Source organism: Pinus tabuliformis, chromosome J, assembly GCF_031772625.1.
Source record: "Pinus tabuliformis cultivar Carrire ecotype Pingquan chromosome J, CPIR1, whole genome shotgun sequence".
In the NCBI taxonomy this organism is placed as follows: Eukaryota; Viridiplantae; Streptophyta; class Pinopsida; order Pinales; family Pinaceae; genus Pinus; species Pinus tabuliformis.
Window position 1 is genome coordinate 901,094,634 of NC_142295.1, and position 72,089 is coordinate 901,166,722.

Sequence of the window (72,089 nt, forward strand, 5' to 3'; positions counted from 1 at the left end):
AGTTTACATATTCATGACAAAATACTACATAATGCAATGTTTAACTCAGGTGCCTCTCACAATCTTATGCCAAAAGCAGTGATGGAGAGATTGAATTTAGACATAACAAGACCATACAAGGATCTGTTTTCCTTTGACTCCAGCCAAGTCAAGTGTCTAGGTCTCATAAAAGACTTATGTGTCTCTCTAGTTCAATACCCAAACAAGACAATCCTAATGGATGTGGTAGTTGCTGATATCCCACCTAAGTATGGAATGCTGTTATCAAGATCATGGGGAGCCAAACTCCAAGGTTCCCTACAATTAGACATGTCATATGCTACCATCTCTGTGTTTGGGCAACCAAAAAGACTGTACAGAGAAACACTAATGAAGTACATGGTCAGCAGTGAAGAAAAACCTCAAAATTTTCCTATATATGCTGTCCATTCAGACATAGACTCATACATTCTCTTCAATAATACAACTACTCCCTCAAAAGGTGAAGTTGAAACCAAGATGTTCCTACAAGAGGAAGATGCAAATGAGAGTAGTATCACTCATAAAACAACAGTCAATCAAACATTAGATAGTGCTGCTGCCTTAGTTGTCAAAAACATTCAATTAAATGATGAGACTGCCCTAGGAGACAAGCTAGAGAAAAAACCACAACTGCTACTTACATTACCAGCCCATGAACAGATCATAAAATCTCCCTCCCAACAAGATATTCTATGGTTCCTTGAATTTGATGGCTCAGTCAACAAATTAGGGGCAGGGGCCGGAGTTTGGGTACACAATAAAGAAAAGAGTCACGCAGAAGGCAGAGCCTATAGATTGAATTTCAGATGTACTAATAACATGGCAGAATACGAAGCCCTTTTACTAGGACTCAAGTTGGCAAAGTTCTTACAAGCTGTCAGGGTTTCAATCATGGGAGATTCAGATTTAGTCATCCAACAAGTGAAAGGGAACTTTGTCACCAATGACAAAAGACTAAGGACTTATAGGTCTGCTGTTGCTGAGATACTAAATTTTTTCTCTGAATTCCAAATTACTAAAATTCCCAGAACCCAAAATCTACATGCTCATAGTTTAGCCACCTTTGCAAGTACCTGCAAGTTGCCCTTTGAGCCCCACCATTGTTTCACAGCTGAGGTAAAACACAGACCCTCCATTCCAAACAACATCAATGATTGGCAAGTATTTGAGGATGACAGGCAAATAAACCATTTTTTAACTCTGCAGCAAGAATTTGCAGGATTAAATATTGACAATGAGACAGCAAGTCAATCACAAATACTTAAGACAGCAAGTCAATCACAAATATTCAATGGAGCAAGTCAATCAAAAATACTTAAGACAGCAAGTCAATCACAAATATTCAATGGAGCAAGTCCATCACAAATACAGTTTCAACAGACTGCTCAGCCAATATCACCTAGAACTGCAAAACAAATGCTGAATCCAACTATTTTCAATATAGAAAACATCCAGCAAATTCAACAAATTGACTGGGAAGAGGGAGTATCCAATGCTGAAACTGAAATCATTAAGCTAAAAGACAATTTTCTACCAACAGGCCTAACCCCACTAGAGGACATCTTTGACTCAAATGATATTCCCAGAAAACCAAAAATGCAGCCCCTGAATGCAGCCATTGAAGAGTGCAACATAGGTACAACTGACAAACCCAAGATAATTAAATTATCTGCTTCCTTACCTCCTGACCAAAAGCCAAAATACATTGACCTCTTCAAAGAATTCCAAGATGTTTTTGCATGGAGCTATGAGGACCTAAAGTCCTATGACACCTCTGTAATCCAACACACCATCCCTCTCAAACCTGATCAAAAGCCCTTTAAACAAAAACTGAGGAGAATCAATCCTATGCTTCTCCCAGCAATGGAACAAGAGGTACATAAAATGTTCAAAGCAGGCATCATAGCACCAATCAGATTCTCTGAATGGATTTCCAACTTAGTCCCTACAAGAAAGAAGACTGGTGAGATCAGGCTGTGTGTGGACTTAAGGAATCTAAACCAAGTATCCTTAAAGGACAACTACCCCTTACCCAAGATGGATCACATTCTTCAAAGGGTGGTGGGGGCCTCAAGGATCTCATTACTGGATGGATTTTCAGGTTTTAACCAGATCTTAGTTCACCCTGATGATCAGGACAAAACAGCATTTACAACCCCATGGGGAACTTTCAAATATGTAAAGATGCCTTTTGGATTGAAGAATGCAGGGGCAACCTTTCAAAGAGCAATGGACATTGCTTTTGCAAAGGAGATTCATGAATTCTTAGTCATTTATCTAGATGACCTAACACCTTTCTCAAAATCAGACCAAGAACATATAAAACATCTGAGACAGATCTTCTTAAAATGCAGAAAATATGGAATTTCCTTAAATCCTAAGAAATCATTATTTGGTTTGGAAGAAGGTAAGCTCTTAGGGCACATCATCTCAAAAGATGGCATTAGAATTGACCCAGACAGGATACAAGCTATCCTACAAATGCCTCACCCAAGAAATGTCAAAGAATTACAAGGATTCTTGGGAAAAATCAATTTCTTAAGAAGGTTTATCCCAAACTTGGCAGAACTAATCAGATTATTAAATAACATGCTGAAAAAGGACTCAAAAGTGAAGTGGACTGTTGAAGCCAATCAAGCATTTGAAAGTATAAAATTGGCCCTTACCCAAACCCCAGTCTTGACCAATCCTCAGTTTGACAGAGAGTTTATTATTTTCTCTTTCGCCTCCCAGCATACTATTGCTGCTGTTTTATTACAAAAAGATGACCAAGGTAAGGAGAAGCCAATTGCTTTCTTTAGCAGAGCTCTTAGAGATGCACCCTTAAAATATCAGATCATGGAAAAGCAAGCTTATGCTTTGGTCAAAGCAATCAAGGACTTTAGGATTTATATCCTTTATTCCCATGTCATAGCATATGTGACAAGTCCTATTGTTAAAGACATTCTCACCCAAGAAAATTTAGAGGGCAGAAGAGGAAAATGGATTGCTAACATACTAGAATTTGACATTGAAATAAAACCTACAAAGCTAATAAAAGGGCTAGGTCTGGCCAAATTAATGACAGAAGCAAATTTCCAAGCCCTAGACATCAATCAGCTGGACAGTGAAACAGAGCTGGCGACTCCAAAGATCAATGTAGCCTTTGAAAAATCCCCTTGGTATTCAGACATCTGTTATGTGTTACAAAACCTGTGTGCTCCCCCAGAACTGTCCAAAACTAAGTGTAGGTTCTTAAAAATGAAAACATCAAGATTTTGTGTAATGGATGGCAATTTGCTTTGGAAAAACAATGAATGTATATTGCTGCACTGTTTAATGGAAAATGAAACTAACAATATCATGCGAGAGTTTCATGCAGGAGACTGTGGTGGACATTTGTACTGGAAGTCCACTGTGGACAAAATACTGAGGGCTGGTTATTACTGGCCCACCATGTTCTCTGATGTCAAGAAATTCACAACTTCATGTCACAAATGCCAAGTGTTTGAGGGCAAAAGACAGTTGCTGCCACTCCCCTTAAGACCCATTGCAACAGAGAGACCTTTTCAACAATGGGGCTTGGATTTCATTGGGGAAATTCATCCCTCATCTTCAGGACAACACAGATGGATTTTGACAGCCACAGACTACTTCACCAAGTGGATTGAAGCTGCCCCATGCAGACAAGCAAATGATTCAATAATCATTCAGTTTTTGGAGAACAACATACTGGCTAGATTTGGCTGTCCTGACAAAATAATAACAGACAATGCTACTCCTTTCAGATCCAAGAAAATGGTGAACTTTTGCCATAAATTTCATATTACTTTGGGCCATTCTACTGCATACTATCCCCAAGGAAATGGCCTTGCTGAATCATCAAACAAAAGCCTGGTGAACATCATAAAGAAGGTGTTGGAAGAAAATAAAAAGAATTGGCATAAGAAACTAGTCAATGCCTTATGGGCAGATAGACTAACAACCAAAAGATCAATTGGGACCAGCCCATATGAGTTGGTTTATGGACTAGAAGCCAAATTCCCCTCATCCTTAGGAGTGCCTGTTATGAAGCTTCTTCAAGAAAGCCAAGCTGAACCAAATGATATGCAAAGAAGGATAAATAAAATCATATGTCTGCAGCAAACCAGAGATCAAGTTTTCGGCAGAGCTCAGGTATTACAAGAAAAACTAAAGAAGGCCTTTGACAGAAGAACCAAAGCGGAAAATTTTAATGTTGGTGACAAAGTCCTCAAGTGGGATGCAAGGAGAGAAGACAAAGGAAAACATGGAAAATTTGACTCCCTTTGGAGAGGACCATTTGCTGTCCAAGCAGTACAAGGTAATAATACCTATTTCCTTAAAAGTCTAACTGAAGCTGACTTGGATGAAGGTCCTGTCAATGGCAGGATGCTGAAGCACTATTTCGACTATTTCCCATGAGTGCAACCTGAGGTTCCCTTGTATATATGCAGATGTACATATTATTTTCTGTTTAGATTGTAAAAATGCAGTTTTCCAAGTTTATTGACTGACCAGCAAAAGGTAAATAGAATCAGAAGTCTACCAAGAAGAGAAGCACACAATTTGGGCACTTCAAAGCAGCAAACTACAAGATGGACAAGAGTAAACAAGGAGCAAGGCAATCTAACCTACTGTTCTTGGTCTTTCAAATGAAACACCATCCCCATGTGGAGCCACTGTTAGATACCTATACCAATAGGTTTCATATTTCATGATTGGCAAGGGAAGGTCCAAATATGCTCTGCTTTGATCATGCAAAGATCACATATTTCCAAGGAAGTACAAGGTGTGTAAATAGACTAATGCATCCCAATTTTGATGGATGGTCCAACAGCCTAATCTGGATCATGCCATGTTTTGAATTTCCAGTTGTAGATTAGAGAAAGAAGTCTGTCCAAACTGTTTAATCTTGGCAGACAAGTAGCTTAGGTAGAGAAAATAGGCTCCCAACAGCTTAATCTGGGACCTTGGAAGAAATAAGGGTAGAAATGGATACAAAAACAAAAGAAAAGGCAAGTAAGGGTCTGCAAGTCCAAGTGCACCCTCCAAGAAGAAATAAAAAATGCTAAGCAAGTAGCTGGGTAAGTAGTTGGGGTTGCAGAAAGGTTATCTTTACCATTGCAAATGTGTTAACTATGTTTACCAGAGCAAAGTCAATCAGTTGACAAGGTGTTCTTCTTCATCAAGTTGCAGCAGAAAGCATGACTAACTTCCCTTTTCCCCTTTTTCATGTCATTTACTAACATTCCCTCATCACTTGTGATTCATGAAAGAATTATGGTTTCATGGTGGTTCTTAATCTTTTTAGAAGCCACATTTCTTGTCTAAAACTCTTTTCATTTTGATCTACTCCCTAAACTAAGTAAGTTTCAAACAAACTTAGTGGTATTCCCCTCACTTACCCTCCTCATCCATATTAACCTCTAATTCTATTATGTAACTCCCCTATTTTCACCTTTCCCCTACTAATGATAACACCATGGTGTATAAACCCCAAATCTTATATAAATACCCACCCCCTTGGCATTATAGCCAATAAGTCCCATGTTAGGGATCAAATGACATCTGGTCATTTTGATAAGCCTGAGCCAAACCCTCTTTCCCCTTTTTTAAATCCATTTTCTCACTTTTGGCCCCCATTTACACATAAAACCTATAAAACCTTGTTTCTACCTTCACCCGCTCAAAATTGCTAAAAATACATCAAAACCCACTTGTTCCCCCTTACCCAAAGTTCAAAGATCGGGCGCATAGTCACAAAAATTTCACGAAAACCCATAAGTCCAATGTTCTCCGCTCATGCACATATGCCGAAAATAATCATTAAATAATCCCCGCCCCCCCACCATATCCGTTGACTATTTCGTTCTCCCGACAGCCGTCCGATTAAAAGATTGAAGATCCAACGGCTCTATTCGCAGCGGAGTTGTTCCGACGTCCGCTGTTTACCCGCCTTATTCCCCGGTCACATCAGTTCCCCGATAGCCGCCCGATCAGACCCCCCAGATCTGACGACCATCGTTGCATCGGAGCGGATCTCCCATCCGAAAGTTATCTTCCGATGGCCGTATTTTGGGTACGTCATACGGTAGCCACGCGTCTCCACCACCGTTCATCGGAGGTACGCCTGACACATACCTCCCCCGTACCGTAAGCGGTGCGATATGAAACCGCTGACGGTTTCCGGTTTCCCTCATCCCACCTATATTACGTCAGCTCCCCGTCACCTCACATCACTGCCACCGATGCCGTCACATCAACCATTGCGCTCAACCATTGGCCGATCTGTCATGCCACTTCATCATCCCCCTGGACCAATCAGAGCTCGCCACTTGGCCTGATGACGTCATGCTGACGTCATCCGACCCTGACCCCACCTATGACGTCATGCTGACGTCAGCAAAAAAGCGCGCCAGTATTACCAAAATTCCATATTTAGGCCAAAATTTCACGTTTTTTCTACTTTTGGTAAAAAGCTCTACTGTTATTTCTGCATGTGGCTCATGTCCAGACCAGCACCAGCTTGCTAAAGGGATTCCGAGACCGCCAGAGCCTCCAGCACTCGCGCATTTGCCATTCTTGCCGACGAATTCACCAGGTATTCTCGATAATTATCCCAGAAGTATGTTTTATCCGTAATTTCGAGAGTAATCTGTGAACACACCTGAAAACTCGGCTTTCACCATTAAAGTACACTGTAACCAGCACTTATACCCAGCCAGTGCATCCATTGCACTCCTATAAGGCCACATTGGACAAAGTGAACTGAAATCTGTAGATAGTTCGCGCAGTCGTGAACCAGCTACCTTCAGTAACCAAATTCACCACAGAAGACACTCTGCTCGGTCCTGCTACTGGTTTATTGGCTCAGAGCAGTATTTCAATTGCTGCAACCTTCCCATTCACTCTCTGTCCTCTACAATTCACATCTTTCATTGAAGAAAACCTGATTGTGTTGCTCTGCATAGCAACTCTACCCACAATCCTAGAAAAACCATGGACCCATCAGTCCCTCCTGTAGTACTAAATGTTCAGCCTCTGAATGCCCCTCAAAGGAACTTGAAATGGCAAGCCTTGGTAGATATGGATTACCAAATTACAGAAGAAATGATTATGGGCAGCAAATTCCACATTCATCTGTTAAATGAGTTGAAAACCAAGCATGAAAATGGGACAGATATATTGGGTATATGGGACTCTTTCCTCCCTATTTTCAAGCTCCCTCAGGTCAACCAGTTCCCTGAACTAATCCACCTGTGTGCTGAACATTATGATGCTTCTCAGAGGGCTGTTGTTGACCCATCTGGTTCAGTACTTTTCTATGTTACCCCTCAAGCTATCAGAGACATGCTTTGCTTCAACCCTCAGAAAAAGCTGGTCCCTTTGTCACTAGTGAACCTGATAAATCAAGGGGCCAAACTGACAGATGTTCAAATTATCAAACTCAATCAATTATACATTAACTCTGACATGGTGATGTACCCTCCAATTGGTCATGTATATCTCAATGGGCTGGGCAGAGACCTTGCAGACATGATTAGTCCCATCTTGGGATATAATTCAATTGAGCATATTGACATAACTGTGCTGGCAATGATGTTTATGTTTGCTCCTGGCAAGTCACCAATCTGCTATGACTATGCCACCTACATATCAGACAAGATTCATGAGCAATTGATGAATTTGGCGAGAGATAGAGTATTCAGATATACCTCCTACATCTATCATTTGATTTTGTACCATCAACATGACAGATTTCATTTTTCAATTAAAAGAATGGATGCCCAGGGCAATCCTAGATCAGTGGTCTATTGGTCCTCTGTCTTCCACTCTACACCTAATTCTCCATACACTTACTGTGAATTTATTGATCAGTTCATCCATCCAGCTATGACAATGCTAATGAGCTCACCTCCTCCAAGACTCACTGATGACATGCAGAGAATTCTTCAGCTGTCTAAATCTTACAGCATTGGGGATTGGTACTTCTACCAACACCACACTGTCATCAGGATATATGGGTGTGATTTGCCTCCATTCAGATTACCTAAGTATGTGCCTATGAGGCTATTTGCCCTATAGTATTTTAGGCAATTTGGCAGAGTTGATGTGCTTCACTTTTCAGGAAAAGGCAAAAAGGCACAGTTAAAAGTGAAAAGCCAACTTGGCCATCTCATCTATAACGAGAGGGAGCAAGGATGGAGGGAAGCAGATAGAATGCTTGAGTTCCTTGGCCTCCAAACAAGTTTCCCATGGACACCCTATGACCCTAATCATTTTATAACAATGAGGAGGCTCAAATATAAGTTGTCTGCCTATGATCATCATAGTATCCCTCACATTGAAAAATATGCTAATCAAGACAAATGGAGGAGAGGGACCCTAGAAGAGCCTGTATCACAAGAAGAGCTAAATCTGAGGGCAGTAAGGAATCTAAGGAAGATGGATGACCTTGAACTTTGTTCACAGGTGAGCTCACTTCCAAGCACACAAATTGGAGCAGCTGCATCCTCCTCAACTGCCCAACAGAAAACTACGAAAGCTGTTGAAAACATATCAGAAAAGGGAAAAGAGAAGGAAATGGAGATAGAGCCACAGCAGCTAGATAAAGAACAGCGGCAAGCAGAGCAGCAACAACATCAACAACAGCAGGAAAGGCAGCATGAAGAAGGGCAACCTGACAGACAGCAACCCTTGCAGCAGGAAAGAGTGGTGGATACCCCAACTTCCACTGAGCAACAGGCTCAAAACATAGTGCCTCCTAGGCCAGAAGTCACCACTGATGCCTCGGTCCTCCAAACTCCACAGAAGGAGGACTTAAGCAGAAAAAGGGATAGAGAAACTCCTCTCACTTCATCTATCAACCAGGGAGAGAAGAGACAAAGATTAAATGACTTTTCTGAGGATGATGCAGCAATAAGACAAGCATTGGGCATGGGCCCACCCAGCAGAGAAGCTTCAGCAAGTTCCTTCCAACAGGAACAGGACAGGACCATGGGAGGGGAGGTCAGCTCCTCCAGCCAACAAAAAGAAGGACAAATAAGCATCAAACAGCAATTTATAGACATCAAAAGGAGGAATGATCCTATCAAAATACAGCTGTACAATCACCTGCTAAACATGGCTCCTACCAATCAGCAAAGACTTATGTCTGCCTTTGATGTAGGTGAGGGCAAAATGATCATGAGTCATTTTATGCCCACAGCACTGCATCCCCAATCTGCCTCAGATTACCTCAGGACCAACCTGGAAGTCATGGCCAAAGACATACACCCAATGGACAAAATTGAACTGCATAAACAGACTGGTGAGATGGTGTATGCCTCCTTGGCAGATGAAACATTAGAAAATTACAAACTAAAGAGCAGCCTTAATGCCACAGCCTCTCAACTGGAATTGGAGAAAGCATCATCCCAGGCAAAGGACAACAGAATAAGGTCCCTGGAAGACATAATCATTGAAATTGGGCATGATCCCAAAGATATTTCTGGGATACAGGAAATCTTGAAGTTGAGGGATGCTGACATGGCTGCCATGAGGAAGAAAATCAAACTCCCAGCCACCATGCACCCTCAGACAGATGAGGTAGCCCAACAAAGGCAGGAGAAAGATACCACAGATTTGTTGATCTCCATTTATAAAGAGCTTGTTCAAGCACAAGAGAAATTAGGAGAATCAGAGGCTGCAAAGGCAGCATTGCAAGCAGCATTAAAACAAAGAGAAGAGGGTCAGACCTCTCAGCCTCCTCCTCAAATCATAAATCTTGAGGAAACTGCTCCTATCACTGCTCCTCCTCCTCAACAGACTGAACAGACAGCAACATCTACTTCAGCAGTGCCAACAACTACAGAGCAGGCCCAAAGCCTGGATATGCAAAAGCTGAAGAATGAAATCCAAATCCTGGAAGCTCAAATGACAGAGTTAAATGAGTCCAGGGATAAGTTGGCCAAGGTAAATGACAGAAATGATAAATCAAAGAGAGAAGTGGCAGAAAAGGGCAGGGAAATCAAAGCCCTCAAAGACAAGATCAAAGAGCTAGAGAATGAGCTCAAGTTAGATAAGGTGGTGGTTGAGCTTAAAATAGTGTTGTGGGCTAACATTGGTCAATCTATCAATGAGCAGTGGCCATACATTGAAACTATCCATGAGCAACTAGAGCTCATCCCAAAGGCACAGAGGGAGATTCACAGATCAAGAGCTCAATTGAGCAATATGCCTAAAGTGGCCACCAGAATGATCAATGTACTTAACCATAGAACAAGTTCTCAGTTGGCTACCATGGGAATTACAAATAGAACTGAGACTATCCAAATGGTCAAAAGGGTTCTCACACTGAGAAACTTAGTGCAGACATTGGAGAGAAGAACCCAGGATATGCAGACTGAGGTGAACAAGTTTTTGGAAAAGTTTCAAGTGTTAGAAAGCAGAGGACTCCCTGGCTTACTGAACAGCGCAGGGAGATTGTTCACACATGACCAGTATGCTAAAAGGGTCAATACATTTGCCACTAGCCAGATCAGTGATAAGCCCAACACCTCAGAGGAAACAGGGCCAGCCACAGGACAGTCCCTTTACAACAGAGTCGAGAATCTGTTTTTTATAATGAATGAGATCAATCACCTGTTTGGGGTGGCTCCCAATTTCTTCAAGTACACAGAGGCAGAGGAGACAATGGATGCTATTCTCAGGCATCAACTCCCTACGCAAGAATGGTGGACAAACGCAATACAAAAGATTTTGTAAACAGGGAGTCACTTAACAATTTTGTTTCTTAAAAATATCAGTTGTCATGCAAAGCAAAGTTTAACAAAATCAGCATGCACGGCGGATTAAAGCTGAGCCAACTCAGCAGATGGATCGGCCAACAAAGCAGAAATAGAAAACTACAGCTGGCAGGGCCGAGAAAATACAGCGCAGCAAGAAATAAAGGCGCATTTATCAGCATTAAAGCTAAGCGTTGCAACCGACTCAATGACCTCCAAAGGTCAAAATTATCCTCTGACAGACATAAAGGGCATTTATGCTGCATTCAAAGTTGCAATAACTTCTTCTCTACTTTCTGAACAAATTTATGAAGATATTTTCTCTCTCAGATGACTCAATGCCTGAGATATTTTGTATACGCATTCCTATAAAGCCCCCTTCGCATGAGCTTGCAAGGGTTGTTGTTGATTTCTCCAAAAGAAATTCTTATGCTGTAATCCTTTCAGAAGTTTAATAAAGAAAGCGATGGAATTTCTCGGATTTCTGAAGTGTTGAATGCATTCTGGTGTCTGTTGATAACTGCTGGATTCCTGTGTATTTCACCATACAATAAGTCTCTGTAACTCTCTCTGTCAATTTAGTTGTTTTGTTAAAATCCATATATGTTATCTGATTTTCAATACTAAGAAACAATGAAAAAGAATAACTTTTAGGATTTATTCACTGAGTACCCTGAGTTCAATCTGTGTTGTTTATGAATGTTTTCTTCAGCTGTAATCTAGATAAGTGTAATTCTTAATTGCTGCACTTTCGGAATACACCTTTCACAGTGGACTTTGTCACAGGAATTCAAGTTTTGCTCCTGTGTAGTGTGTTCACCTTCACCTCACCAACTTAATAGAAAATTCTTAATTGCTTTCTGTTGGTTGACATACATCACCATTTAAGCTAATTTTGTTTGTCTAAAATACACAATAGGCCCTGCAGTTTGAACACCACCAATCCAGCATATCAAAACATTTCACAACTCCAGACTCCATTGCCCAATGGTATTTCACTATCTAAACACTATATCATAAGACCTGAAAGAAATCCTTCAACCAAAACATAAACCAAAACCTGAGCATAATAGCTAGCCTAAAAACACCATCATAACAGAGACAAATCATAAAGAGAGAGCCCTCTCTGATCACAGTTTGGCTAGAAGCTGTGATCCAAAGATTGGTTAGTGGTTACCCCGGCCGTATTCCCTTGGGAGTCATAGGGAACAACCTGGGTGTTAACATTTTATATTCATCATTTAATGTTCCATTTGCACTTTACTTAATGTATATGTGATTGCTAATCTTTGGCTAATAAGAAACAAAATAAGTAAAGTACTCTAAGCATAGAACATACCATAATTTAACATGGTATTAGAGCTGAGGTGAAGACAAAGCCCAAGCAAGAGCAAGAGAAATCACTGAAGAGAAGGTTGGCAAGGCTATCCTAAAAAGAAATCACGGGGTCCTCAACACACTTCCCTGCTGAAGACAAACTCCATGAGAAGTCTGACTATCACAGAGGAAGATGTCTCTAGATCTAACATTAGAAGAGTAGGAAGTGTTGGACCATGTGAGAGGCAGGATTTTTGAGCCTCCATCAAATGCATTCGTTGCTGCTAGGAACAAATGGACCAAGGGAGAAGTCAAAGCAAGGAAGATCATCCAGGACTCTATCGAGAAGCGCTTGGTGGCCTATGTTTCTGAGCTGAACACCTCTAAGGAAATCTACGATATACTGGTGATTTTATTTAAAGTTAATGATGCAAATCAAGTCCTGTTTCTTAGAAATAAGCTGAAGGAAATTAAGAAGGGAAAAGATGAGAGTATGCAAGCATATTTCTTAAAGATCACTGAGATCAAGAACGATCTCCTATCTATTCGAGAAGTAATTCCTGATAGGGAAATGACACTCACAACTCTTGGAGGACTGCCATCTGAATGGTATATATTCAGGACTACTCTTCTCAACAATAACGTAATTCCTTGATTTGAGGAATTAATGGCCAGATGCATTCAAGAAGAAACAAGGATGGAAGAACAAGAAATGCCCATACTTAAAGGTCATCCCTATGCCTTTTCTTCTCATACTAAAAGAAGAAACAATTCCGGGGCTAAATTCAAAGGAAAGGCTGGACCAAAGGGTAGAAGAAAAGGACGATGTTACAATTGTAATAAAATGGGTCACTATGCAAGGGAGTGCCATGATAAAAGGGACTCACACCGGGACAATGATAAAAATCCCTCTCAAGGCAATCAAAGGAATGACAGGTCAAATGGCAGAGGTAAAAGAAGTGCCAAAAATCAAGGAAGAGGACAACCATTCAAGAAGGCAAGAAATTCCAGGTATGAATCTAACACTACTAACAATAAGCAAGATGAATATTATCTATTAGCAGCTCTATCTACTACTGCTCCACCGAACTCACTAGGAAATTGGCTTATTGATAGTGGTGCCTCAAGGCACTTCACTGGTTACAAAGAAGCTCTATATAATCTGATAGAGAAGGAAACCAACCTGGAAATTGTTCTTGGAGATAATTCAAAATATCTCGTGAAAAGCGTAGCAAATGTCAGTCTTAAATTGAATCAGGTTAATACCATCCACTTACAAGATGTATTATATGTACTTGATCTCAAAAAGAACCCGGTGACCATTTCGGCAATGGAAGACAAAGGCTACAAGGTGGCCTTCAACTATGGCAAGGTACATGTATGGAAAAAGAACTTTAAATATGATTTTACTCTTGGGTTTCGAGTTGATTCATTATATCAGGTCGGTGGAAGTCCATTGGTTGTCATGTCTTGTGACACATCTCTTCAGTCTGAGCTATGGCATCAGAGGTTTTCTCACCTTCATTATAAAGCTCTACCCGATGTAAGAAAAATGGTGATCAGGATGCCCGAGTTCATATTAGAGCAAGAAGGTGTATGTCCAGGATGTGCCGAAAGGGAAGCTCAAAAGGGGACCATTCCCCTCAAGCCAAAGCAAGACCTCCGCTATATTACAGTTGGTTCACTCAGACATATCCGGTATGATGCCTGTGAACTCCTTGGGAGGATATTTATATTACCTCACCTTTACAAATGATTATTCTCGCAAAATGTGGATATACTTCTTGAAAAAGAAGGATTAAGTGTTCTCATGGTTTCGGCCCTTCAAAGCCTTGATCGAGAATCAAACCGAAAATAAGATCAAGATCTTAAGGACTGATAATGGGACTGAATATGAATCCAATGAGTTTCATGACTTTTGCAAAGAGGCGGGCATTAAGAGGGAGACTACTACACCATACACTCCTGAACAAAATGGTGTGGCAGAAAGGAAGAATCGTACAATTGTGGAAGTCATCTGTTCTGTGCTCCATGATCAAAGACTTCCGAAGTTTCTATGGGTCGAAGCTCAAAATATGGCCGCATATGTACAAAACCGATGCCCTCATCAAGCATTGGGTTCCAAGACTCCCGAAGAAATTTTCACTGGTAAGAAAACTGATGTATCTCATTTTAGAATTTTTTGAAGCCCTGTATATCTTCATGTGCCTAAAGAAAAAAAAAAAATTGGATGCATCTGGAAAGAAAGGAATCTTCGTGGGCTATAGCGAAAATACTAAGGGCTATATAATCTATGTAGCTAGTCAAAGGGAAGTCGATATTAGTCATGATGTCACCTTTGATGAAGATATGGCTCTTAGCAAGGTAGACAATCTTCCTACTTTAAGGGGATCTAAAGAAGCTGACACTATGGAACCGAAGGAAACAGAAGATGAAACGATGCCCGATGTGGAAGAACCTATGGATCCTATTGATCCTCCTCCACAAGAGCCTTCCTCTTCTAGGAAGAGGCCTTCATGGCTTAGGGGGACACTTGATGATGCTGAAGGACACATTGCACCCTGAGGAACCTTTCGTGAAAGTAAGAAGCCAAATAGGTATCAGGGATACTTGACCATCATGAGCACGATCATCCAAAATGAGCCTTATTCATTCACATATGTCGTCAAGCATCAAGTATGGAAGGATGCTATGACCGAGGAATATGAGTCCATTATGAAAAACGATGTTTGGGATGTCATCCCCAGACCCCAGGACAAAGTAGTTGTCACTTCAAAATGGCTTTACAAGATAAAGAATGCAGTTGATAGAAGTGCGGAATAGTATAAGGCTCGTTTTGTCGCTCATGGCTTCTCCCAGAAGGAAGGTATAAACTAAGACAAGATATTTGCACTTGTTGCCCGATATACCACCATCCACTCGATCATAGCCCTTGCTGCTTCGCAAGGATGGAACCTACATCAGATGGATGTCAAGACTGCTTTCTTACATGGTTCAATCAAAGAGGAGGTCTATGTGGAGCAACCAAAAGGATTTGAGATATATGATCGAGAATCTCATGTGTGCAAGTTGAAGAAGGCCCTCTATGGGCTAAAGCAAACACCCCGAGCATGGTATGAGAGGATCGATAGCTACTTGATGAAGCTGGGACTCAATAGGAGTGAAGCTGACCCTAACCTTTACTTTAAGTTTATAGATGACAAGCCTCTCATTCTGGTGTTATCTGTTTACGACCTCTTTCTAACAGGTGCAGACCCTCTCATTCACGAATGTAAGAGGGAGCTGGCTTCTAAGTTCGAGATGAAAGACCTAGGACTTATGCACTATTTCCTAGGATTGGAAGTCTGGCAGAAACCAAGGGAGATTTTCCTATCTCAAGGAAAATATGTGGTGAAGATATTGGAGAGATTCGGCATTGTGGACTGCAAGCCCGTAACTACCCCAATGGAGCTTAACTTCAAGAAGTTAAGCGGTAGTGCTTCCAGACCTGTTTTACGAAATGCTACTAAGTATCGTCAACTCGTCGGTGCATTAATGTTCTTGGTGAACTCCCATCCGGATATATGCTTTGCAGTCAACACATTGAGTCAACATATGGTTAAGCCTCACCACTCACATTGAATTGGTGCCAAGAATCTGTTGAGATACCTTTGTGGCACAATCACTCGTGGGTTGAGATACACTGTTGGAGATGTGAGACTACTTGGGTATACTGATGCTGATTGGGCAGGTAGTGTGGTGGACCGAAAAAGCACTTATGGGTGCTATTTCTCTTTGGGATCTACCTCGATATCCTGGATGAGCAGGAAACAAAAGTCGGTGGCTTTGAGCACTGCCAAGGCAGAGTACATTGCTGCTAGCATGGCCTCCTGTGAGGCAATCTAGTTGCGAAAGCTATTCAGTGAGCTGTTTGGATTTACATTGGATACCACCATGATTCTGTGTGACAACTAGAGCAAGATCCGTTTATCAGAGAATCCTGTATTTCATGATCGCTCCAAGCATATCGATATCATGTACCACTAGATTCGAGATATGGTGCAGTGAGGAGCAATAAGGCTCCAACAAATCGGCACAGATGAAGAGGTCGCTGACATTTTGACAAAGCCCCTAGGAAGGGTCAAATTCCTAACTTTCCGAGAATGACTAGGTGTCATTCAGAGACCCTCTTATGATGGTCAAGTATGATGTATTGAGCTCTAGAAACTCCAAGGGGATGCAGGGTACTTCTGGAGCGACATGTGACCACAGGGCGACTCACCATCCCCTGGTGGTGCACTATGTACAGGGTAAAGGTTCAACCTTCCCCTATGAAACCCTGTGGCGACTATGGGACATGATGATTAGTTCTCCTATGGACCAAGATGATTCGTCCTCCGTGGTGACTGTGGACCACGATAATTAGTTCTCCTGTAGGCCAGGATGATTAGTTCTCCGTGGCATCCACTGGACAAGATTATTCATTCTCCTGTGGACAGGATGATTAGTTCTCCTGTCAAGGCATCCTACCCATGCAGTCTGGGACTCATGGGAAGTACCTCTCATCTGATCAATGAGCAGGAAAATGAGTATAGGGACCATAGTAGTACTATCGATGGACGCATCGCTGTATCTACCGTACTCCCTATGCTAGGATGACCTCCATTGATCGGGGATCAATGGTACTGATCTGGGATCAGTGAGAGTGGTTCACACTCTGAGACTGACTTTGGGTCAGTGGAGGATGGTATGATACATCCTCGATCATTTCTTCTTCTTCATAATTCGAGCAGATTAGAGCAGAGCAAAGTGGGGTCAAGTTGTACAGTATAGTGCATTTTATGGATGGATAGCAGCGACGATCTAACGGATTGCAGATGAAGTTCTCCCTAGTTGAGAGGGAGTTTTAAAATTGGAAACTAGGGCCAAACTACATGTCGATCACCTTATTTATGGCTTCTAATATTTTTCCTAGATTCCTCTCATCGAGAGGTGTAGGATTGATCTAAAGATCATCTGATTCCGATAAGTATTTATGGAGATATGAATTTATTTTGATTATGGACAAATTGTCAAGGTCGGCCAGCAAACTTATGTAGGCTCAGAAGCCCAACAGTCATGTCTATTCAACCTCAACGTTTGCATATAAATACAAGGAGCATTCTCCTCATTTGGAAAATTCAATTCACTCATCTTCTCTCTCTCTCTTCTATGCATAAAAGGAGCCTCTCTCTCTCACACACACATCTGGCTGAAAGGAAGACGTCCTAGGGCAAGGAAGATGCAAAAAGAAGGACGCTAGGACAGCAAGTCATCTCTTTGACCAGCGTTGAACTTCTAGAAGTGTAGATTGGTTGTGGTTGCCTCTCCTAGGCAGGCCGCAATTTTTGGCACGAAAATAGAGGTGATCTGACCTCTGGTTTGACTGGTGTTGACTGCCCTAGTTTAGGGCTGCAAGTTGACTTCAGAAATCTACAAATTGACTGAACTTTTGGGGTTGTTCAAGGGTTTTTTCTTCAGGCTGTTCGAAGACAAGTTCATTGGAAATTGACCAAGTATTTTAGAGGTCAATTTCAACTAGTTTGACCAAGTTTGACTTTGCTGATCTAGGGTTTGTTGCTGCTGATATAAAATTACAAAATTCAGATTTTGTACTATTTCTCTCTGTTGAACTATTGAAGATAAAAGAAGATTTGATCAAAGGGTTTCCCCACATTCGGGTTTGTCCCTGGCTAGCCACCACATCTTGTGTCTCTTGTCTTGGCTTGTTTTCTGTTGATCACTTAATGTTCTATCTGCACTTTACTTAATGTATATGTGATTGCTAATCTGTGGCTAATAAGAAGAAAAATAAGTAAATTGCTCTAAGCATAGAACATACCATAATTTAACATAGAGAACAAGGTTTGTTGTGTGTTGGAGGTGGGGTCTAGTTATTGCTCCTTGGGCTATTGGGTATTATAGCATCTAGGTTCCATGGTTTTATTTGGGGCACTCAATGTTTAAGGGGTGGGTATTATTTGAGGCACTCAACGTTTAAGGGGTATGAGTCTCAGACTGACACAAAGAAATCCATTTTTCTGGTTGGTGAGTCTATGTTGGAGGCTAATACCTATGGGTGGTGTTTCTACGATGACGTTCTTTGGTGGTTCCTAAGTTTTTCTAGGGTCGAGTTGTGTCAATGGCTTTGTCCATTTGTAGGTAGAAGTAATCCTTATAAAGAAGTAGAGGAACCCTCCTTTGGTCCAACAATGTCGTCGAGGAAGAGAGGGAGAAGTAGGAGGGCAGGAGGAGAAAAAGGCCAAAGAGGGCATCAAGGTGCCAAGTTGTTCACTCACAACTCTGTGTTGGCATATTTCAACATCATTCCTCTAAAGACATGCCAGGAGATTCGTTAGCTAGAAATCAAAGTGGGGGAAGAGAGGCATTCCCTCTCACACTCAAAGTTATTGGAGGACATGTCTAAATGGGTGCTTGACCCTAGTAATACGAGGGGAAGACGCAAGAAATAACTAGGGTTGGTGTTAAGGGACAAACAAGTTGAAATATACAATATTTTCACCTTCATTGAAGACGTGAAAAGGTTGTTGAGGAATCTAAGGTTTTGTGTGGAAAAAATAGCTACCCATTTGATGCATGTGGACAGTCACATTCCTAGTGACTCTAAGCACAGGGAATGAATTGATCCCCCAGGCTCCAATACTCTGGCCCCGACCACTATCTCCTCCTCTGAGGATGAGTAGCAAGCACAAAAAGTGGGTGTGATTCCTCTTGGTCTTCCCAAATGACTATGACGAGTTTTGTGGCAGTTCTCTCATCCTCGGAAAACAGTGACATAGCAAGGTCATGGTCATAGGGTTCAAGATTTTGGTCTTCGAAAAAATGGAGCGATTGGCTCAAAGATTGGGGCAAGGGAGGTCATCTCTTGGTGTGTGGTTTCAATGCTCGTTTTGTGTGAATTGTGGTCACTCTCGATTTGGCATTAGATTAGTGTTCTCTAGATCTTTGGGTGACAACAAAGTGTATCTTAAGGTTGGGGGATCTGAACCTCACTCAAGGATTCTTTTGTGTTATGTCTTGGTAATTATGTCTTGGTTGTTTATGTGGAAAGTAAAAAATCTAAATTTGTATGTATTGGTATAGTTTCATAGAAATTTTTAATTATTGAAATGTTTGAAATATTTTCCTCCCTCTCTAGAAATGTTTGAAATGTTTTCCTCCCTCTCAATAATGTAATTTGACGAATTTATGTTTTACTTACCCGAGGAAGTGGTCGACATTTTCTGCGCGTGGACCAGCAAACCCTCCTTTGTTTATTATAGTGATTTCGCAGTTTCAAGAAGGGTTTCATCATTGTGGGTTTGTTTTCATCGGCAGGGGAAATGTTTTTGCTATTGTCACGAGTGTTTAGCCACGAGGTTACCGACTCTGTGGGTTTGCCTTTTGGCATCGTGTTTAACGAGCCGTTTTTTACCAATGATTTTTTCCCGAGAGGAACATTCCTTAGCCTGGTCAACAGGGGTCCCCATTTTTCGTTTTTTCTTGGAATGGTGTATGGAGTAATCTTGGCAGCTGGCACTCGGATGGATGAGCCACTATTAGATTATTCTTCTGATTCTCTCACTATAGAAGACATCTGGGTCAACTACTCTCGTTTGGTTCCTGTTGTGTCTGTGCTAGTGGCTGCCAATTTACCGGTCACGTGGGTGGAATAAGTTACTATGCTAATGAACGACATGGATGTTACCATCTAGAATTTGAACGACCCGCAACCGCTAACCGCTGTGACGGAAGGTATTTTTAGCCCGGGAGAGGGCTCGGAGCCCCCTTTTCTCTCCATTCCTTCACCCTCAGAACTCTGTGTTTGGTCTCAAGCGTATCCAGCGGTTGCAAATCTACATGGTGGCGCTGGTACCTCGGCAAAAGGGGCTTGTGGGTTGCGGTCTCCTTCACAAGGATTGACTTCAAAACAGTTGGGGCTTTTGGGGTCTGCTTCCTTCTACCTGGCCTTCCAACCAGTGAGTTTTGCCCCACCTTCGAGCTTCTTCAATGGCATTGCTGGGCTAGACCAGGACACGGAGGATATCAGATCCTTGGACTTAGCCAACAACGGCCAAGCGGAGGGCAAATAGGCTTCCCATCCATTGCAATGGCGAGCAAAAAAATCTAGGAAGTCGAAAACTAGAGAAAGGGACCAGCGCCTAGTTTTTTGGGAGGGCATCACAATGGCCCAAGCTGCCCTAACAGAGAGCATTGTGCTTGTAGGCCAGGTTCGGGGTAGGAATTACTCGCCCATGAGATTGTGGAAGTGGACCGCTGAGATTTGGGGCAATCTTCTAACGCAACTCCCTGGCATTCTTTCCCTTTCCCATGGTTGGTTCGCCTTGATATTTTCTCACCCTCATCAGGTAGATTGGGTTCTGACATGGTATTGGCACATTGAGATGACCCTTGTGCTGCTAAAACGATGGTCGCCGTTGTTTGACCCGGAAAAGGAGAATCTTGGCGCTAGACCGATTTGGGTCTGTCTGCTTGCCCTCCCATTGCAGTTTTGGGCCAATGAGATTTTCAAGGTAAATGGAGACGATTTAGGGGTTTATTTGGATCATGATAAGACTTACCAGGACATGGTCTATTTGGCTTTAGCTCGCATTCTAGTGTATCTAGATACCAGAGAGGGACTAGTGGAGAGCTATCTACTCCAGATGGGCGGCATTACTCGTACGAAAACCCTAGACTACGAAGGCATTCCTTTTCATTGCTGAAAATGTCATGAGGTGGGGCACCTTTACAAATATGGTCCCAGATTGACCGCGCTTAGCTAGAGTCCTCCCAAATCTCTGGTTTTGACTTACACTCAAATTTCAGAGTCAAATTTCCCCCCTCAGGCGGACACTCATGAGTCTTCAATGCCTATTCAGTAGGAGCCGCAGCTGCCAGTCTCTCATCCGGACTCCATGGTCTCAGAGGTTACTCTAGCCAGCTCTCGGGCAAGGGATTTGGCCTTTGCGGGTACTCCTCCTTTCCATTCCCCTCAGTTATCTCATGATGTTTTGGGTTCTATTTTTATTTCTACTTCTATGTGTATATCTGAGTCATTTCTTGAGGTTAGCAAACTGTGCTCCTCGGTTTGTCCTGTTCCTTCGGCCCCTCCTTCCCTCCCAACCTCCATCCCCTCTACCTCCACTGAGCAGTCTGTCGCAATTCAGGGAGGTAGGCCATCATCTAGTGGGCCACATCATTATTTCCTCCATTGTCTCCCTACCGCCCCATCGTCGGCCTTTGGTTTGGATATCGACCCCTCTCCCCTCCCATAACCCATAAACCCACCCGCGGCCGACAATGTAAAATTTCAAAAGCCATCAAGAGCGCAAGTGCTGAAGTGGCTTCGGGGGTTCAATCCCCAATTGATTGGGTTCTTAGAGCAAAGGGAAACCCACACATTGTTCCCCCATGATTTGTCCATCATTCAACTGTAATGGTTTAGCCAACCCAGGCAAAAAATTGGCTCTCAAGAGACTTTGTATTTCCGAAAGATTGGATGTTATTTTTTTGCAAGAAACATTGAGCGAAGGAAGCCAGGTTAATCGGTTCTTATTAAATTTTCTCCCAAATTGGGAATTCCACTTTCTGGATGTTAGGGGTTGCTCAGGTGGTTGTGCCCTGGGCTTCAATAAATGCTCCACTAAAATTCTCAATGTCTGGGGGGGGGAAGGCTTTCTGGGTGTTAATATATCTTCGGTTGAGCTTAACAGGCCACTCAGGCTCATCAACATTTATGGTCCATGTCAGAACATGGAATCATTTTGGAACAGCCTTATGGGGGTTGATTCCACACATTATGGGAACTTAATTATAGGTGGAGACCTAAACATCTCCCTTGGGCTGGCTGAATCGTGGGGTTCCCGGGGTCAATGTGACCACCTCTCAGCTTTTTTTGAAAATTTGCTGGACTCCCATGATTTTCTAAATATTGATCCTGCCAAGATCCAGCCGACCTAGAGGAACCAAAGAACGGGGGTTGAGGCACTGGCTAGAAGGCTGGATCGTTTTTTGATCAAAGCTCCCCTCCTAGCAAGTTTGAACCTGTTTCGTCAATGGGTGGGCTCAAGTGGGATTTCGGATCACTCTCCCATCGTTTTGGAGTTCAGGGATAATAATTTCAAACCGTCGGCGCCCTTCAAATTCAACTCTTCATGGCTCCTGGATGTGAGCTTCCAGAAATTAGTTGTTGACTCTTGGATTCACTGTTTCCCGGATGATCCCTCCCCTCCTACGGTGGTTTTCTCCAAAAACTTGGTTGATTTAAAATAAAAAACAATTAATTGGGCTAAGGAGAAATGGAGGAAAGATGAGGAAGACCTACTTGGGATTGATTTGGCTCTAAAAGATTTTGAAGCCTCGGCACCCAACAACATGGCATCGGCTGATTCAAGGGCTTAGCTAATTTTTCTTGAAACAGAAAGAATTGGGCTTCTCCGTTTGCAAGAAGAGCACTGGAGGCTAAAGAGTAGAGCGCTTTGGTTACAAGCTAGAGATGAAAACTCAAAAAAATTCAAGAATATGCAAGGGGCCAGAAGTCAATGAATACAATCTGGGAGCTTCAAGACCATGATGGCAGAAAAGCAAGCTCCTTTGCGCAGCTGGCTAATATGGGGGTTAGACATTTCTCTAAGACCTACAAAGCCCCTACAGGTATAACACTGTCGAGCATCATCCATACTGCTGAATCTTTGCCTAGCTTTGTAGAGCCTGATGAGGTGGAAACTTTAAACTCCCCAGTCACTAGAGGTGAATTAGAAGCGGTTTTGAAGTGCTTTAAAAAGGATAAGAGCCCGGGTCCGGATGGGTGGCCGACTGAATTCTACAGCTCCTTCTTTGAGCTTATTGGAGATGATCTACTTCAGACTGTAGAGGATTGCAGAAGATCGGGCAGAATGTATGATGGTTTTAATGTGACTTTCCTGGCTCTCATCCCCAAATCAGACAAACCCTCCTATTTTCATGATTACCGCCCCATCTCCCTCTAATAGCATCTACAAAATCATCTCTAAAACTATTGCTCTTCGTATCAAACCTATCATTTCTCGGATGATCTCCAAGGAACAGTTTTCTTTCCTCAATCAGGGCCAGATCCATGAAGCCATTGGGACAGCCGAGGAAGCCCTCCATTTGATCAAAAAGCCACATAAAAAATCTATTATTCTAAAGATTGATCTTTCCAAAGCCTTTGATCGTTCCTGTTGGTCCTACCTTCAGTTTACTCTCACTCATATCGGCTTCCCCCATGCCTTTATCTCTTGGATTATGTGATGTCTCTCATCAGTCTCTTACAATATCCTCATCAATGGTGTTGCCCCCAGATTTTTTCATGCGGAACGTGGACTTAAACAAGGTTTCTCTCTTTCTCCACTACTTTTCCTTCTCATTATGGAAGGGTTTAGCAGACTAATTGAAAATGGCAAGGCATAAGGTGCGTTGCGAGGTGTCCGGATCTCTGATATGTCCACACTTACCCATCTTTTATTTGTAGATGATGTTATGATTTTTTTAAATGGATCCTTTCGTGACTCATGTGCTTTCAAGAACATTTTATCTCTCTTTTGCAAAGCTACAGGAATGGAACCTAATTTTGAAAAGTCCACAATTATCATTGTGACCTGCCAATCGCATGAGTCAAGATTTGCTAGCCAACAATTGCCTATGTGAGGCAAGATATGGATGTTGAACTAAAATATTTGGGTTTCAGATTGAAACTGAATGGTTATCGTATTGCAGACTAGGCTTGGCTCATTGCAAAAATTGAAAGCAGAATCAACATCTGGCAACAACGTTGGATTTCTAGAGCAGGTCGGCTCACCTTGCTCAAATCGGTACTGGAAGCAATCCCGATTTATTGGATGACATTGGCTTGGATTCCCAAAGGAATTCTAAAAAGGATTCAACAAATCCACTGCTCTAGAGGGGCTAGAACATAGGGTGAACTTTTGCATGGGTTCGCTGGGACCGAATTGGAAAACCTAAAAGGGGCTGGGGTATAAAAAACCTTCAACTTTCTACAGAGGCACTTGCAGCAAAAATGGGCAAGCACATCATAAATTCTAGAAGCCTTTGGTAGGAGGTTATTTACTATTAATACATCCATCCGCTTAATGTCATGGATTGGATCTGCATTCCCACCGATTTGTCGACTGGTGCCTCTATCATCTGCAAAGCGATTAGTCAATCCCTCTCCCTCATTAAGAAGAGGTTGGCATCAGAAATTGGGAAAGGGGACCAAGTGCGAATTGGCTCGGATGCTTGGAGCGGCTATGGGAATGCTCAGATTCTTCCACACAAACTCTTACTTATCTCTCCAGAGCAGGATTTACCCATATTGCACAGATTGCAATCACTGAATAGGACCTGTGGTAGCAACAACGTTGCTTGGATCACAGGGTGCTCAACATCCCAGATCAATGGAGTGAGGATTGGCGACGCTTCATTGGGGCTCTTGAGGAGGCCAATGTGAGGATCAATGATCAACAGGATGTCGTTATTTGGGCCCCCGACCCCCATGGCAGATATTCCCCAAAAGCTGGTTACGCGAATTCTATGGCTGCCCGGGAAAATGGCAATATCTGTTGGTGGTGGCTCCATCTATGGAAATTAAAAGCCCCCCCCCCCCAAATCCAAATTATTTGTGTGGTGCATTCTTATGGAGAAGGCCCTTATTGAACTTAATCTAATGCGTAAGGCGTTCCACGGACCCTCTAGATGTTGCTTATGCAAATAGCACGAGGAAGATACAAACCATTTATTCCTCACCTACCTTGTGAGGACTTTCTTCTGGTCAAGGATCACTACTTCCCTGAATTTTCCGACAGCCTGGTCTGGGCAAAATGTTGGCGAGGCTTGGCACAAATGGTGGACAAAAGCACAATCTCATAAAGTCAGGAATCTGCCATTGATTATCTGTTGGGGTATATGGATTAACAGGGACAAAACTATCTTTATGGATACCATGATAAATTGGGACACCTCCTGTTCAATGTTGCTGGCTATTTATAACTTGATCCCAGATGATCCAGATAGCAAGCCCCCCCGGGTCATCGTCCCAGAACATATCGACTCTAGCTTCCCCTAGGGTTATTTTCATGGATCAGCACAGGCCAAGGGCTGTGGGAGGCGAGGGACCGGGGTTGTATTGCACATCGACAACGTCATGTCCTACATAATACAAGTTGGCCTAGCCTGAGGTTCCAACAACTATGCAGAACTTAACAGTCTTAAACACCTCCTCCTATTTGCAAGAGAACTAAATTGCCAAAAGATTCAGATTTTTGGGGACTCACAGCTCACTATAAACTGAATAAACGATGTATATCATTGTTACTTGCACACACTCAGAGACATACTGGCTGATATCATTACTCTAAAGTCTCAATTTGATTCTTTTACGTGCTCACACATATACAAGGAAAGGAATGAGATTGATGATTGTCTTTCCAAAGCGGTCGCGCATCTAAACAGAGGACAATGGCAAATTCGGGGATTCAGGGAGGGCACATTCTATCGTTTCTTCCACCGACAGTGCATGGAGATGAACAAGCTCATCACTGAATGATCCTTTTGATCATTCTTTTTTTTGGATCTTCGGCTTTATGTATATAGTTTCACTGTTATTACGTGTTGTTTTTACTTTATGGGACTGAACTCAGTTTATCATGTTGTTTTTACTTTATGGGATTGAACTCAATTTATCTTGTTTTTTTGATGGACTATCAGGATTTCTATGAAGTTTGTTATTAGTGACATCAAAAATGTAATCTTGTATAAAGTTTTTAACTATAGTTTGAACTGCTCCTCAGTGAATGCATCTCATACATACAACATTATACAACATGTAATTTTCTTATTTATTAATGAAATAAGCCCTCCCATGGGAAAAAAATAAACTCTTCAAAATAATGTAAACTTTTTTCATTTTGGAAAAATTATAACCTATACACTATTTTTCCCCTCATTTATTTTATTTCAGTAGTATTGTTATTTTTTTAATAATTATAGACTATACTTTATATTTTTATTATTGTTTTTTTAATAATTAAATAGTCTGTACTCTTTTTTTATTGTTGTTTTTAGACCTTTTGGATAGCAGCACTACATAGTCTATACTCTTTTTTATTGTTTTTTAAAGACGTTTTGGATAGTAGCACTAATGCAGAAATGTTTCTTAACATCTTGGGTATTATCACTTAAGCAGATAGGAAATAGTTTTGCATGTGCGCCTACTCTACCGCATGCTCCTAACCAGTTCTTCCCCTCCTTCCTGCCCCCATAACAAACAGAGCCTGACCAGTCCTTCCCCTCCTTCCTGCCCCAATAACGAACAGAGCTGCAGGAAGGGCAAGTGCTTCTGTGCGATCATTTACTGATTCCTCTTCAACATAGATTACAAGTGATCGAGCTGCCTTTTGCCTCTGCTGTCGGCTGGGAATTTGGCACGTTAACAGATTAAGCTACAAACAGCAGGGACAGAACAAGACATAGGCAAGGCGGAACCCCGGTACAATCTTATTCTTCAAAATATTACTGGAGATCTCATACCAGAGGGTTTAGATTTGAATTCCAAATTTGTTTTCAACATATTACTGGAGAACTCATACCAGAGGGTTTATATTTAAATTCCAGTGCAAAATGAGGACAAATTAAGCCATGTGAAACGTACACTAAAAGGTTTAAACTACAGAACTTATATTTATTTGACGAAGAAAGCACAAACCGAACAACTACACTCCTTGGGCAAGGTCCAGTAAAGGCCTTTAAATAAGGCATGGAGAACACAAATCGAGCCCTTAACCTTAAACCCACGGGCAAGATTCAGTAAAAGCCTTCAAATACAGAAATTATACTTAGATGCAGAGCTCTGTTGTCCCATTAACAGAAAACAACATATCGCAGAAATTCCAAAAATCTTTATTCTTGCGCCCCAGGTTGGATACATAGAATGCAGAGCATTACACATTTCTCCAGCCTAGAACAAAAACGTGCAAAATCTAGCTAAGGCACAGGCAACAAAACCTTACAAAATTCACCAAAGATTTCAATCTGTGCATGCAGAGCAGATGATTTATCCGATTTTGACTTCAATCGTCTTAGGTTTCTTCGGCTCCGGCGGGGGAAGCTTGGGAACGGTGACGGTCAGCACTCCATCCTGACACACGGCAGAGATGGCCTCCAGGTTGCAATCAGCAGGCAAGGTGAATTTCCTCATGAACTTTGCCACTCTGCGCTCCATGCGGATGTATTTAACTTCCCCTTCTTCTTCCTTGTTCCTCTTCCGCTCGCCACTGATGTTCAGAATGTTATCGCCTTCCACTTGAACCTTCGCAGGCACATCACCACACATTTCAACAAAACCCTAGCAGACGGCCAAAATAAAAGAAAGGAAAAAAAATAGAGGCAAAATCTGACGATCTTGAAGGAGATTTAAGCTTTATGAGGTACCTTGATGTCGTTGGATTTAAGACTAGCATTTGCACCAAATGTTGCAAAGGAAACGCCGTAAGGCATAAATTGAGGAGCAATGGCAACATAGGAATAGGAAAATCTAAATAAAATGCAGAAATGTGCATAAATTGAGGAGCAATAGTGACATAGGAATATACAAATCTAAATAAGATGCAGAAATGTGCATAAATTGAAGAGCAATGGCGACATAGGGATAGACAAATCTAAAAAAGATGCAGAAATGTAACAATCAACATCTGGGGACATTTGTCCCCACGTCGCACCTCCTTTAATAAAAGATCTGTCACGATGGTGCACATGCAAGCCTATACAACTTGTACCAAATTTCAGTTCAGGATTGCGTTGACAACAAAGAGCCACCTAGAAAAATTCTTTGTTTCTGTTTGAGTTAAAACTGTTTTCATGGCGTACACCCAGTTTGGATACGAGCTGTCCAGGAGAGCACGTTTCATTGTATTTTCCTTCATTTCCGGTATAACCAGAATCACCACTGGAATTCACATGGAAAAACAATTCAGTCTCTATGAACGCCATTAAATGCAATACACATATTAGATATAGGTGCAGAATCTCTATCATCTCATGTTGGCAGAAGCAGTAAAAATGATTTCAATTATTGAGAAGTAAATCAGTCATCTAATCCAATCTAGCACAAAATTAACACTCATGGCATCCATCAACATCATGGATTGGTTAAATTTGCAGGTATGGATCCTCCCATATTTTGCTATTTCAGTCATCTAATCCAATCTAGTACAAAATTAACACTCATGGCATCCATCAACATCACGGATTGGTTAAATTTGCAGGTATGGATCCTCCCATATTTTGCTATTTCTTGCTATTTTGTGACCCTTCACAGTTTAAAAAATTGATATTTTATGGACGTTGTAATAATAGCAGCCAATCAAATTTGAAATGAATTAATACAATCAAACAGAATATGTAGCCCACATTCTGTCCAAATACGATTTGCAGGTTCTGGATTCATAAACCAAAGAATTTTGCAGGTCCAAAGGAGGCTCTTTGAAAATGCTTCGATTGACTTTGTAAGAATGTTGATATTCATTTGTTATTGTATTAAAAATGGCTTATTCGAGCATGTGAATCCTCACTTTGGGGGTCATCATGTCTCTTACATATGCAAATGGCAACTGATCCCGAGGATCGAAGATTTCTAATTCATTGAATAACATGCAAGAAAATAGCTTTATTGGAAGGGTGTGCTTTCTCAATATCAGTGCAGTATCAGCCACATCTGTAATGCGAACAACAACACACAAAATCAAAAAATCAGTTACAGAGAGAACCAACCTCAAAACAAATCTCAGATGCTATCACACTAAAACTTCACCATAATTGAGCAAAGTTGAGTTCTCATACCACTGCTGTAGGAAGCTTTTCAGAGCTCCAAGGTAGCAAGCCATTGGCACAGTAATTGTCCATTTGATATCTCACAGCTACTTTGCTCCTCCACTTTCTCCATCTGACTATAAAAATGGCTTCCTCCATGGTATGAGTATCACAGGGAAACGATAAAGAATACCAAATATAAACAATTACCTGGGAAAAGCAATAAAGGCCTTGTGTGTTGGGGGCACTGAAGGAGAATTTTCAATATGTCAGCTACAAAATATATCCATCCCATGTTATTAATTTATATTTGCACACAAATTAGAAACTAATTAGAAGCATATGTTAACAATAACATAGACAAACTTTAATGTACATTTTTCTGAATTTAACAATAGTATTGGCTTATTAGATTCAGTTTGGAACAACTTAGCAAATGAAACTGAAAATTTTGGGAGTTTTATATGCCATTTATGCTTTTTATTTACCTTTGTTCTGCTTGTGCATTGCAAGTATTAGATCAAACTCTTTAAAGTCTGTAGGTGATATAGAAGTTATCTCTATTCCACGTTTCTTGGCTGCATTCTTCATCTTGGGATCTGCAGGATCGCCCTTCAAATAATTTCAACATATTAATACGTGATACCTATTTATTGCAGTATAATACAAAAAAATTTAAACTACCAATTCAATTAGCCTTGACCCATGATAAGCTGGAACCTACTTCATTGTAGTCAATAGTTGCAGCAGAGTCAATTTTGAATGCTGATGTCAATCCCCTTTTCTGCATAGCATCACGAAATACAGCCTCTGCAATGAGACTCCGACAAATGTTGCCTTCCAAGAACAAGAATAAAAAGAGATTATTTTCTTGGAGAGATTAGCAAATATTTTTTCAACTACTTAAGATATCTAAACTTGCAATGCTTTTATCATCCCCAATTGCAACAATAGGAGCCGATAACAAATCATTATCCTTGACAAATCAGATAATAATTTTTCCACAGCTAATAATCATTATCCTTCTTGACATTGAAATGCATCACGGCCCTGAAAAAGCAATCATGAGCATTGAGATATCAACGGTAACTGGTTACTAGAATTTCTGCTTTGTAAAGGAATGAAGTAATGCATCTAGAATTTCTGCTTTTAAAGGACTGAAGTAATGCATAACTCTACATGAAATATTTAGTTACCATGAATTGGTAATTATTCTACAAAGTTTTTATGAAGAAGTTTATAGTGGATACTATCTAACGTGATTGTTTTTTTTGTTCCATTTTCTACTGGTAAGTTGAACTCATGATTAAATATTAAAAAATGTGTATCATTATAAACTCAACAACTTATGTAAACATGAAGCAGGCTCACGTGTTTAAATAAAACTGAAATGCATCACTCAGCACTAAAAACAAAAAGATGGAAACCAAATCCTTGGCCCTGGATTCCACTAAAATGTTTCAGCTAGATTTAATGACTAGAGACACAAACATTGAGTGCAGAGAGCATAATGAGCCACACTCCTTGGTGACCAGCTCTGTTTTGACATGAAAATGACAACCAGAAACACACAAAAATAATCTAGAAAATACATACTATGGAGAGACCTTATGGAAGCAGTAAATTGACCATTGAACTTAGAAAGTTCAGGCAATTGGAAGTAGCAAACAAAGTGATCATGTCAAGAGTCGGACCCTTGTTTCAATGGCCCTCCGCACACGACAGCCTTTGATTTGATTTCTTCCTTAGAAGCAGAAGGCTTATTTGATAAAGGATAAGCCCTAGTCCATTAAGATTGATCATCAAAGCATCTACTTTCAGGGGTTGTATGATGGGGAAAATAGTTGAGACAAAGCCAAGGCCTTTCTGAGGTGAGATTTCCCTTCCCCTCTCTTCCACATCCAAGGCTAGGCCTTGATGTCATGCTCCAAGTTACCAGAAATAACTAGAAAAATACTAAATACATCAAATATAGAAAGGCAGTGTGTCTCAAAAGTATAATAATGATGAGACACATCTACATCTCTTTAGAAATAGGAAAATATCTCTTAATAACCAAAATATTGAAAAATCATACACAACTGTGTGAGAATGGCTATAATAATCTCTTGTATATAGTAATTAGGCCCTCCTTATTCATGAGGACCTAGTTCCCCATTAATGTACCATTTCTTTATCTTGTGTCATCATGGCAAAGTTGTACCCTAACTAACAACCTCAGCTGCCCCGCAGCTTCCACCCAATAAAGAGTTGGCATTTAGCCCCTAGACTCCATGTTAATTTCTCTAGCAATTTTACTCAGATCAGATCTGGTTTTATCGTAAAAAATGCCAGGATTTTGTCAACAGTTGGTCCTTAAACAACAATGAAAATATTTAATAGTATTTCTGTGCTCGATATAAATATTTAAGGCTGTTAAAAATATATTATCATAGAGTTATTGTCGGTATGACTATTACTTACCTTGATGGGACTTTGAGAATCTGAAAACGTGTAGAGAACCGCAAACTGAAAGCTCTTGGATAAACCAAAAATATGTCATAGATGGAATGGCAATGGGCATGATAAGCAGCGTGCCTATTGTGGCAATCAAAGCTATTCTACCTATGAGTTCCAAAATAAATCTAAGCATTGTTGTTTGATAAAGCTAACACCACTAATAGTCCCTGGGCAGCTCAATCGGCGGTGGATTTCCTATAAAGTCTTATGTAAAGTTTGTGGTCCAAAATACTTAATTAAATTTGTGGACAGTGTGTGGGAGCGTGCATATATTCACCTAAAAGTTCTAGTGGTAGTAGTCACAATTGACTCCATGTCATGCGAATTCAAACCTGTACTCGGCTTAGTTGTTGATTCCTTTATATATATATATATATATATATATATATATATATATATATATATATATATATATATATATATATATATATATATATATATATATATATATATATATATATATAAGCAGCTGCTAAAACACTCTGATGATGTATCAAGGATCTAACAATGATAGGACAAGGGATAGCCATGCGGGTCTCTGCGTTGCAGAAGAACTTCAATAGAATTTAGACAACGAGGCACATAAGAATAATGCACAGCCTTTAGTGTTTATGTCTTTTTGTATTTTTGACAGTTGGTTGTCGGTAACTAGCTTAACGGGTTGTAAAGTTGTTCAGTGATATCCACTAATTCTGTAAGCTTTACAATAGCAAGGTAAGGATGACAAAATCCCCTTACGAGCACCTTAAGCTAGTTTGAAACTCGTCAGAGAGATGGTTGTCCAATTATGGACAAACGATGATAAATATGTAGCCTATCGTAGTAATATCATTTTGTACAAAAGTAGCCAAATGAGCTATCTTAATTTTATTGCGGTTCCACAACGTTGGTTGTTACCCTGCATTAGAGCAGTTTAGCCTAATTGGTGGATTACATATATTTCTGTAGTAACCGTGTACTAAATCTCATCGGATGTTCAGGAAAACTGAACATCCTAAGTTTTAATAATCCTTAAATTAGAGGTATATATTGCAGTCATTTTTTTCATGTTTGAGCTGCACGGCTTTCAGCTCAAACTTAAATCTTTGATTATCAGGCACCCACCCTGCCTTGAGAGGTCACACCCATAGCATTAATAGGCTAAGGGGATATTGATTCACTAGTGAGGTTGGCGAAGTGTTAAGCTGTCCCCCAAGCTTTCTCACTGTTGGCTACCCGATCCATATGGCACCAAGGAATGAGGCTAGGTGCAGATCTCAAAGGATTTTAACAGAATAGTTATCCCTTAGACCCGACACCTCAGTCGGAGGATGCAGCCCCTCACATCATGTTTCTTCTTGAAACGCTCAAAAGGGTAGAAGAAAATTTCTATGTCCTAACCGGACGTTCACTGGTATTCAGGCATTACTAAAATTTGCTCTCTGCAATGATTGGGTGCATTTTATGACTGTAAAAATCTCGAGTGCCAGTTTATTATGATTTGTTCTAATAGAAACATAGATGAGAAATTGGGTCTGGGTTTTTAATAATATACAAGCTACAAAGAACCTAGCTCCTTTAGTTGAATTGAATAGAACTACAAAAATTTAGTTAGCTCAAGTCAGCCATGATATAGAGAATTATGCTTGGCTTCAGGCTTTGGATCTTTAGTGTACAATATACTATAAGCTTCTACAATTGGATGGCTGACAATAATGGTAGACGTTATGGAATCATTATTTCGAACAATGACTGATACCGAACTCACTCGTTGAATCATTGGATGGATGGTACTCACCAAGGCAAACAAAGAGAACTCCAAAAGGCTTGAAGGTTGCAGATGAATCAGACGCCATGGACCTTAATGCTTCTCTTCGTCCTCCTCATGCTCCTCTTCGTCCTCCTGGTCTCCTGCAAGTTCGGATTAAACCTCCAAACTTTTGGCCTGAAATGAGATGATAAGTTGTGCTAAAAATGGGTGAATGTCATACATTTGTTTTATAACTATAAATTCTGCTTCATCATTACAGAACCCACCCTTCAAATATTGGCATTTGCTTGTTGGAATATAGAGACATTCATGGAGTCGCAAGAGCAGAGCCAAAAGCCTCATGTCGCAATCTTCCCTGGGTTTGGGTCGGGCCATCACATCCCACTGCTCGAGCTTGCAAAGCGGCTGACTGTGTACCATGGCTTTTCTGTCACCTTCTTCACCGCCATATGGATGGACGGCTCTCCTCACCACACCCTACCATCTTCGTCAAGGGACATGATCCGCTTCATAGAGCACCATCTTCGTCAAGGGACATGATCCGCTTCATAGAGCTCCCTGATGTTCAGATCGAAGGGGATCATGCCGAGATGAACATTTTTGTACGCATGCCCTTACTATTGGAAAAAGCTAAAATATTAGTGCAAGATGCTCTCACATCCTTTTCGTTTACTGTCTGCGCTTTCATAATCAATTTTTACGGTACACCCATGTTGGATTTCGCCTCAAATGAACATGGAGAAAACTCAGGTGAACAACATGCCGAATTGAGTGGTAACTGCCTAATTAACGCAAGGTGGAAGCGACTTGGCTGTAGATAATCTCTCTGTTGCAATTCGGAATGGCTATAATTGGCTACAAACTGCCATTGCATTACCTCCACGCTTTTTCTCTGCTTTTGTCAAACACTAATAATTGTAACCCTTGCACTATCAGAGTTTTATAGAGTTTAACAGTTGCAATTGCAAAAGAGGTGAAAAAGGACAACAACTCTGAAATAAGACATACAGAGAGAAAAATGTCTGTTTCTGGAGATACAGGTAAAGAATTCCCGGAGGAAAAATTAACTGTTTCTGGAGATACAGGTAAAGAATTCCCGGAGGATTTGTTGAGTGAAATTTTTTCACGCTTACCTTTTCTGAGCATAAACAGGTTAAGGATTGTTTGTAAACGCTGGAATTATCTGCTCTCCAATCAAAACCAGGTATTCTGTGCCCCTGTTTTTTTAATAAAACGTGAATGCTACAATGGTGGGAGGGCTGCAGAGCTGTGGTGTGCGGAAAGAAATTCAGTTTTGTTCAAACTTCCGATGGAGTTTCAACCATTTCGTTTCAAGAACTTTAATCTTTTGCCTGGGATTCCTTCCAGTGATAATATCTTGGGTATGGCTGTTAAATCTGGGGTTTGCTGTGTTTGTGTCAGTCAAATCTTATGCTGTTACCATAATTGCACGGAGCATAATCTCTATATATGTAATCCTACTATTGGGAATATGAAAATGTTTCAGCTAGATTTAATGACTAGAGACACAAACATTGAGTGCAGAGAGCATAATGAGCCACACTCCTTGGTGACCAGCTCTGTTTTGACATGAAAATGACAACCAGAAACACACAAAAATAATCTAGAAAATACATACTATGGAGAGACCTTATGGAAGCAGTAAATTGACCATTGAACTTAGAAAGTTCAGGCAATTGGAAGTAGCAAACAAAGTGATCATGTCAAGAGTCGGACCCTTGTTTCAATGGCCCTCTGCACACGACAGCCTTTGATTTGATTTCTTCCTTAGAAGCAGAAGGCTTATTTGATAAAGGATAAGCCCTAGTCCATTAAGATTGATCATCAAAGCATCTACTTTCAGGGGTTGTATGATGGGGAAAATAGTTGAGACAAAGCCAAGGCCTTTCTGAGGTGAGATTTCCCTTCCCCTCTCTTCCACATCCAAGGCTAGGCCTTGATGTAATGCTCCAAGTTACCAGAAATAACTAGAAAAATACTAAATACATCAAATATAGAAAGGAAGTGTGGCTCAAAAGTATAATAATGATGAGACACATCTACATCTCTTTAGAAATAGGAAAATATCTCTTAATAACCAAAATATTGAAAAATCATACACAACTGTGTGAGAATGGCTATAATAATCTCTTGTATATAGTAATTAGGCCCTCCTTATTCATGAGGACCTAGTTCCCCATTAATGTACCATTTCTTTATCTTGTGTCATCATGGCAAAGTTGTACCCTAACTAACAACCTCAGCTGCCCCGCAGCTTCCACCCAATAAAGAGTTGGCATTTAGCCCCTAGACTCCATGTTAATTTCTCTAGCAATTTTACTCAGATCAGATCTGGTTTTATCGTAAAAAATGCCAGGATTTTGTCAACAGTTGGTCCTTAAACAACAATGAAAATATTTAATAGTATTTCTGTGCTCGATATAAATATTTAAGGCTGTTAAAAATATATTATCATAGAGTTATTGTCGGTATGACTATTACTTACCTTGATGGGACTTTAAGAATCTGAAAACGTGTAGAGAACCGCAAACTGAAAGCTCTTGGATAAACCAAAAATATGTCATAGATGGAATGGCAATGGGCATGATAAGCAGCGTGCCTATTGTGGCAATCAAAGCTATTCTACCTATGAGTTCCAAAATAAATCTAAGCATTGTTGTTTGATAAAGCTAACACCACTAATAGTCCCTGGGCAGCTCAATCGGCGGTGGATTTCCTATAAAGTCTTATGTAAAGTTTGTGGTCCAAAATACTTAATTAAATTTGTGGACAGTGTGTGGGAGCGTGCATATATTCACCTAAAAGTTCTAGTGGTAGTAGTCACAATTGACTCCATGTCATGCGAATTCAAACCTGTACTCGGCTTAGTTGTTGATTCCTTTATATATATATATATATATATATATATATATATATATATATATATATATATATATATATATATATATATATATATATATATATATATATATATATATATATATATATATATATATATAAGCAGCTGCTAAAACACTCTGATGATGTATCAAGGATCTAACAATGATAGGACAAGGGATAGCCATGCGGGTCTCTGCGTTGCAGAAGAACTTCAATAGAATTTAGACAACGAGGCACATAAGAATAATGCACAGCCTTTAGTGTTTATGTCTTTTTGTATTTTTGACAGTTGGTTGTCGGTAACTAGCTTAACGGGTTGTAAAGTTGTTCAGTGATATCCACTAATTCTGTAAGCTTTACAATAGCAAGGTAAGGATGACAAAATCCCCTTACGAGCACCTTAAGCTAGTTTGAAACTCGTCAGAGAGATGGTTGTCCAATTATGGACAAACGATGATAAATATGTAGCCTATCGTAGTAATATCATCTTGTACAAAAGTAGCCAAATGAGCTATCTTAATTTTATTGCGGTTCCACAACGTTGGTTGTTACCCTGCATTAGAGCAGTTTAGCCTAATTGGTGGATTACATATATTTCTGTAGTAACCGTGTACTAAATCTCATCGAATGTTCAGGAAAACTGAACATCCTAAGTTTTAATAATCCTTAAATTAGAGGTATATATTGCAGTCATTTTTTTCATGTTTGAGTTGCACGGCTTTCAGCTCAAACTTAAATCTTTGATTATCAGGCACCCACCCTGCCTTGAGAGGTCACACCCATAGCATTAATAGCCTAAGGGGATATTGATTCACTAGTGAGGTTGGCGAAGTGTTAAGCTGTCCCCCAAGCTTTCTCACTGTTGGCTACCCGATCCATATGGCACCAAGGAATGAGGCTAGGTGCAGATCTCAAAGGATTTTAACAGAATAGTTATCCCTTAGACCCGACACCTCAGTCGGAGGATGCAGCCCCTCACATCATGTTTCTTCTTGAAACGCTCAAAAGGGTAGAAGAAAATTTCTATGTCCTAACCGGACGTTCGCTGGTATTCAGGCATTACTAAAATTTGCTCTCTGCAATCATTGGGTGCATTTTATGACTGTAAAAATCTCGAGTGCCAGTTTATTATGATTTGTTCTAATAGAAACATAGATGAGAAATTGGGTCTGGGTTTTTAATAATATACAAGCTACAAAGAACCTAGCTCCTTTAGTTGAATTGAATAGAACTACAAAAATTTAGTTAGCTCAAGTCAGGCATGATATAGAGAATTATGCTTGGCTTCAGGCTTTGGATCTTTAGTGTACAATATACTATAAGCTTCTACAATTGGATGGCTGACAATAATGGTAGACGTTATGGAATCATTATTTCGAACAATGACCGATACCGAACTCACTCGTTGAATCATTGGATGGATGGTACTCACCAAGGCAAACAAAGAGAACTCCAAAAGGCTTGAAGGTTGCAGATGAATCAGACGCCATGGACCTCAATGCTTCTCTTCATCCTCCTCATGCTCCTCTTCGTCCTCCTGGTCTCCTGCAAGTTCGGATTAAACCTCCAAACTTTTGGCCTGAAATGAGATGATAAGTTGTGCTAAAAATGGGTGAATGTCATACATTTGTTTTATAACTATAAATTCTGCTTCATCATTACAGAACCCACCCTTCAAATATTGGCATTTGCTTGTTGGAATATAGAGACATTCATGGAGTCGCAAGAGCAGAGCCAAAAGCCTCATGTCGCAATCTTCCCTGGGTTTGGGTCGGGCCATCACATCCCACTGCTCGAGCTTGCAAAGCGGCTGACTGTGTACCATGGCTTTTCTGTCACCTTCTTCACCGCCATATGGATGGACGGCTCTCCTCACCACACCCTACCATCTTCGTCAAGGGACATGATCCGCTTCATAGAGCACCATCTTCGTCAAGGGACATGATCCGCTTCATAGAGCTCCCTGATGTTCAGATCGAAGGGGATCATGCCGAGATGAACATTTTTGTACGCATGCCCTTACTATTGGAAAAAGCTAAAATATTAGTGCAAGATGCTCTCACATCCTTTTCGTTTACTGTCTGCGCTTTCATAATCAATTTTTACGGTACACCCATGTTGGATTTCGCCTCAAATGAACATGGAGAAAACTCAGGTGAACAACATGCCGAATTGAGTGGTAACTGCCTAATTAACGCAAGGTGGAAGCGACTTGGCTGTAGATAATCTCTCTGTTGCAATTCGGAATGGCTATAATTGGCTACAAACTGCCATTGCATTACCTCCACGCTTTTTCTCTGCTTTTGTCAAACACTAATAATTGTAACCCTTGCACTATCAGAGTTTTATAGAGTTTAACAGTTGCAATTGCAAAAGAGGTGAAAAAGGACAACAACTCTGAAATAAGACATACAGAGAGAAAAATGTCTGTTTCTGGAGATACAGGTAAAGAATTCCCGGAGGAAAAATTAACTGTTTCTGGAGATACAGGTAAAGAATTCCCGGAGGATTTGTTGAGTGAAATTTTTTCACGCTTACCTTTTCTGAGCATAAACAGGTTAAGGATTGTTTGTAAACGCTGGAATTATCTGCTCTCCAATCAAAACCAGGTATTCTGTGCCCCTGTTTTTTTAATAAAACGTGAATGCTACAATGGTGGGAGGGCTGCAGAGCTGTGGTGTGCGGAAAGAAATTCAGTTTTGTTCAAACTTCCGATGGAGTTTCAACCATTTCGTTTCAAGAACTTTAATCTTTTGCCTGGGATTCCTTCCAGTGATAATATCTTGGGTATGGCTGTTAAATCTGGGGTTTGCTGTGTTTGTGTCAGTCAAATCTTATGCTGTTACCATAATTGCACGGAGCATAATCTCTATATATGTAATCCTACTATTGGGAATATGAAGAAACTTCTAAGGCCTTCACCTTGGATCTCTCACCTCAGATTGCTGTCCTCTCTCATCCATCCACAGACGGTTTCTTTTTTCATTGCGGTGGGAATTCAACGATCGAAATCATCTTACATGGAGTGCTGATGATCGCTTGGCCTCTCTTTGCTGAACAGAGAATGAATGGCTGAAAATGAATGGCTTCCTTCTAGTGAAGGAGATGAAGGTGGGCATTGAAGCTTAGAAGGGCGCAGATGCATTGGTGAAGAGAGAGGAAGCGAAAAGAGCGGCGAGGGAATTAATGGAAGAAGAGGGGGAATGGAAATGAAGAAGGGATGGCAGAATTGATGGGAAGGCCCATCATTGAGTGACAATTGTCATTGATGACATTCCAATAAACTGAACCGTTTACAACATTTTTCACCGATGATCTCATGGCTGGAGTTTATTCCATCGTCTAACAATCGATCTAAGGGCTCATAACGAGACACCGCGGCATGGAGGAGAGTTCCTTTCAGAGGGAACGTCTTATAGCGTAATTAAATAAACATATAAATTAACTTAAAAAATGATTCACCATTTTATAATATTACACATAGAAATAAGATAAATGCTTAAAGTTTTATGCTTTCTCTATTAATTGGAATTGCGCTCATTGAAATGTTAAATATAGGTGAGTCAAAGATACTCTATATGCTTTACCAATAAATATTACAACTCAAACCTTATTTAAACATGCAAATCTGATTAACTGAGTTGACAGTGCACATTTGAACATGAAACTGAAGTGAAAGTGTCACAGGAATGCAAATCTGAATATGAAAACTGACTTCGGAGTGTCACATTGTCTAAGCAAGAAAACCGGAGTATGAAAATGAAGAGAAGTGTAAAAATATATACCCTATAAAGCTATAAAGAATATGAAACTGAAGAGAAGTGTAAAAATATATACCTTATAACGCTATAAAGAATATGAAACTGAAGAGAAGTGTAAAAATATATACCTTATAACGCTATAAAGAATATGAAACTGGAGTGAAGTTGAAAATTTGAATATAAAAATGTCAGTTTGGTGTAGTTTAATTGGCAATGTCTGTAAAAATGAAACCAAACGAATTAGAAATCTTGAATTCAAATCTTAATCTATGAAAATAAGACTTAAGATATATATAATGGGAGAAGCTCTAATGGATGCTATGTATGAAGAATTATTGTGACAGTCTGTAAATGTCACAGGAGAAACTGTGAGCATGGTGAGCCACTTCCGTTGACATAAATTTCATGTCAAATAAAAAAATTTATAACATGTGGGGGCTTTGTTGTGAGAAAAACTCACATCACCATTTTCTTTCGGCAAACGAAGAATACAGAACATACTTTTTTTTCTTTTTCTTTTTGTGCTTATTAATTAATTGTAAGCTAGTGTGCTTCTTACTGCATTCTAGGATTTTGGTTTGATTAAACCAACTTCCAAACTTTCCATTAAAATAGTAACAAAGATTTGCCTTTTGGTTAAGTATCCATGTGTATTGTCTTCGAGGTCCCTTGAGATGAAGTAAAGTCATAAAAAGGTGGCAGATGCGTGATGAACTCTTTCTGTTTGGTTCCCTTGCCATTTTTTCCCTGTGGGTAGCGTATCTTTGGATTTTTTTTTTCAACTTTAGTGTTGGACCTCCATGCTTTTTTGTTTTATGATATTCTTCCAACCTTAGCCAGAGGAAGCGATCCTTTGAAAGTTCGTCAGCCCGGGAATAAAGAACTTTTGCCTACACATTTCTTGAAGAAGATGAATCCAATCCAACTATAATTACATATCTCCAACAAAAATAACAATACTGTCCTGTCATTTGACATTCTGCAACAGTACTTGATCAGGGTGCAGTGCAGGTAACTATGGATGATGCACTTTATTACATTTAGATAGACAAAGCTGCAACGAAGCACAAGGAATTTGGCTTTCCTTAATTTTATTATGTTAAGTTTCATTGTGACAAAGCTCGAAGAAATTGGGTAGATGAACCAGTTTTTTTTGTAATTCATGTTTGTATAACCAGATGGGTCGAAAAAATTGGCCATGGAAAAAGAAGCAGGAGGAAAGGGAAGAAGAGAAGCCTAATGTTACCTGCTCGTTTGGTCAGACTCATGAGGTGGGGCATTAATTTCTTATATATTAGAACTCATTTTATATAGATTTAATGCTTTGAAATGATTTTTGATGTTCTATATTATTGGTGTAGCAGGAAGTGCACTTGGAGGAAGAATTGGCAACAGAAAGCAAAGAAGATATGGTGAAGCAGCGTGAAAAACTTTTGGAAGAGGCAGTTTCAGGTAACAATCTTCTACCCATTTACAGGCAGGGTTAGGATACACCTCAGGATTGTTTATATCTTCAATTTCACTATGCGATCAGTGAGCTGAAGAAGCAAGCACGTTCCAGAGATTGTGTCAAAATGGTTTAGTCAATATCAAATTGGTTGACCTGGTTGTGTAACTTCTTCGATTGAGATTCATTCTAGGTGATGATTTGTGGTTGTTTACTTGTGAGCTGAATATATATGTTTTCTGAGTTTTCTTCTCCACAATGTGTAACGTGTTTCTGTCAGTGAGTATGTGCGAGTGTTTTTGAATATGATGGCAAAGTTTGATGCCTCGAAAAATAGATTATAGACCTTGTATATCTTCTCCTTGACCCAGTAGTTTGTCACCTAGCTGTCAGAATTGCTTCTTAGAAAGAGTCTCACTTACCAACACAAATGCTTCGCCTAGTTGTGAAATTTCTTTGATTCTCCATGTTAAATTTAAGAGAGTGCTTAAGATGAGAATAGAGAGTATCAAATAAAAATAGATAGTGCTTAAGATGAGAATAGAGAGTATTATAAAATTTTATTTCTCAGCAATCCACTTTCTCATTTTTCTAAAAACGCTTTTTTATCTTTGATAATAGGTAGAGTGTTCATCTTAAACATGGTAGGTTTTATTCTACTTTACACAATTTAACTTAGTTAAAACCATAAACCATATAAATCTAAAAGTTTAATTAACTTTTTCTTTTCTGTGAATAAATATATGAATAATATTGAATATTACAATTAGATAAATCATATATAATATCTTTAAATAAATTCACCTGTTATAGATAAATCATATAGGTTGGTTTTGAATAATTTCATATGCTTTTTTTTTCCAATTGAATCGATTCTACTTTCTTTTATATATATGAGGGCAGGCAAAAGAAATAATAGAGAAAACATAAGATATTGCTAACCAAATATGTTGGACAAATGCCTTTGACAAATGCCTTACTCTGGTATGGGTTGTATGTAGGTAAGTTGGGTCGACCATATTATTATTTTGTTATTTAAATATTTAAAGTTTTTAGTTAGAATTTGGTTAAAAAAAAAAAAAATTGTTAAATTTTGATATTTATTTTTTAATATGAGTTTTTGATAGTATATATAAATCCAGTATTTTGAAAAATTTTAAGTACTTAGATTATAAAAATTTCACAATTTAAAATATAATTTCAATAAATCTCTATTAAATTTTAAACAAATTAGACTATAGAGAAAACCTTATATAACAGATGAAGTATATTTATCACTACCAACATTACGAGCACTATCTAATGCATATAAAAATATACAGGTAAGCCGAACCTATTTCTCTAAAACCCCTTTGCATCACATGAATAAATAATAATTAAGAATTTGTGGGTTTCAATTGCTTATTTCCACATAACCTTCAATTACTTCACATGGCACTAAGTTCCAATTATCCTGTGGTGTATTTTATGAGCCCCAGATTGTTTGGATCATACTCAATTTCATGCATCCAGTGGCGTTCTATTGTAGATTACCCCACCCAGTGAAAAAACAATCCTTGAAATTTGATAATACATTCTTTTCTTTTTGTTTTCGAGGTAGGATGGGAAACTGCTCAAGCTGAAGCGGCAACTTCAAAGCGTGAGCTGGAGGTCGCAATTGCAGAGAAGGTTGAACTGAAAAGACCCTTGAATGAATGCCAGATAGAACTTCAATTGGGCAGGGAAGAGATCGATAAGGTGAAATCGGAAAAGAATCTTCTCTTCACATCATACCAAGACGTCCTCCACTCCAAAAGGAGATCCCAAGATGAATTACGCACCATGGAGATGAAACTGGAGATTGCAGAAAAGGAAAAGTCTCGTTTGAAGTATGAACTTCACTTGATTAACAAGGAAATTGAAATCCGGAGCGAAGAGAGGGAGCACTCCATGAAAGCTGCAGAGGTTTCCCACATGCAATACCTGGAGAATGTCAGAAAGATTGCTCAGCTCCAATCAGAATGCCAGAGGCTGAGAGGATTAGTGGGCAAGAAGGGCAAGAATATATCCCAGCCAAGCAGATCATCATTAACCAAGCCGTGTCCAGCCTCACCTGATTCAAGCAAAAACCTGTTGGACCATGACCTCCTCCAGCTCTCTGCATCAAAATTACCCACCTTGAAATCTCCCCGCCGTTCCCATTCTCGCCATTCAGTAGATAATGCCAGCAGCGTGGCATCTACTGTACATATGGATGAGAATAACGAAGATGAAATGAACTGTGCTGAATCGTGGGCATCTGCCCTCTTGGCAGAGCTCGATGACTTCAAGAAGGCCGGAAAAAATGAGCAGAGCTCTGCCAATTTTGCCATCCTTGGCGAGATAGTTCAAATCATCCATCCTGGAGCTTCCAGTTTGAACCTTGAAATGGGAAAACTTGTTCAGGCCAAAGAGGAAATCACCCAGCATCGATTTCAGGACAATGCCACTGCTAACATATCTGAATATATTATAAATTGAAAAACAAATTCATATCTTCACCTCCATTCACAATGGGCTACACAGAATTTATCTCTAACGACTCTTCTGCCCTCCATACAGCCACAAAATACAAAATAAAATCGCGAAATAAAATCGCGAGGGCAAAACAAGCATGCCTTCAGAATATGTAACTGCAACACATTGATACGGATAAAAATCGCGTCAAAACCAAACAAGCAAGAACCGCCCCAAAAAAAAACATTATCTCTACGGTTAAAGCCCTTACAATCTTGCACAGTGACACGGTGAATAAAAATGGTTGAATGATGAGGGCTCTATCCACAGCCAACCATCTTCTATGCATCTAGCGTCTCCCAAAAGAAAATCCGAGGTAGTAGAACAATTTAGCCAGACCATTGGCAACCTCTGTTACAGGAGTTGAATGGATGTCTTCCTATAATTTTCCTTGCATATTCCGATACAGAGTGAGCCAGAGAGACGAAACATCGTGGAATGTTGAACGACCCAGTAACAAGCGTCACGGCTGGCATGGTTCAATTCAGATCAACGGTTAACGATTACCTAATCGTCTAACAACAAAATCGAATGGCACACATTTTTACACGTAAGCAGTTTGGGTAGTTCATTTCATAAGGGAACGCCTTACGGCGTAACCAGGCATGTCGACTATAAAGACGTAAGAGTGAGGGTATTCTTTCACATCCACAGGAGTCGAAGCCGTAGCCTCGCTGTCACGCACATAAGAATGAGTCGGGGCATGGAGGAGCCTCTCCATCTCGTCCGGTAAGCTCAGCAGCACGGTGCTCACTAAAGGATCCATTGCCATCTCTCAAATGTCTTCCCCTGCAGAGAAAATACACTTATTTGCCCCAAATAATCTTTGATGTCCAACATTCAAATTTTGAATAAAGTTGAGGAAAGAGAAAACAAAAGAAACGCAGTTGTCTATAACGCGATTTTTTGAAAGCTTTTTCGGGGGTTTTTGCAGTCGAAATCCGCCAGGAATTTATTGGAATCGCAATTTTGATAGTTAGTTTCTGCACAATGATCCAAATATGCAATTAAAAAACGATTTTAACTGCAACAAGATTTAACCTCAATTTCTTCCGTCGGATTCCGGTCATCGGAATCTCCAAAAATTCGCATTATAAACAACTCCCAAAAAAACAGCTCGATTGCTTACCGGCATTTTAAACAATAGTAGTACTGCGAATTGAAGAATGGCGAATTGATTGCGAAGTAATGCGAAACGCTCTTCAGCACTCGATGCGGAATACTCGGAAGCAAAGGTAATACATAGAGGGTTTTGCTCCATTCTGGAAGCGTCCAGGATTCTCTAGCCGCTTCTGGAGAATTCAGGTTCGCAATGTGTTTTCCTCTGCTCTTTTTGAACTCTCGCCGGAGAAGTGACGTGGCAATTTGGTAACAATCTTCGACAGCTATGTGTTTCGGGAGTTAATTAATGCAATTTGAACTGTTTTCCTAGGTAGTCAATCCATTTAAATAATCACCCTCCATGATCAGTGAAACCCGTTTTAAAAATTGTGTACCATATCGGTTATATGTTTTAGAGTTTTAGGCATGCTTTTGAGGGGTGAAAAATGCTAAAATTGGAGCTGTGAAATCCTCCCTATATGTCTTACAAGAACGTTTTTTCAAGGTACTCAATCCATTTAAATAATTACCTTAAATAATCAATGAAACTTGTTTTAAAATTTTTGTGTCCTATATCTGTTATATGTTTTTGCCATGTGTTATATGTTTTGGAGTTTTCGGCATGCTTTTGAGTTGTGAAGCATGTTCAAATTTACTTATTAAATTTGAATTTTGAAATTTTTACAATATGTCTTACAAGTTTGTGATGGTATTGAATTTATATGCACTTTAAAATGTATTTTAAACTATAAAAGATTATAATTTGACTTAAAACCAAAAATTCTAAAACATATAATTAGATATTATAAAATAATTTTATTTTAATAATTAATAATAATTGTATAATGAAAAAATTTATTTATAAATTTAGTTTAAACATTTTATGATATATATATAGTTTGGTTATATTTTGTTGGTACCTTAGATTTGAATTTTTAAGTCGATATAGATTAAGAGTTTTCATATATCGTGCTAAATTCATCTATATATTTAAAAATACAATTTAAATATTTAGAAAAAATATAATCTCACCAATAATATATTTATACAATCTTAGGGAAGATCGTGTTTTTTTTTCTTCTTTAAAATACATTTTTGAATGCATAAATGGATTCAACCCACTAAAAAAAACCCATAAAGCACTCAAATTAAACAACTTAAACTCAAATTTTTAAAAACCTTTGCAGGATTTTAATTAAAATTAAACAGAAAATTACTCTTAAAAAAAGCATTTCATCTATAAATTAGATGATGCCTATTTAAACTCAACCATATTTATTGACAAAGAAAACTTATTGTATAATGAATTTGGATTATTTATCTAATTATAAAAATTGTAATTTTTTATGAGCGCCAGTATTGCAGCAAGGATGCTGCAACTCCTGCGCTACGAGCTTTACTTATCAACCCAGGGTTCATACAAACTTGCAGGTGACAGTACTGTATGCACAAGTAAAAGTGATGGTTCTGCCTGTTGTCACTGTTCAGCGGGCGAGAGACCACTGGGGTTCCAAGCCAGACTTCTATGGAGTGAGAAGGAGCTTGATTCTTTGATGGAAGAAAGGTAAATCTACTTCTAAGAGAGAGTTACTCTACTGCAATAATGGAGAAAGTCGACATGTAATGCTAAATCACACCATTCCCTAATTAACCATTTAAGACACTTTGTTAGGCATAAATGCTAAATCAATATGAAACAAATGCTACTATCTAATGTAGAAGTAAGAAGCATCAAACATTACTAATGTGCAAGTAAAGAGATTGAACTAAATCTGTTTTTGTTTTTTTGTCTTTTTATGCAAAATCAAGTATGCAAACTAATTGTTTTTGTGGATGTGGCATGTGAATTAAGGATGTTTGAGGATGGATGGAAGGGTTATGAAATGGTTAGATGGTGTGGAGGACCCCTGGGAGGCTTTTGGTGACTTCCTAGAGGTTTTCCATCAATTCAGCCTCAAAACATGTTGTTTGAGGAAAACCTACAGGATGTACTAGAAACCTACAGGATGATCCTGTAGGAATTATAGGAAATCTACAGGATACAACCGATAGCTAAATGTGAAGTGTTGGAGGTGATGGGAGGCCTAGAAAAGGTGTGTGGTGGGTGGAATGGAGTGGGAGAAGGTTTAGGATCACTGAGAAGTCAAAATCCAAGATAGTAGATGGCTGGATTTGCTCAATGTTCTTGGAAGAATTTCTATGAAAAATGATGGAAAACTAGTGAAGGTGATGGTTAAGGTGGATGAAGTGGAAGGTGGTTGCTGGCTATGAAGTCTTAGTCTCCTCCTAAAACACCTACTCTGCATAAAACATGTGTGTCTTCCAAAAAGCTATGTAACAAGATACATTTTCATAAACTAGAAGAGTAGAATTAATGAATCAACTGCCTATACTATGCATGAAGAAAGTTTCTGAAAGGAATGAAAGCATGGATTAGATCTACTGCATAAATGAAGATGGAAAAGATGACAATGGAAATCTGCCTTGCAAAACTAACCAAATACTAAATTAAAGACATCAAACTCCAAAGCTCATAAAAGAACTAGAAATTTGTGTTTTTGGGGCTGCTTAAAGGTCCCTTCCTCAAGTCATGGTCCCAGAGGGAGGAAGTGAGGTTGAGACTCCTACTAACAACCTTGTGGTGATCCTTTTTATCCCTGTTAATATGCTACTTGAAATAAGGCACAAATGGAAGCAAACTATTAAACAACCAATCTAATCTACAGTACTTGTAATGGAAATGCATCTAAAAAGCAAATTCACAATGAAGCTATGAATCTACACTAAACATACATGTACAATAAAAGAGGAGCCTTGGCTGCTAGGGTTGGGCCCTAACCCAAGAGCTTCAACCCTCTGAGTTAACTCAGTGCTGGCTCAAAACAAAACTCATTCTTATTACCAAAACAACAAATTACATCAATAGAACTTTCACAAGTATTGCAGCTCGAAAATAGCTTAGAGTTTTACAATAAAAATCCGAATCCTACTAAGGTCCTAGGCCTCTCTACTTATACAACTGAAGTCCCCAACGACTTCCTTAAAATTAGGGAGGCTCGACTCCCAAACTCAAGATAAACTGGTGCTTTGTCTCTCACTTTCTTGGTTGCCTTCTAATCCTCATGATTTGGCTGTTTTCACTCCGAGCTGATGTGATGAATGGAGGAATATTTGAATGGAGGAGTAGTAAATGAGGAGGATTTACCTCCTACAATCCCTCTCCCTTGTCCCATTCGAGTTTTGACCTTAGTCTTTGCCAAAATTCCTTGATTTTCTCCTTTAATCCCACATTCAATGCATATTAGTCCACAAAGCATAATATCCAACTCTAACTCACCCAAGGGGGCTTCACTCAATGAACCTCTAACATATCACGTGTGTTCATGACATATTCAACAATACCCCTAATTTGACTACATATTGGAAAATACCTCTAAAAATCACATTATTTAACCCCCTACCAATGCAAATCCAATACACCTTCCCAATTTTAAAAACCCCTACTTTTACTAGAGATTGTAGGTATCCATTTTTTCATTAACGTTTTTTATACCCCTTTATATTTTGTCATTAACTTTGAGCTCCATTTTTTATACCTGCTAATATAAAAACTCTTTACCCCTATATATCCCCTAATATATTATGTCATTTTTCCCTCAATATATATTCCCCAATATGAATGCACGTGGTATGGTATTGCTCCCCTAGTGAAGCCCCTATGAACTCAGCTCATAAACAAAATATAATAAAAAAAAGTAATAAGTTATGAGAAAAGTTGGTTTGACTAAGCTAGGAGGTGAATTAATGCCCATATAATTACCCAATGATGAGGCTCATCAATTTTACATATTTATATTCAGATTTTCTTAAAAAATTTGTATATTTAATATACAAAATATTAAATATTTCTTTTTAGTATGGACTCCAGGGAATATATGTGGATTAAAGTGTATATAATATGACTTTAAAGGGCATATATGGAATTGAATATATATGTAATATAAAGAGGTCACATGTACACTGTGTAAATAGGTATATATAGAGATCATATGGTCATTATTAAAGAACATGTGATTTGGATGTATACATGTATGGAAATATTTGGAGGATATTCTTATATTTTTTAAGGAATTATTGTGTAATTCATCTATATTATGCATCTTCCAGTTGTGATCCATGCTTATATTTGTTGTACATAATTTGTACTTTGATTTCTTTTAATATTTTAAATATTTGGAATGTAACAAATTCTTTCTAATTTAACAATTACACCATGTGCAAAAAACACACAAATAATGTTAGGTTGCATATAATTGTAGAAAATATCAATTTACAAAAACTATTAAAAAAATATTATCAATGATTCATACACCAAGAAATACATTGATGCATCATGATATATGGTAGATCTGAAGTAAAATAACAATTTAAGAAAAAAAAAAGTATTATCAATGTATTTAATAATAGTATCCATTAGGTGTAGACTAGTTTGTCGTGGGTGAGTATCAGTTCCTTCTAGATGTCAAGTTTAAACCTCATGGGGAGAGGTTGAGGATGGAGGTCACTTTGGGGAAGTTAAACTACAATCTTAGTGATAGCATCTACAAGCATTCATTTTCGATATCCACCTTATCCACCTAGGATCACCCCATTGTGTAGTGTTACCATATTGTAATGTCTTTACTATTGCACTGTGAATGATGCACTAATACATAATGTGTCATCAAATTAAATTCAATACCTCAAACTTTCTTGTGCTTATTGGTGCACTCATAAATGTAGAAACACATCATTGGTGATGCTCTAGTACATAACCAGTTAAATTTAATAAAATAAATTTTCACATGCTTATTGGTGCACTCTCAAGTTTACTAATGCATCATTAGTGGCACTCTTGTAAAAACGTTTTTAGCATAATAGTGTACCAAAACCTGTGACCCAAAAGTTATGCAAGCTAAGAAACAAACAAATAAAAGAAGTAGAAGTAAAAGACTTGTAAACAATCACTTTATTCAAAATATATTTAATGAAATGGCATCAACAAATCCATGCGTAATAAAAGTCTCAAGTCCAAGCACAAGTATGTAACTAAAAAAATGTAACTTATTAACCAATGTAAAGCATTCACTTACAATAACACCATATGGATGACTTGATATAGATAGATGGGCTCCAAAGCCATCATCCGAGATGGGTCCTTTACCTCCTTGTCTATTCCAAGTCTAAACTTAGTGGAATGAAGGAACTCTTAATGGTAGATGAATAATAGCTAGAGTGTTAAATCTCTTTGAAGGAATTCTAGTAGATAACCTTACTATGGCTTGTGGATAATCGATGTCACCTCAATGACTTTATTTGCAAGTAAAATTGTAAACCTTCTTTTAGTTCTAATTTTAATGTGAGTTATCCCAATGCATTAACAAAATAATGGGATAAGAATGATTAATAAAATAGATTATATCAAACTCTGTTAATAGAAATAACCTTTTGGTAAGGTCCACACTTCATTTTGGATAGTGTTTAGGAATTAATGAGTTTTATATATTTTATTTTAAGATGATAGTGCAAATTTTGATGGATTTCCTACATGCTCCATGCAGAGGAAATTAATTAAAATTATGCTATGTATATTTTGGTCAACATTGGCTTGAACTGTTTCATGGCATGACCAAGGTCACATGTGATGGAAATGAGGATTATGACTACCACGGTGATGTTCCAAGTTGAAAACACTTGAAATTGTGTAGATGAGGAAGATTAGGTAAATAATAATTATTCCTTGATGTATGAAGTTAGGAGTACATAGTATGTTTGAAATATATTAAGAGTTACTTTTCCCGAATAATGAAACATAAAGGGATCCAAGCAAGGAGTTGAGTAGTGAAAGAGGGATGACTAATTGTAGATAACTCTAGAGAAATGTCGATATACAACAGTAATGAGATAATTTTTATACATAATGTTAATGCCCTTGAAATTGTTTCAATAAATATGGGATCATAGCATCATGGGGAAAAATCAAATTACATAAAAGTGCCACATTACAATACATCATAAAAATAAGGTCATCAAGAATCAATTTCAAGTACATAAATGTGGCCAATACGAAATATTTCCTACATATATGTGGAGGAATAATATGACCTTGGTGAATGTTAGATCTCAACCACTAAGGCGATAATAAATTATAAGGGACCCATGATCTAGACGTAGTGTATTTGGAAGGAATCTCAAACCAGTGAAGTAACTATTGAATAGAGCTAAACAAATTCAGGTATTGCAATTCAAGTTAGATTGGTAGAACCAACATTGGCTAGAACATATAGGAAGGTATCTAAATGGAAGGGCCCCCAAGTGAACTCCTAAATTGTTGAAATGATTCCAACATGTTCAATATCTTTAACAAGAACTAGGATACATGAACCACCAATGTGTATTACTCTCAATCGTGCAATAATGTGTTAAATCCAAGCACATGAAAAACTACCAAGTTAAGGAGAAATTATGACTCTCCTTGCTCAGTCCAAGATGACTTATCGATGAGGAAAATGAGGCTAAGGTGGATAAAGTCTTTAGGCCAAGCCCATAGAATAAATGTGCTCATGTCAATAGGCGAAGGTTCACTAGAATTAAAGTATAGTTAAACCCTTGAAAATCAACATGCGGGATGATATATGCAATAGTAAATGAGTTATGGTTGAGAAAATAGTGGATGAAAAAGTTGAAGAGTCACAAACATAAGTCTTGTTATGAAAATGGGAAAAAGGATTATGATGTCAACTTAGAGGATGGACATAACTAATGACTAATGAAGGAAAACCATAATTACTAAGACTCAAGGAAGTTTATGGATTGAATTAACACAAAATGGGGGATTGAAAGAGAAATACTACACAATGTGGGATGCTCTAAACAAGGGAAATGGGGGTTTCTACCCAACATAAAACCATGTAATTGTAAGAGTGTTGAGAAGCACTTTTTTGGTTTTTAGAAAGAAGAAATGAATTAAGATGTTGGTACGAGAAAGGAATAGGTTACCAAGGGATGAATAAGTGAATAAGTCTAATATGTGACAGTGAATGACGGAAAATAGGAGAAATTGTGTGTGTGTGTGTGGAGAGTGGGTTGGGCCAACATTGTGGCATGTAGAGGAATAATGTCAAAAGGATAAATTGTAGGGGTACATAAATGAATGGTTTCAAAAAAACATAATTGATATTCATAGTAAGGAGGTGAAAGGATAATTATATGTAGTGAAATGTCAAATAGTATTCCAATATGATCAAATCACTTAGGAAACTGAGTAAACAAAACAATAAAATTATGAGGATGATAGTGAGGTTATCTCTACGAAGACTACATGGATTATAGATATTAAAGGAGATATAATAGCATGGGTATTAATCATGAAATGGGGTACTAATCCATGGGCCCAACCCATGTGGGTCGAATACTACAATCAAGTAAGGGTGAATGCAAACATGGATGGGTTAATCTGATTTCTTGCACAAGTTGGGAAGGATTCGGTTTCCTAAAGAAACATTCAATCGATGGAAAGCAAGGTAAATGAAACATTATAAGAGGGGAGGTGTAACCTTTATGCTAGTTTAAGGAGCTATACTTCTCAAACTATAATTGAAGGAGTAGTGATGATCCTACTAAAACATTGTTAAGAAAAATGGCTCATGTAGAAAATACCTATACACCTAAATTGGATACTATAGCTTGAAAGTCTGAGTGAAAATGAATCAATGGTGCAATAAACATAAAATATTAAGTTACTAGGTTCATGTTATATGTGTTGAACTTTGGGAGAAATGGGGTTTTAGATGAAGTACCTAACCACTAAAAGTAACCAATATTATGAAGAAGACTCTATAACAAGGAAGCTAATTATGTCATCGGTGTGTTAAATAGAGACATATGAATCCATATGAGGTAAAGAAACATTTAGAGGGACTTTGTATATAGAGTGGGACCCCAAATCCAAAAATCATGTGGACAAGTTCAATTTTAAGAGGGACCCCAAATTTGTAAAGCTCATATCATGACATTCAACTATTCATTTTTTATTTGGTGACTTCTAAATTAGAAATCTAAACCCCCTGTTCAATTTCAATGGTTTTATTTTTTAGAATAAGGGTTAGTAAGCTTAGGGAAATGCCTATAAGGGTTCCACCTAAGTGCACAATCATTGGACGTTTTCCAATGTGTTCCATATGCACAACTATAAAAAAAATTATCTGGGCGTGAACCTAATTGGAAAATAAATACAGTATATGCATAGCCATGAAAGACACAACTATGGGTCTAGTGCATATTTCTTGGGATAATAGCGCATATTTGTTTAGATAATAGTTGTGTGCGCCCAATGCAATGAAAAGGAAATCCTTTTTGTGGGAAAAAAATTGGAGTGACACTAAGGTTTCCTTTAGGTGTAGGGATATAGGATGAGGATCCATTTGTGAGAGATAAAATTTGAGACTTTCCATATAGAGACTGGGGTTGATCGATCACATGGGGGAAACTTTCAAGATTTAGGCTACTAAAGTTCTTCAAGAATCAACTATATTACTTTTTTAGGTCATCGCATATTTGGATGTTGATGTAGGGGTGTTTGTGGTATAGGGAGAGAAGATCGATCTCACCTTATCATATTTTTATTTACTCAAAAATATTTTTATGTACAATAAAATATATGTTTCCAATGACACTGCATACAAGGTCATTAGAAAAGTTCATAGAGCATCATTATACATAGGGATTGATCATCCATAACAGAGTGAAACGAATTAGTGATATTGAAATATAAGAGATCAAGACCATAAGAATGGCCTTAATGTGAGCGATGGGATTGTAAGGACCAAACTAAGTATCATATTGTTGGATAGTGATTATAGAGATGGTACTAGAGGGCACTTACTTTGGGTGGGCCCATACTCTATTGACAAACATGTGGAAACAAGTTATCGCTCTTATGAGGTCAATCAAGGGTAACTTACATTCAACACTTTGATATGCTCCTTTTTTGAGAAGATACCCTCCCTTCGACCATGTTATACCATCTAAGCAACAAGACCATCAAAGTCTCACATGAAACTATAGGGTGAGCTTATAATGTGAAGTGGAGGGGGAATCATGGGCAATGTCTTCCATGATTATTTCTTTACCTATTGGGACTAGTTCTTGATCTATATAAATGACTACCCCTATGGTGACATGTATGATAGGGGAAACTCAAAGCTCCCTCACCCTCTATGATGGGCATGGGGAGAAAATGGTAGGTGATGATGTTATTTTTTTAATTATGTTTACATATTAGCATAGATTATAGCCATATATATATATATATATATATATATATATATATATATATATATATATATATATATATATATCTGTGTGTGTGTGTGTGTATGATACATGTGATTGATACTTTTCTTCTATACTTGTGTGAAGATGTAGTATTAGTGATAAAAATACGTCATTAGTGATGTTGAGATTACATGGAGGCAAAATATCCTAGACCAACATAATAGAGACTAAGAGAGGACCCCTAATACATTGAGTGGTGTCCTAGATAATCTATGTGATTGATTTGATAGGATCTTAGAAGGAGTATCTACCAATAGTTTGCATAACCTTGACAATGTTCAGATGAAGTAATACTTTACAGTGCCATAATAGTGTTGACGAATTATGAGGAGGATAACCATGGTGTGACACACAATAAAAGACCTCATGAGAAGAGCTCTAACACTTTCTTATGATATCCATTACATGATGATGTGGGTGATGAATAAGGATTTATCTTAGATAGGAAAAATGACCCCATTTTTATATTAAATTGGAAGGGCATGTATCACATTTTTTATAGAGCTTGACTATGATGCAAACAATTATATTATTTTTTGTGGAAACATATATGCATATGCATTATGAATTTTTTTATTTATGTCCTTATTTATACATGTTTATGATTGTATGGTTATCATGCTATGTAAAAGAAAAATTTTCCTTTATTTATGATGAATGTAGTAAATGCTAATCTATAATCTGATTTGTAGTATCATCTACAAAGCTACTAAGACTCTTGGGAATATGAACAAATGAAATATATTCAAATGGTCTAACCCATACACATTTTCTACATAGATAAGGATAAAAAACATGGAAATAGTTATCAATTACATGATGGGAAATTGAGAATCAAGATACACATAAAGGTGAAAAATGTGAAGTTGGAGAGAATCAACTAGTAATCCAATCATTGCATTGCATTCCACTTAACTATTGGTCATAGAAACAACACATATACCCCTTAAATGGAAGAAATAATGTGAAGTGGAATAAATGATACAAGGTATTGAGGCTAGATTCTAAGTGTAATGACTTGCACCATTGTTGGATACCAATGTAATAGGGATATTTTTGATCCACCTAGAGAATCAAAGGAAAAAATTAGAAATTTCCTAAGGAATCATGTAGTGAAGAAAAAATGAAGAAATAATCCTAAATGTATACACCATGAATAATAATTGATGTGAACGATCCTAAGGATAAAATTTATTCAAGTATATCCTCTTGCGAGCATTATTGAGAATATAACCATTAGGAATGACAAGAAGCATGCTTCATTTACAATAAGGATTCAAAATTCTCATGACCAAGGGTATCGTGAGATTGACAATTATTATGACTAGATCACCTTCACAAAATGTGATGGTCAAAATAAGATTTGGATAATTTTTTCATGGCTTCATTTTTCTATAACAATATGTGACAATATTCATCTACCTTCTCCAAAACGAGTAGTCATAGCTCTAAGATAGTGGCATTTGGTCAATTCTCAATGCCCAATTTAAGGAATGGGATCTCACACTAATTGTGTACAACCTAGATGAAGAGGTGTAAACACTATGGAAGTCTTAATTTATGTCCCATAGGCCCACAAAGGGGGAAATAACACATGGTTCGAATTAGATTTATGTCGGTTCATAGTTTGTCAGAGCATGATTTTGAGGATGTGATTGATGAATTCAACTTGGACATCCCTCACAAATAATATCTTGATGATAACTTGTTCTCAACCCCTAAATATGCAATTAGATCATACCAAACCACACCGTTTCAATTTTTGTGGTCCCAAATCAACTATTTCAAGATACCAAAATGAGTGATAACATGGTTAAAAAATAAATAAGGAAGTATGGTTCTCATGTTATTGAATGTCATCATAGGTTCAACCCACTTGGTGAAATAATAAATTGGAATACTTATATACTTATAATTTTTCATTGGATGCAAGATTACACTCAATAAAATCAATCCCCAACTTGGAATAGGGATTGACAACAATCATGGGGTGAAGTGGAATTGGTAAAACTCACTCCTTAAGGGAATATATTTTGTAACTAGGAAATTAAGTAAATGATTGGACACACTTGGAAGATAAAGAAGGCCAAAATTAACCTTCCCCAACAATATTTTGGGTAGTTCCCAACATAGAGAGATGGACACCACAAGCATTCTTATTGAAATAATTCAAGTCTTGTTTGACCTCTTCAAGGGTGATATAATAACATATAGTAGTGTCAACATCTCACATATAAAGGACATCACCAATGAGAAGATATTAAGGATCCTAATGATGAATACAATGTTGATCATCACATAAAAAGCGAGGTTCGAACTTTCCAATGCATATATAAACTAAGATGTCGACATTCCAAGGGTTATTTGATGAAGTGGTAAACAAGTGTTCACTATATTGATCATCATTAAGAGGTGAGTCAACCACACATGTCTGTATCTTTGTGGTGGCGAGTCATCATGTTGGTAGGTTACAGGCAAACTCTACTAGGGCCAATGATTTTGATTTCTTATTTTTGGCAGTGAAAAATTTGAGGTTAGACTCTTGGAGGATAGCAATCCAACCAGAAAATTTGCTATGATGACTTTCTAGCTCAAAAATATAACATGGGATTTGAATTTGCAATGACTTAGGTCTTTCTCATTAGGATATAATGATGTCGATTTTGGATAGAAAAGGCATCAACTAAGGGTAAATTTTCATCACAGTTGTATGAAAACAATGGTCCTAATAGGTTCTTCCTAATGTAATAGATGTAACATCCCTGGTTAAAAATCCATGTAAAAATTTATAAGACCATGGTCATGGGACACGTATTTCAAGTTGAATAGAGGGAAAACATCCTAGTGGGGTGTCACTTCAGCTTATTAGGGCTAAGGAAATTGGGAAAGACAATGGCAAAGGATTTGGAAAGGCATGAGGCATTTATTGGAATTTTATTTATGAAAATAAAGGAAAATAGGAGAAAAGGAAAGTGAAAGGTCATAGGTTCCCAGTGAGGAGGAAAATGAAGGAAAATAATGGAAATTGAAGAAAATAGAGGCCTCGTTGATAAAAAGGCTTCTAAGGATCAGTTGTCAGGCTTGGAAAGTGTAATATTTTGATAGGTTTTGGTGGAGCTCTCTTCTATTCTCTCTCTCTCTCTCTCTCTCATACTCTTAGACACTTAGATTTTTCTCGGAGCACTCTTGGAGGAGTGTGGCATACTTGGAGTTTTTGAGCAAGAAGGCAAAGGAAGAGTAGGAAAGCATAAGAGGATATCGAGATCAACAATTATAGCGGGTTTTTCTTGCATGTACCGAGTTTCATGTATGTTCCCTCATTATTTTTGGCATGCTTGGCATATGCATGTGGTTTATTGGCCATAATATATCACTAGCATGGAGGATTGTCTGGATTGACAGTGATTTTCCTAGCCTTGCCATTTCCTGGATAGCCATGGTTTTGTGGGTTTATTTCTTTTTTTTTGGTTGGTTCTCATGTTTCCTTTAGCTTGGGTTGAGTTACTAGTTCCTTGAAGCCCTGGTTGGAAAAACGCTTTGAAAGCCGTGCAACAACTTGGGTTGAGTTACTAGTCTTGGAAGCCTTGGTTGGACAAATGATTTAGAAGCCCTTGGTGGGTTGAGTTACTAGTCTTGGAATCCCTAGTTGGACAAATGCTCTGGAAGCTTAGAGTAAGCTATGGCTTGTGTTACTAGCCCTAGAAGCCTTTGTTAGAACAAATGCTCTAGATCCCTAGAAGGCTTGGGTAGAGACCAAAATGGTGATGGTTTTGTGATGTCCAACCATGAGGTGGAATCAATGTTTGATGGGTTGAGGTGGCTTGGCTTGTAGAAGCCCTGGATATTTTTTATTGATGTGTTTATGAGATCCCACATTCACGCTTGGAATATGCCATGTGGGTGACTAGCTGAAGATAGTTTTGGCTCAACCATGTCTATGATCGGGTGGTACATGGAAGTCCCAGACCTGGTTTCATTTTTCATTTGTTAATAAGAGCTCTTTCCTCTTGTAAATGATGGGTAAGTTTACTTGTTATTATGTGATCTTGATGGTTGTATTATCATTGTTATGCTATTGGTTAAATTCTAGTTATGAGCATGTTTTATGATAGTGATTGTGTATGGCTCTCATCATGTTTTGATTTGTAAATGAATGAATAATGTATCTATGGATGAATAAATGAAATTGTACCTACTGATATATGTGAACAATGCTTCTTAGTGATTCTCAGATAAGTATGAGACCCCTATGCTCAGATATGTTGTTTAAACCTGCAGATTACATACTTTTAACAAGTTTGACGAAATGCCTATCATGGCTAGTAGGGGTCCAATCTAATCCTTTTTTATGTTTTTGAAAATGCATCATTGTTATGTTGTGTAAATTCATTCCAAAAGTGTCATTGAGTTCTGGGCAATGACCTAAGATTTGGGATGGAAAAATTGGCTAAAATCCCAGAGATGCAGGCAAAACATTAGGCAAAAAACTCCCTGAATGCATGCATGCCCATGTTGTGGGAGCTTCGAGAGCCTCCTGGACGCATGCATGCACATATCAACGGAGCGTCAAAGGGTTTAATGGTCTAAAAAACTCAGTGGGACCCAAGGGCTAGTTACCTAAGTGGTTGGGATGGTTCCTGGAAGTCCTTTTGCTAATGTAGAAGGTATCTATGGTGTGTTTTCATTGGTTCCACTTCCTTGAGGTGATTTAGGAGCTCGAATCATATCATAGTAACTTCTTGTCACATGTTTACCCTGGTTGGTTTCTTACTTGGGTAGATGTGGGAGGAGGGCATTACAGAGTGGTATCAGAGCATGGTTGACCCCTCGGACTGGATGGGAAGTGTGTTGGTCATGCATTCATGTCAGTTGCACATGTGTTGCTTATGCTTGTAGCCCATGTTCTTGTTGCATTTGAATGGCGTTGATCATTGCTGTAGTGATGTCTCCATGTCAAGGTTGATGGTGTTGTCGTGATATGTGTCATCATGAGTGTATGAATGTATATGCATTTGTTATGCATGTGTTTTTATGCTCTTGACCTATGAGAAATTCTAGAATACCAGAAATGTGAAGACATATAGCCCAGAACACAATAAAATGAGAAAAACAAAAAGTATTTTATTATTCAAAAATAGATTCAATGTTCACTTGCCTCTTCGATGGGGCAACCTCCAATAGAGCACAAATCGATTACAATAAGACTCAATGATCTTTCCTTTAACAACTAAGACTATTTATAGCTAAATGACATCCAAAACCCTAAGTACTAGTGGTCCCTTGCATAGCACGGGTTAAACACTTTATTTATTAACTATGGCCCATTTACAACTAATTGTGCTCCCCTTTCTCTAATGTGGGTCAACCTTAATATTATTAATGTGGGCATTATTTACCCTCTAACTAACTATGAATATGACTTGGACCATTTGGCTTATTACATAAATAAAGGGGTTAGGGTTGGACCCTAACATTCCCTACCCCATCAAAAGCATCCTTGTCCTCAAGGTTGAAGCTGCGAAAACTGCTAAAGAATGGTGGTTGGTTCCCAGGTCACATCTTCTGGAGAGGTGTCTTTCCACTTGACGAGAAATTCCTTGATCGTGTAGCCATGGAGATGTGTTTCATGGGTATCGAGGGCAAGTTCTGGTTGGAGCCAGAGTTAGCCTTCCTCATCCAATTTGGGTAGACTGGTTTGAATTCTGCAATTGTTCCCCACCACTTTCTTGAGGCATGATACATGGAAGACTAAATGGATTTTTGAAGTTGGTGGAAAGGCCAATTTGTACGTGACTGCTCCAATGCGCTGAAGTATCTGATAAGATCCATAAAATTTTGGTGCTAGTTTCTGGCAGCCCTTTTCTTTGATATGTTTTCTTATATGGTTGTAGTCGCATGATACTTGATCCCCTTGAAATGTGCACTTATAATGATGTTGGTCTACTTGTTGCTTCATTCGATTATGAGCTTGATGTAGATTATCTTTGAGATGAGATGTCATGGCGGCATGGTTCTATAGGATTTGATCAACTGCATGCACCTTAGAACATCCAAGGATATAAGAAATAGGTGAAGTTGGGAGTTGGCCATACACTACCTCGTATGTAGTCATCTTGGTGGCTCCATGATAGTTAGTATTATACCACCATTCAGCTAAAGGTAGCCACTGTACCCATTGATACTTCTTTTCTGAAGTGAAGAACCTTAGATATGTCTTGAAACATTTGTTGACTACTTCTATTTGAGCATCAGTTTGGGTTTGATAGGCGGCACTTAGTTGGAGTTGCGTGCCTCGTAGCTTGAAAAGTTCTTGCCAAATTTTTTTGGTGAAATTCAGGTCACGATCGGACACAATGGAAGTTGGCATGCCATGCATTTTGAAGATCTGGTCCATGAAATCTTGAGCCACCAAAGTGGGGGTAAATGGGTGGGGTAGAGTGCAAAAATGAGCATATTTAGAAAGTTTGTCCACAACCACCATGATGAAGGATTTGTTGCCCAAGTTTGGGAGACTAGTGATGAAATCCATGGAAACATTCGTCCAAATAGAGGCATGAAGTGGCAATGGCTATAAGGTTCCTGGTAACTTGACTATTTCTCCTTTGTTGCATTGACACACATCACATTCAGCTACAAAAATAAGAATGTCGTTTTTCATGCCCGTCTAAAAGAATGAACGACAGGCACAAACATAAGTCTTCTGAAATCCTGAATTCCCTGCAATTGGGGATGAGTGCAACTCTTCCAAAATGCGGGTTTTGAGGGTGGATGTCAGAGATATAACTACTCGATCCTTGTAGTGAAGAATATCATCCTTCCAAGAGTATTCGGCTGAGGAATTAGGATCTTCTCTCAAGTTATTAATAAGTTGGAAGAGATAAGGGTGTAAGAACCATTCCTTGCGGGCCTCTTCAATCCAATATGGTATCGGAAGAGAGATTTATAGTAGGGTGATTTCGTCCTCAAGTTGGTGTGATAAATCATCAGCTAATACATTGTCAATCCCTTTCTTGTAAATTATCTCATAGTCATATCCCAACATTTTGGCCAACCATTTATTTTGCTGTGGAGATGATAGATGTTGCTCCATAAAATATTTTAATCTTTGATGGTCCGTGCAGATTTGGAAACGTCGCCCCAACAAGTATGGTTGCTAGGTGTCTATTGCATGTAAGATGGCCATCATTTCTTTCTCATAGGTAGATTGACCTAGATGTTTTCCACTCAATTGTTGGCTGGTGAAGGCTAATGGTCAACCCTCCTACATTAATACAACACCAATACCAATATCAAAAGCATCACATTCAATCACAAAATATTTAAAATATTAAATGAAGTCTGGTAGGTCCAATACGGGAGCGGAACACATAGCCTGTTTGAGAGCCATGAATGGTTGTTGAGCTTCATCAGTACAGAGAAATGATTTTTTCTTGAGAAGATTAGTGAGGGGTCTAGCAATGTGACCATAATTGTGGACAAATTTGCAATAGTAGCTAGTGAGACCCAAGAATCCCCTCAAACTCTTCAAGGTTTTTGGTTGGGGCCAATCTTGCATTGCCTTTATCATTTTTGGGTCAACCCTGACTCCTTCACGACCCCCAATGTGTCCCAAATATTTTACTTCTTCCACGCCAAAAGAGAAATTGAACAATTTGACAAAAAATTTGTGATTCTGGAGCAGATGCAAGATTAGTTCTACATGTTGAAGATGTTTGTCCCAGGTTAGGCTGTAGATGAGAATGTCATCAAAGAAGACGAGGAAATTTTTTAGAGATATGGTTTCAGCAGGTAGTTCATGAGGCTTTGAAAAGTAGATGGAGCATTACAGAGGCCAAATGGCATAACCAAGAATTCATAATGGCCTTCATGAGTTCAGAAGGTAGCCTTGGGAATGTCTACTTCCTTCATGCGTATTTGGTGATAGCTAGAGTGAAGATCTAGCTTGGTAAAGAATTTAGCACCATGTATTTCATCAAGAAGATCATCAACAACCGGAATAGGAAATTTGTCTTTGACAGTGAGCTTGTTGAGGGCCTGAAACTCTGGACACATGTGCCATTATCCATCTTTCTTTAGCACCATGACCATTGGTGATGAATAAGGACTGATGTTGGGATGAATAACACTGGCTTCGAGGAGTTCCTTGATGATTTTTTTAATTTCATTCTTTTGGGTGAAAGGATATCAGTATGGGCACACATTAGGTGGTTGGGCCCTCGAGACCAAAGGGATGCTATGATCATGTTCACCCCTAGAGGGTGGAAGCCATTTAGGCTTGTCAAATACCTGCTGGTGGAAGTCTAAGACCTATTTCATCTCAGGATGAATATGAGGAGTAATGGCTTCAATCGCCTGGATGCCATTAATTTGGGTGATGACTCCGTGATGGCCCTCTTTCTGATGATTTTCCATTTGATGCAAGCTGATGATAGTAGGAGCACCTACTTGAATTCCACGTAATGTATGAATGTGGAAGTTCTACTTAAAGCTCATATATAACTCCTGGAAATCCATTGTGATCGGGCCCAGTGTGCGAAGCCATTCAGCACCCAAGACAATGTCACAACCACCCATGTCAATAGCAAACATGTGGGTCTTTAGGTGGCAGTCTCCCATCTAAAGTTTAATATTTTCACAGCGGCCTTCACATTTCATGATCCTCCCATCCGTGATAAGGACTTGGAAATTAGAGACTACTCGCACAAAAAAATGAACAAATTCGGCGACTCGCCTATGGATAAAGTTATGAGTGCTGCCACTATCAATCAATACAACTACTGGTCGATGTTTAAGAAAGCCTCATATTTTGGGAGTTTGAGGCGAAAAAAGCCTGCCAAAGCATGTAGTGAGACAACTAGTTCATCTGACGTAGCTGTGAGATCATTGTCAGGCTGGGTTTCCTCAACTTCATCCTCGATACCCCCAAGGGGTGGGGCTTCCTCAGATGAGTTGTTATTAGTAGCATCAATTTGAAAGAATTTTAGTTCCTTGCATTTATGCCTCGAGGAGAATTTGTCATCATAGTTGTAGCACAATCCTTGTTTTCTTCTGTCATCCATTTCTGTTGGAGACACCTTTTGAACCCTAATTGTTTGGGTAGGGCACTGAGCCTAGGTGGGACAACCCTTGGCTACGAAATTTGGATGAGTGGACTAGGCAGCGAAGGTGAGTTCCAACTCAACGGCCTTTTTGCATGTGTCCATCCATGTAAGTGAATGTGATGGCTAGATTCTCCTTCGAGGTTTTCATCAACACTATGCTCCTCCCAATGAGACCTCTACATCATATTGGTGAGCAGTGAAAGATGTGAGGTAATTCGATCCATATTGCCCTAGAACTCATCCAACCTTTTTTCAAGGCTATAGATCTTCTAATAGGCCATGACTTGAGATTTGGTACCTACCATACACAAACCCTGGTCAATTTCTTAAGAGTAGTCTTCGTGGAAAGAGGGTGAGCTTAAGAGTCTATTGGTGGGGGTCACTTGAGGTCGCTTCGAAAAAAATTGGGACCACTGAAAAATTGAGGCTGACAAGTGAATGGTACCACTACGATTAGCTTGTTGTCTTGAAGCTTATGGGCCAAGTCTCTTACAAGCGTCCTGTGATGGTCTCAGACTTTATTTTTTTTTACTTTGAAATGAGTTTTACTCCCCCCTGATCAATACTGCGATGGTCGAATTCCAGAAAACTTGATCCTACCTAATGTCTTGTGAAAATAGGGCACGAGTTGTAGTAGCAACAAGCCTCACTGCATACAGAGTCTGATTGGAACTTTGAAACCCAAACTATTGAATGTGAGTTACATGGTAGCGGTAGAACCCCAACTATTGGATTTGATTTGTACAGCGGTGACAAAAACCCAACTGCTGGATCTGATTTGCACTTGCAGCTACAAAACCCTAGCTATTGGATCTAATCTAGAATATAAGCTAGTGGGCAATATTCAGAGCAGAGGGAGTTATGGTCACAACGGAGTGTCAGGTGCTACATATCACAATATACATAGGGTTCCAACAATAGTACTCGACCCAATATTTTAGGGTGCTAACTAAGTAGGATTGAATGTACCCTTATCCGGACTACTCAACTACCCTATCGTACACGTGATTAATCTTCTTAAGTATTGTTCTCAGTGTACTCTAGCAGAAAGATGACTAATGACTTCTCTAAGGCTATGTTTCAGGTGATCTTAGGGGGATTCTGATATACCCAAGGGTATGTGGAAGTGTAGTCTGTGTGCGGTTCTGTCTAATGCGCTACTACTCGAAGGGGTATGCTCAGGGGTTATAAGGGAGTCCAATAAGTGTGACAACGTCTTGTAGTTCTTGCATGCATGCCTCCCCAAATATGTAGGTTTATGCGCTCAATGATAGATCTCATCGTTTGAAGACACTCGAACATGTCTCTAGCCTAAAAAACATTCTGCAAAAATTGGAGGTACAATTGGCCCTGGAAAGTGCTCTGGTACCACTTATTATGCTCTTGACATGCGAGAAATTCTAGGATACCAGAAATGCGAAGAAATATAGCCCATAAAATAGAATAAAATGACAGATCTCATGGTTTACAGGTTTATGCGCTCAATGACAGATCTCGTGGTTTAAAGACACTCGAACATGTCTCTAGCCTAAAAAATATTCTACAAAAATTGGAGGTACAACTGGCCCTGGAAAGTGCTCTGGCACCACTTGTTATGCTCTTGACTTGTGAGAAATTATAGGATACCAGAAATGCAAAGAAATATAGCCCATAACATAGAGTAAAATGAGAAAAACAACAAGTACTTTATTATCCAGAAATAGATTCAATGTTCACTTGCCTCTTCAAAGGGGGCAACCTCCAACAGAGAAGAGCTTGATTACAATAAGACTCGATGATATTTCCTTTACTAACTAAGACTATTTATAACTAAATGACATCCAAAACCCTAAGTAATAGTGGTCCCTTGCATAACACGGGTTAACCACTTTATTTATTAAATATGGTCCCTTTTCTCTAATGCGAGTCAACCACTAACAATTATTAATGCGGGCTTTATTTACTCTCTAACTAACTATGACTATGACTTGGCCCATTGGGCTTATTACATAAATAAATAGGTTAGGGTTGGACCCTAACAATGTTGGTGTCTATATGTTGTTATGCATGCATTTTCATGGTTATGGTTATGCATGTATGGTAGGTCGGACATGCATTGTGAGGTCGTTGTATGCAATTAGGTCATCATGATGATATTGGTATGTTATGATGCTAATATGTTGGCTGAGATAGAGAAGGAGATGCAAATTGTTGGAAATAATACTGGGTGGGGGGGGGGGGGGTGAATCAGTATTAGCAAATCAATAACTTTTTCATTTCCATACTTAGATTCATATATGCTACTTCAGTTAAGGGAACCCGCATGTATACGCAACTGTGTCTAATGAAACTAGCGTATATCTAGTAAACTTATAATTTAGTTAATCCATTAAATGTTGATCTTTAATTAGTGCATCAGAACTTCATTATCCATATGAACGGTAAATAGGTGCAGTAAAATAGAATAGATCATCACACATAAGAAGCACACATGAACACCATGATGTAAGGTGGAAACCCAATGTGGGTGAAAATCACCTGCTGCAATTTGTCTCTATCTTCTTTTAATAAGAAACTTCTTTTTACAATATTTCTGTATTGGTGCAGTCTTATACCAGTATGCAGGCTTCTACCTGTAGAAGGCTACAACCTTCTCTCATTCTCCAGCTTCTCCTGGAAGGGAGCTTCAACCCCCTTGGCTCTTGTACTAACTGATGTACTAGTACATAGGTGCTGACCTACAGAAGGCTACAACCTTCTCTTTCTTCCTCCAGGTACCACGTTTCATAAATTTTCAGACTGGATACTCATGGAACACAACATCATAATCTGAAGGCCACGTTTCATCCAATTTTCATACTGACCCATCAATATCATTGAAGAACAAAATCAATCACCACTTGCATCATCAATCTCTGGACCACCCAATACTGAATCACTGAAACCCTATCATAAAAATATAGTCACTAGAACATAGAGCAGAACATAGAACCCTGCAACAATATTTAGAGCCAACTGTATCACCAAAAATCATGCATCGGAGTGCATACACTACTTGGAAGAGCTGAACCAGCATGTATATGCAACTTCATCAAGGTGAACCAGTGTATGTGTCATCAAATACTTACTTATAACTTCGCTGCACTTACTGACTTCAGACATACCTAGATCATTATATATACAAGGATAATACGTGTGTTAGCAACCACATCTAGTCCATTAGATCACATAAAGATAAGTCATTATGATCCTGATCCATTATTAGATCTCATCTATCAACACTGAAGCTAAACACAATCAACCAATCTTAATATGTTGAATATTGACACCAGTGAACAGTCACCAGAACTCAGAACTTTGTATCAACAACCAGAACCACCTGTAACTTCAAACATCATATTTTATATGGTATATGCTACTTATATGTATCTAACTTGCGTATATACGTGCTTTTATCAAAGTCAACCATCGTATACATCTGTAAATATTCATTCATGTTTTGCAGCTATTCCAAACTTGAGTTATACCCAGATCATAACATTTACAGAACATTACATGCGTCAGTATACAGATCTAGAATAAGCATGATCAAACCATATAGAGATGATTCATTCCAAGCCATAAGATCCCGATCCATCATTAGATCTTGTCTTCCATCAACCGCTGAGATTCTTCCTTGGCTCAGATCAAGCAAAGCATCATGAACCCATAACCTACATACTGGATCTCATCCTTCATCAGATATTCCAGACTTACTTAGTATATTTGCCTAAAGATCTTCTCCTCCTTTTATAGTCTTAGGCCTTACTCAATACCATGGTCCAAAACCACTTAGAACCAATACCTTGGACCAAATACCCGGGGTTAACATGTTGGACAGGATACCTTGGACCAATACCATGGATCACAATACCAAGGTCCAAATACCACGGACCAAAACCAAATTTACGCGCCTTTCCTTGCATGAAATTTTGTGTATACGCACACGTGCCTTATGTACTACTAACTCGCGTGTATACGCGATTTGGTCAAACAGAACCTGTGTATATATCTTTTCTTTCCTTCTGAGAGCCTGAACTATCATCTGAGTGAGTTGCCATCTGAACTGATTCCTTGAAGCTACCCTGCAAATACTACTGTCATGCATTCTGTCACATCTGATATCTCTTATGTAGATTCATCTAGTTACCATGTATAAGTGAGTTGTTCTGCTACAAGAGGGTTGCCATCAAGTACAACACATTCATCATAATGCCAACACAAATCATCAAAGTGAAGCTGCAGCATTGGACCTCGAGGGAAGATCAAGTCGTCCTATAGGTTGTATGTTGGGTATGTAGGTTAAGGATTGTTATATGCATTATGATTATGTGTATGCCTTTCATTCTATTGATGTTATGGTTACATACATGATAGATGTTAGTTTATTAGTACAATCATATGCACATGTGTCAAATAGTCATGAATGATAGTAACATGTGGTTGTATGCATTACTATTGTTGTTTTATGTTAGATAACTTGATGATTAGGTTATATGTTGTTGATGAGTATGATATATAACTTGTTGTTGCTATATGCTAGTAACTTGATGATTAGGGTTATTACATTAATATCTTGATGTTATATGTATCATATTGTTTTGGATTAGTCTATGCAAATGGTTAAGGTTATTACATTCAGGTAAGAGTTAATATGTTGTGATATTATGTCATACTAATCTAGACTGATCACACATATGTGATTTTTATGCATGAACGACAAACGTTTATGAGCTTATGATGTGAACATGTTAGTTAGTTACTGTTATGGATATCATGATCTTATTTGTGCTTGAGCTGATGCATTGTAAAGTTATATCGTGCTAACTAGATTGATTGTGCAGACAAGATAGCCTCCCCTGAGATACATTAAGGTATGAGTTGGCTTATGTCGTATATTTGGTGCTTGGATATTTGATTATGTCATCTAGTTGATTAATTTAACATGGTATGTTTGCAATTTGGTTGGATGTTTTATGAATATGTGTTCAAATGATCTTGTCTTAAGATGATTGTACTAACACATATGTCTTGAGAAAATTGATATAGACTTGAGTGTAGTAGGTGACAGTTGTGGCATTATGTCTAATGAATAAGAGTTGTCTATGGATTATGACATGATTGTTAGCCTTGGTAAAGGTTGATTTCAAATTGATAGATATGCTTGTATTGATATTTGGAACATGTGGTTGACATGTGTAAATATTTGCAAGAAACATGCTTGGTATTAGCATGACAAGGTAACAATTGATTTGTTTATATAACTAAAAATCGGATGATGTGACAGTACATAGTAAGCCTTTATTACAACAACGTAAAAAGGTAAAATAAAGGAATTGGGAAAGAATTCCTTTGGATATGTTTGGAAACCCTAATTCCAAATGAATGTTATTGGAAGTCTTCTTAACCTTGATTTCATTTGACATTATGTGGGTATGTGCTATATTCATGGACATGTATTTGACAGGTATAACAATTAGTGTCTAGTTATAACTTGTAACACCCTCCTCCCACATCTACCCAAGCAATCGGCCAGCCAGGGTAAACATGCAACGAGAGGCCACTATGATAAGATTCAACCTCCTTAGTGACTTCAAGGGAATGGAATCAACGAAACATCACATACAGTCATCCAACATCATCCAAATAACCTTTAGGAGAGAAGTCTAACACTCAGACTTCCTATCCCTAGGTCCCAGTGCTGTTTGAGAGACTTAAGGGCAGGGTAATGCTCCCTAGACACTGCCCACGCAAGTTAGTTTTAGGACTAGCGCTCCCCAGACACTACCTGAATGCTTTATAACGCTTCCCAGACACTGCCCAAGTGAGTTAGTCTTAGCACTAATGCTAGCATTCCAGGATTTGAGCCACCTTTCTTGGCCCAAAGCCCAAGACACTGACCATAATAGAATGATCACTTAGAATTAGTAAGGACGCAAGGAAACAAGGATGTAAAAGCAATAATATGAACAAGATCATCATGAGACCCCTACTAGCGATGATAGGCATTTCGTTAAACATATCATCAACATGTAACCTACAAGTGTAAATAATAGAATTAAGTGTAGGGATCTCATACTTATCTAAGAATGGCTATGAACCATTGTTCCATCATGCCATTTGCTACATTATCCTCCATTAACTCATAAATAGATTATCCATTCATATACAAGTAAAAACATGATGAGAGCCATACATAGTTGCTCTCATGAAATTTTCATATAACCAGCATAATAGGAACAAAAATACAATAAACATATTAGTCATCAAATCCATAAATACATCAGTACCTTTACACATAAAAATCAAGGGACTCGATTTCTCATTAATGAATGTAATGAACCACCGGAGATGGGACTACCACGTTCCACCCGACTGTAGAATGGCTGAGCCAAATCTCTCTTTAACCGTTCACCCCCGTGCCATATTCTAAGCATGAATGTGGGATCTCATAGAACACATCAATCAAAACTCATCCAGGGCTTCCAGAGGCCATCCACCTCAACCCATCAAATAGTGATTCCACCTCATGGTCAAACATCACCAAAACCATCATCAGATTGGTCTCCATCCAAGCCTTCTAGAGCTTCCTAAGTGTTTTTCCAACCAAGGTGTCCATAACTAGTAACTCAACCCACAACTTATACAGGGCTTCCAGAGCGTTTTTCCAACCAAGGCTTCCAAAACTAGCAACTCAACCCACAACTTATACAGGGCTTCTAGAGCGTTTGTCCAACCAATGCTTCCAGGACTAGTAACTCAACCCACCAAGGGATTTCAGAGTGTTTGTCCAACCAGGGCTTCTAGGACTAGTAACTCAACGCAAGCTATTATAGGGCTTCCAGAGTGTTTGTTCAACCAGGGCTTCTAGGACTAGTAACTCAACCCAAGCTATTACAGGGCTTCTAGAGTGTTTGTTCAACCAGGGATTCCAAGACTAATAACTCAACCCAAGATAAGGAAACATGAGAACCAACCAAAACAAAACAATGAATGTAAACCCACAATCACCATGGCTATCCAGGAAATGGAAAGGCTAGGCAATCCACTGTCAATCTCGACCATCCTCCATGCCAATGAGAGATCATAACCAAGAAGCTACATGCATGTGTCATGCATGCCAAAAATAGTGAAGAAATCATACATGCAACTTGATACCTGCAAGAAAATATGATGTAGCTGCTAATGCTGATGCCTTCTTGCACTTTCCTTCTCTTCATTTGCCTTCTTGCTCCAAGAATCCAAGTATGCACACCCTCCAAGAGTGCTCCAAGAAAACTCTAAGTATCCAAGAGTATGAGAGAGAGAGAGAGAATAATGAGAGCTCCAAAACTAAACTGGTCAAGCCTTGGCCACTGATCCTCAGAAGCCTTTTTATTAGTGAGGCCTCTATTTTCTAAATTTTCCATTATTTTCCTCCATTTTCCTCCTCACATGCAACTTGTGACCTTTCACCTCCTTTTTCTCCTAATTTCCATTATTTTCATAAATGAATGTTCCAAAATACCTTTTTGCCTCTTTAATTCCTTAGCCATTTCCTTTGCCAATTTCTTTAGCCATAAACAACCAAATGAACACCCTCTTGGATGCCTTGCCCACCATTCAACTTGGAATATGTGGCCCATCATCCTTAGTATTTATATTTTTTTACATGGAATTTTCACCACGGATGTTATAGAACCCTCGCCCTTGGGGGAACACCGTCCTCAGTGTTCAATGACACCTATAACCAACAAGACTGCTGAAAATAAAACATACTTCTCATGAAGCTTTATAACATAGCTCGTTGCAGTATTTACAATGAAAGACATATTCAAAATAAAAACATCATGAAAACTTGACAACACATCACATACTGGAGCTTTATAATATAGCTCATTATGGTATTTACAATAACCACATATACATATACATATATGCACATTTTCTCAGCCAACAAATAAAATAATATCATGCCTGCATCAGCAATAAGGGAATCCAGAGGCTCAAACCTCCACCCTCAAAGTAATAGAAGGATCCAACTCCTTCCTAGGAAGTTTAGAATCCACTACAAAGTCAAATCTGCATCCAATGTCTAGCACTTTAATCCCACGCCAGTTGTCCTCTCAACGAATAGTTACCAACTCATTGTTCTAGGGGGCACTCCCAATGTGCATATGATTCTATCTGGCATTGATAATGACCAAAACAAATCCATCCATGACCTTCCCTTCTCTATTACACAGTCCCTTGGTAATCTGGTCACCCCTTCCATGCAGTCACTTACCTTCCAAGTTTCGCTGGCACTCCCATCCTGGGCAGTCCATCCCTTGGCAAGGCTTCCTCACATCGAAAGATACAAAAATCAAGGCAAATATCTACCTCAACACATCATATCGGTCATAGCATGCTCATGGAATTCAATGGACACTATTGGGTACTAGTGTCCCATAATGGCCTTGTTCCTAAAGTGCTTTACCAACATACTATTTCTTGTTTCAATTCCTTTGTTGTTGCTGCTAATTCTTGCAGTCGATTTCAATCACCCAATCGGGCATTTCATGCATTCTTGTACCAAGCACATAACTTCCATTAGATTCAAAATAAATTGAAATAAATTCACATCATACCTCATTGGTAGCTCGTCAATAAGGTACATTTTCAATCATGTTC

At 38.8% G+C, this 72,089-nt stretch overlaps 1 protein-coding gene across 1 annotated transcript; it reads right to left on the bottom strand.

Annotated features, from left to right (window-relative positions):
• Nucleotides 1–27,017: 27,017 nt before the first annotated feature.
• LOC149229612 (17.3 kDa class II heat shock protein-like) lies at nucleotides 27,018–45,152 on the bottom strand. The gene is made up of 4 exons (XM_089378686.1): nucleotides 44,972–45,152; nucleotides 44,430–44,631; nucleotides 27,573–27,594; nucleotides 27,018–27,450 (listed from the first exon to the last, which is right to left on the bottom strand). The coding sequence occupies exons 2-4, from the start codon at nucleotides 44,612–44,614 to the stop codon at nucleotides 27,196–27,198; spliced, it is 462 nt and encodes a 153-aa protein (XP_089234812.1). The 5' UTR covers nucleotides 44,615–44,631; nucleotides 44,972–45,152; the 3' UTR covers nucleotides 27,018–27,195.
• Nucleotides 45,153–72,089: the final 26,937 nt, after the last annotated feature.

Bases quoted from the DNA above. Each gene is read 5' to 3' on its own strand.
- LOC149229612 (XM_089378686.1), bottom strand. From the start codon at position 44,614: ATGGCAATGGATCCTTTAGTGAGCACCGTGCTGCTGAGCTTACCGGAC. The intron at 27,595-44,429 runs GCGTTCCCTTAT...TGCAAATGCTAG, and splicing joins ATGCCTGGTTACGCCGTAAG to TCTTAAATCCAACGACATCA. The intron at 27,451-27,572 runs GTACCTCATAAA...GTGCCTGCGAAG, and splicing joins TTAAATCCAACGACATCAAG to GTTCAAGTGGAAGGCGATAA.